Below are 70255 nucleotides of genomic sequence, written 5' to 3'. Positions count from 1 at the left end.
AAGTAGAGGAGTGGGGAATCAAACCGGGTTCTACCAGATAAGAGAGCTATGGCTGACCCAAGGCCATTCCAGCAGTTGCAAGTGGAGGAGTGGGAAATCAAACCCGGTTCCCCCAGATAAGAGAGCTCTGCCTGACCCAAGGCCATTCCAGCAGCTGCAAGTGGAGGAGGGGGGAATCAAACCCGGTTCTTCCAGATAACAGAGCTCTGACTGACCCAAGGCCATTCCAGCAGCTGCAAGTGTAGGAGTGGGGGAATCAAACCCGGATCTTCCAGATAACAGAGCTCTGGCTGACCCAAGGCCATTCCAGCAGCTGCAAGTGGAGGAGGGGGGAATCATACCCGGTTGTCCCAGATAAGAGAGCTACGGCTGACCCAAGGCCATTCCAGCAGCTGCAAGTGGAGAAGTGGGGAATCAAACCCGGTTCTCCCAGATAAGAGAGCTCTGGCTGACCCAAGGCCATTCCACCAGGTGCAAGTGAAGGAGTGGGGAATCAAACGCGGTTGTCCCAGATAAGAGAGCTCTGGCTGACCCAAGGCCATTCCAGCAGCTGCAAATGGAGGAGGGGGGAATCAAACCCGGTTCTCCCAGATAAGAGAGCCATGGCTGACCCAAGGCCATTCCAGCAATTGCAAGTGGAGGAGTGGGGAATCAAACCCGTTTCTCCCAGACAAGAGAGCTATGGCTGACCCAAAGCCATTCCAGCAGGTGTATGTGGAGGAGGGGGGAATCAAACCCGGTTCTCCCAGATAAGAGAGCCATGGCTGACCCAAGGCCATTCCAGCAGGTGCAAGTGGAGGAGTGGGGAATGCAACCCGGTTCTCCCAGATAAGAGAGCTGTGGCTGACCCAAGGCCATTCCAGCTGCTGCAAGTGGAGGAGGGGGGATCAAACCTGGTTCTCCCAGATAAGAGAGCCATGGCTGACCCAAGGCCATTCCAGCAGGTGCAAGTGGAGGAGTGGGGAATCAAACTCGGTTCTCCCAGGTAAGAGTCCGCACACTTCACCAGTACACCAAACTGGCACAGCCAGTAACTGAGCTGCTGTTTGCTGGACTTGCTGGGTGCGGATGCTGCTGCCGTCGTCTCTGACTTTGCCTCCCTTTGCCTCTCCCCCGCAGCTTTGTCCAAGGGGCTTTTGAGAAGATGCCTGCAGGCTGCAGTGGAGCAGCCGCTCCAACTCTGAGACATTTTGACTGCCTAGAGCAGGGGTGGGGAACGTCTGGCCCGATGGCTGTTTATGGCCCTCGAGATCACTTGGTCTGGCCCTCGGGCATTGCTGGGCCGAGCCACGTGGTAGCCTCTATGAAAAAAAGCCCTGGACATTTGCCTAGGGTGGCTGGCCAGGTGTGTGCCAAATTAGGCTCTCCTGAAATGACTTCAAATAGAAAAACAATTATTTGTATTAATGTTGCTGGCCTGAATTGTTCTCCCTTGGCGGAACGCAGGGGTTTTTTTAAAGTTGATGATTTTGCATGGCCCGCGAATGATGTTATAAATATCCAAATGGCCCTTGGCAGAAGGAAGGCTTCCCACCCCTGGCCTAGAAGCCTCCACAGGGTTTAATCTGGCAAACACACATCTGGTTGTACTGTAAGGGGGAGGGACAGTGGCTCAGTGGTAGAGCATCTGCTTGGGAAGCAGAAGGTCCCAGGTTCAATCCCTGGCATCTTCAAACAAGGGTCCAGGCAAATAGGTGTGAAAAACCTCAGCTCGATACCCTGGAGAGCCGCTGCCAGTCTGAGAAGACAATACTGACTTTGAGATTAGATTAGATTAGATTAGATAATTTTATTTATATCCCGCCCTCCCCGCCGGGGCAGGCTCAGGGCGGCTAACAGTAACAGTAACATTCCATTGTATAAAAACAAGGTTACATTCAACATTAAAATTCTAATAGATTTAAAATTAATTACAGTTATAAAAGTGCTAATGCTATTGCTATTTGTTCTTTATTATGATGGCGGTATCATTAGTACTTAATTTTCTACATCATCGAAAGCCAGTCGGAAGAGGAAAGTCTTGCAGGCCCTGCGGAATTGTTCAAGATCCCGCAGGGCCCGCATTTCCTCTGGAAGTTGGTTCCATAAGCTCGGGGCCACAGAGGAGAAGGCCCGATTGCGGGTGCATTGCAACTTCACCTCTCTTGGTCCGGGGATAGTCAGCAAGTTTTTTCCAGCTGACCTCAGTGCTCTCTGGGGTTCATATAGGGAGAGACGGTCCCTGAGGTAGACAGGTCCTCGACCATATAGGGCTTTAAAGGTAATGACCAGCACTTTGTAACGAACCCGGTATATAACTGGCAGCCAGTGCAGCTCGCGCAGCCCAGGCTGTATGTGCTCCCATTTAGGGAGCCCCAACAGTAGCCTGGCCGCTGCGTTCTGCACCAGCTGCAGCTTCCGGGTTCGGTACAGAGGCAGCCCCATGTAGAGGGCATTACAGTAATCCAGTCTCGAGGTGACCGTTGCGTGAAGTACCGTTGCCAGATCTTGGCGCTCTAGGAAGGGAGCCAACTGCCTTGCCCGCCTCAGGTGGAAGAAGGCTGACTTGGCAGTGGCTGCAATCTGGGCCTCCATTGATAATGAAGGCTCCAGTAAAACTCCCAGACTCCTAACCCGGTGCGCCGCTTTCAGCGGCGCCCCGTCGAAGACCGGAAGAGGTGTTTCCCCTTCCCGGGCGCCCCGACCCAGACAAAGGACTTCTGTCTTCGCTGGGTTCAATTTCAGCCCGCTCCTCCTCAACCACATTGCCATATCCTGCAGGGCCCGGTCTAGATTCTCAGGGACGCAGTCAGGCCGGCCGTCCATTAGCAGATAGAGTTGGGTGTCATCTGCATATTGATGGCACCCAAGTCCGTATCTCCTGGCAATCTGGGCAAGAGGGCGCATGTAGATATTGAATAATATTGGTGAGAGAACTGCCCCCTGAGGCACTCCACAGTCCAGTGTGCGCCTCCGGGACCGCTCGCCACCAATTGCCACCCTTTGTCCCCGATCCTCGAGGAAGGAGGAGAGCCATTGTAAGGCAGACCCCCTCACCCCTATATCGGCGAGGCGGCGGGTCAGTAGCCGATGGTCGACCGTGTCGAACGCGGCCGACAGGTCTAACAACATCAGCACCGCCACACCGCCCCGATCCAGATGCCGTTGGAGATCGTCTACCAGGGCGACCAGTACTGTCTCCGTCCCATAGCCCGGGCGAAAGCCGGACTGGCAAGGGTCTAGGATGGAAGCGTCATCCAGAAAGCTCTGCAACTGCGACGCCACTGCCCTCTCAATTATTTTACCTAAAAACGGTAAATTAGAGACCGGTCGGTAGTTTGCCAATTCGGCCGGATCTGCTGTAGTTTTTTTCAGGAGGGGTCGGACCAAAGCCTCTTTCAGGGATGATGGAAAACGCCCCTCTGAGAGGGATCTATTTATGATGTCCCGTAAAGGACATTCAAGCTCCCTCAGGCAAGATTTAATTAGCCAGGAGGGGCATGGGTCCAGATCGCAAGTTGTAGGGCGCGCAGAGGAGAGGATTCCGTCAACTTCCTCCAGGCTGAGCGGGTCGAAATGATCCAGAGTTAAATCAGAAGACAGGCAAGGGGCCTCGGGCTCATGTACTGTATCTAAGGTGATGGGCAGGTCCTGGCGGAGCGACGTGATTTTGTCTGCAAAAAATTTCGCAAAAGCCTCACAGCCTATTTCTAATTCTCTTACGTTTGGTCTGCCTTGGGGCAGAGTAGTTAAGTGTCCAATTATTTTGAATAATTGTGCCGGGCGCGAAATTGCAGACGCAATCTTGGCCGCAAAGTACTTCTTCTTTGCGGCCTTGACTGCCATCTCATACGACCTCATAAGCGTTCTGTAGGATGTTCTCGCCGCTTCGCCACGAGTGCGCCGCCACTGCCTCTCTAGTCGTCGGAGTCCTTGTTTCAACCGGCGTAGCTCCAGGGTATACCAAGGAGCCAGCCTTGAACGAGGGCGCAGAGGACGTCGGGGTGCGATCTCGTTGATTGCCCCAGATAGCCGGTCTTGCCAGGCATCAACCAGGGCGTCAAGGGAATCACAAGGGGGCCAAGGATCCCGAAGAGCCGTTTGGAACCGTTCCGGGTCCATCAGGCTCCGCGGGCGAGCCAAAATAGGCTCTCCGCCCTTACAGGGTTGTGGTAGCGTCTCCATACGAGCCTTGAGGGCTAAGTGATCCGACCATGGTATCGCCTCCGTTGCGATTTCGTTCACTTTAATCCCGGCCGCAAAGATCAGATCTAATGTGTGCCCCGCCTGATGCGTGGGAGTCGTAACAAATTGGGAGAGTCCTAGTGTCGCCATGGAAGACACTAGGTCCATCGCCTGAGTGGAAGCCGCGTCATCGGCGTGGACATTGAAGTCGCCCAGGACCAGAAGCCCCGGGCACTCCAACGCCCAGCCGGACACCGCCTCCATCAGGGATGGTAAGGCGCTGGCCGGTGCGTTAGGCGGACGGTACACCAGCCAGATCGCCAACCTCTCCCCGACATCCAACGCAAGGCCGACACATTCAACACCATCGATCTTTGGGGCCGGGAGGGCCCTGAAGGAGTAAGCCTCCCGTATGAATATCGCCACCCCGCCCCCCCCGCCCGCTAATCCGCGACTGGTGGAAGACCGAGTAACCTGGGGGGGTCATCTGGGAGAGTGCCATTGTCTCTCCCTCTTGAACCCAGGTCTCGGTCACGCAAGCCAGGTCTGCATCCTGCCGAAGCAGGAAGTCCTTAATGGTCTCGATCTTATTGTTTATAGACCTGGCGTTGCATAACACCAGTGTCGGACGCGGGCAATTTCTCTTGGTCCCCCTACTTGTCACCGTTGGGATGGGAAGTAGACTAGAAGGGGGCCGAGCACTGTTTTGTCTCTGTCTCCTTCTCTCATATATCCGTCCATTCCCACCGTCGTATCTTCCCCTCCCCAGGAGCACTGGAATCCCCTGACCAGTCATCCCGAGCCTATTCTTTGATGGTTATGTTAGATTCAGCTGGCTAATTTACAAGCACAGCACAGATCCCCAGCACAGATCCCCAGCCCACCCCCGTCCTCAGTTCCTAACTGTCCAGATCACCAAAACTTTCCTAATTGATCAGTAGATAGATAATTCTTACTTAGCACAGTACTGAAAACCTAATTCTTAAATTTAAAGTGCTAACATGCGTAAGTAATCAATAAATTAGTTAATCCTATATGCATTTAAGATACACAATAATTCTTACTTAGCACAGTACTAAAAACCTAATTCCTGAATTTAAAGTGCTAACATGCATGAATAATCAATAAATTATTAATCCTATATGCATTTAAATACATAAAAGTACAAAATAATAATCCAATTTCAAATCAATTCAAATTCCTAATCCAATTTCTAATCAAATTAAATTAGTTCATCGTTGGTAAAATCTAATAGGTGATCAATAGTTAATTAGGCAGTATAAATGAAGTTAAGGGACCCAGGAGGGTCTGATTCAGTAGAAGGCAGCTTCATATGTTCTGTTATTAGGGGAGAGACTGTGACTCAGTGGGCTCTGTTGCCTGCTGGACTTCCTCATCCCCTCCAAGCGCCTCCTGGAGCACGTGCGGCAGGCAGCCTGTGTGAGTACAGAGACAGGAGGGCCAGTGGCGTGAATAGGGGAGGGATGGTGGCTCAGCGGTAGAGCATCTGCTTGGGAAGCAGAAGGTCCCAGGTTCAATCCCCGGCATCTCCAACTAAAAGGGTCCAGGCAAATAGGTGTGAAAAACTTCAGCTTGAGACCCTGGAGAGCCGCTGCCAGTCTGAAAAGACAATACTGACTTTGATGGACCGAGGGTCTGATTCAGTATAAGGCAGCTTCAGATGTTCATACGGAAGGCAGTACAGGTGGTGGTTTGGGCAAGGCGAGATTCTTCTGGCACTATAGCAATGTAATGGTCGCAGGCATCTCTGAGCATGTGCAGAGAGCCCTTCCTCATGCCACAGCGTAGGCACAGCCAGGGAATACTAGATGTGAAGATGATGCATGGCGTTGGAACAGACTGCTCCCCCCGCCCTTTTAACTTCAAAGCAGATGTCTGGTGCTGCTATAAATGCACTTCAGGAGTGGGGGGGAGGTGGGGCTTAGCCCTCCTCTCCCGATACACTTCCCTCCAGCCTAAATCCTTCTCGAAATTGCTGTTCGCTCCAGGGAAGAAACAATACCTGATTTTTTTCCTCCTCCGTAGTGTTAAGAGCAGCTATGGCAGCAGGAAAGGGTGTCGGGGCCCAAACCAAGCAGACCATGCAGGAGCGACGAGCCAGTGCAGTGCAGCTGTTAAGAGTGTTAGGACTATGGTTTGGGAGCCCTGAAATTGAATCTCAGGTCATGCCATGGAAGGAAGTTTGCTGGGTGACCCTGGGCCAATCACACTCTCTCAGCCTCATCAGTGGGGTGGGGGGATGGGGGGGCAGGGTTGCCAGCTCCAGGCTGGAAAACTCCTGGAGATTTGGGGGTGGAGCCCGGGGAGGACGGGGACCTCAGTGGAGTACAAAGCCAGAGGGCCCCCCCTCCAAAGCAGCCATTTTCTCCAGGGGAACTGATCTCTGTAGCCTGGCGATCCCCAGGTCCTGCCTGGAGGTTGGAATCCCTATATGTTATCCACCTTCCAAAGCATGCGGTTTTCTGCTGGGGAACTGATCTCTGTATTCTGGAGATGACCTGTCGTTTCAGGGGAGCCCCAGGTCCCACCTGGAGACTGGCAACGGTAGTTTAGAGTCCACCCACTGGAACATCCCTTTTCTCCTGGGGAACTCATCTCTGTAGCCTGGAGATGACGCGTGATTTCGGGAGGGCCCAGGTCCCACCTGGAGATTGGCAACCCTAGAATCCACTGGAGATTGGCAACCCTAGTTTAGAGTCCACCCACTGGAACATCCCTTTTCTCCTGGGGAACTCATCTCTGTAGCCTGGAGATGACGCGTGATTTCGGGGGGCCCCCAGGTCCCACATGGAGATTGGCAACCTTAGAATCCACTGGAGACTGGCAACAGTAGTTTAGAGTCCCCCCACTGGAACATCCCTTTTCTCCTGGGGAACTCATCTCTGTAGCCTGGAGATGACGCGTGATTTCGGGGGGCCCCCAGGTCCCACCTGGAGATTGGCAACCTCAGAATCCACTGGAGATTGGCAACCCTGGTTTAGAGTCCCCCCACTGGAACATCCCTTTTCTCCTGGGGAACTCATCTCTGTAGCCTGAAGATGATGCATGATTTCGGGAGGGCCCCAGGTCCCACCTGGAGACTGGCAACCCTAGAATCCACTGGAGATTGGCAACCCTGGTTTAGAGTCCCCCCACTGGAACATCCCTTTTCTCCTGGGGAACTCATCTCTGTAGCCTGGAGATGATGCATGATTTCGGGAGGCCCCAGGTCCCACCTAGAGATTGGCAACCCTAGAATCCACTGGAGATTGGCAACCCTGGTTTAGGGTCCCCCCACTGGAACATCCCTTTTCTCCTGGGGAACTCATCTCTGTAGCCTGAAGATGATGCATGATTTCGGGAGGGCCCCAGGTCCCACCTGGAGACTGGCAACCCTAGAATCCACTGGAGATTGGCAACCCGGGTTTAGGGTCCCCCCACTGGAACATCCCTTTTCTCCTGGGGAACTCATCTCTGTAGCCTGGAGATGATGCATGATTTCGGGAGGGCCCCAGGTCCCACCTGGAGACTGGCAACCCTAGAATCCACTGGAGATTGGCAACCCTGGTTTAGAGTCCCCCCACTGGAACATCCCTTTTCTCCTGGGGAACTCATCTCTGTAGCCTGGAGATGATGCATGATTTCGGGAGGGCCCCAGGTCCCACCTGGAGACTGGCAACCCTAGAATCCACTGGAGATTGGCAACCCTGGTTTAGGGTCCCCCCACTGGAACATCCCTTTTCTCCTGGGGAACTCATCTCTGTAGCCTGAAGATGATGCATGATTTCGGGAGGGCCCCAGGTCCCACCTGGAGACTGGCAACCCTAGAATCCACTGGAGATTGGCAACCCGGGTTTAGGGTCCCCCCACTGGAACATCCCTTTTCTCCTGGGGAACTCATCTCTGTAGCCTGGAGATGATGCATGATTTCGGGAGGGCCCCAGGTCCCACCTGGAGACTGGCAACCCTAGAATCCACTGGAGATTGGCAACCCTGGTTTAGAGTCCCCCCACTGGAACATCCCTTTTCTCCTGGGGAACTCATCTCTGTAGCCTGAAGATGATGCATGATTTCGGGAGGGCCCCAGGTCCCACCTGGAGACTGGCAACCCTAGAATCCACTGGAGATTGGCAACCCTGGTTTAGAGTCCCCCCACTGGAACATCCCTTTTCTCCTGGGGAACTCATCTCTGTAGCCTGAAGATGATGCATGATTTCGGGAGGGCCCCAGGTCCCACCTGGAGACTGGCAACCCTAGAATCCACTGGAGATTGGCAACCCTGGTTTAGAGTCCCCCCACTGGAACATCCCTTTTCTCCTGGGGAACTCATCTCTGTAGCCTGAAGATGATGCATGATTTCGGGAGGGCCCCAGGTCCCACCTGGAGATTGGCAACCCTAGAATCCACTGGAGATTGGCAACCCTGGTTTAGGGTCCCCCCACTGGAACATCCCTTTTCTCCTGGGGAACTCATCTCTGTAGCCTGGAGATGACGTGTGATTTCGGGGGGGGAGGGCAGGTCCCACCTGGAGTTTGGCACCCCACCTTGGACCATCCCTTTTCTGCTCTCTGCAGTCCGGAGACGAAGAGGTGCAAATGCCTTCCGGGGAGGGGGGGGGGAATCTCCAGGTCTCCCCTGGAGGCTGGCATCCCGGCCGTCAGCGCGCCCAGGCTGGACTTGGCGACCGCGCCTTTGGCCGCCGGCCGGCCTTGCGTGCCTCGTAGCGGCTCCCTGGCCGTCGGGCCGCGGGGCAGGGCCGGGCGCTGGAGGACAAGGCGGCTGCTGTTCGCGAGGCCTGCTGGCACGGCAGCCGGAGAGCGCCTTTCCCCAGCCAGCCAGCCAGCCAGCCAGCCGAACTCCCCCTTCTCCCCTCCCCTCCCCTCCCCTCTCCGCCCTCCCCTTCGCAGCCGGAGGAAGAAGAAGAAGAAGAGGAGAGCGGCTCTTTTTACAAGGCACCACCAAGCCCGGGAAGGACGAGAGGAGCGGAGAGGGGCGCCCTGCGCTTCGGCTGCCCGAGGGAGAGGCGCATTGGCCGGGCGCAAGAGGTTCCTCCAGGCGCTGGCCGGCCTGCGCGCTTTTACGCGTCGAGGCGCACCTGGATTACCGAGCGCAGGACAAAGCCGCCGTCTGGTTGGCCCCAGGGCTGGCGAGGCGCGGGACGGAGGAGGAGCGGCGGCGGCGGCGGCCCTGCCCGGAAAGGCCCGGGCTGCAGCGGGAGAAAGAGGAGGAACCGGCGTGGCTTCGGGGCGCCCCTCCGGCAGTGCCCACCGCCTCGGCGAGCATGGTAAAGGGGCGCGCTCTCGGGCTTCTTGCGGAAGGAAAGGCGGGAGAAAGCCCCCACTAGAGACCGCTCCCTCGGCCTTTGGAGGAAAAGTTCAAGCGGGGAACCTCGGGGAGCCAACCCGCAAGATGGGGCTCCGCTTGGGGAGATCTCGGAGAGCCGAAGGGAATGGCCCTTTGCTGGGCTCCCCAGGGAGCGAGTTTCGGAGGGGTTGGTTTGCGGGAGAACAGCAGCACCTCGGAGCCCAACGAGATGGGGGGCGGGGAAGGGGGAGGGGGAGAGGGTATGAACTGGGTAACCCAGGCTAGCCTGGTCTTGCTGCATCTTGGAAGTTAAGCAGGGTCACTCCTGGCTAGTACTTGGATGGGAGACCACCATGGAAACCATGGCGCAGCGGTTAAGTGCTGTGGACTCTTAACTGGGAGAACCGGGCTTGATCCCCCACTCCTCCACTTGCAGCTGCTGGAATGGCCTTGGGCCAGCCAGAGCTCTCAGGAGTTGTCTTTGAAAGGGCGGCTGCTGTCAGAGCTCTCTCAGCCCCTCCTACCTCACAGGGTGTCTGTTGTGGAGGAAGAAAATAGATTGTAAGTTGCTCTGAGACTGTGGTTCAGAGAGAAGTGTGGGGTATAAATTCTTCTCCTACTCCTATCTTCCTTCTTCTTCCTTTTCCTTCTCTTTCTTTCTTTCTTTCTTTCTTTCTTTCTTTCTTTCTTTCTTTCTTTCTTTCTTTCTTTCTTTCTTTCTTTCTTTCTTTCTTTCTTTCTTTCTTTCTTTCCTTCTTTCTCTCTCTCTCTTTCTTTCTTTCTTTCTTTCTTTCTTTCTTTCTTTCTTTCTTTCTTCCTTCTCCATCTCCTCCTTCTTTCTTCCTTCTTTTTCCTTCTTTTTCCTTCTTTCCTTCTTCCTTCCTTCTTCCTTCTCCTCCTCCTTCTTTTTTCCTTCTCTTCCTCCTTCTTTCTTCCTTCTCCTCCTTTCTTCCTTCTTCCTTCCTTTTCCCTTCTTTTTCCTTCTTTCCTTCTTTCTTCCTTCTCCTCCTCCTCCTTTCTTCCTTCTCCTCCCTCTTCCTTCTTCTTCCCAGAGGCAGGCAATGGCCAACTCTGAACTCCTCTTGCCTTGAAAACCCCCTGGGGTCACAATAAATTAGCTGGGACTTGATGGTGAAACCTGGAGGGGTGTGTGTGTGTGTGTGTGTGTGCAAGGTGAGCTAAAAGTAGCTGCCCTGCAAGGGAGCTAAAAGAGGAAGCCCGTCCTGGAGGAGAGGAACTGCTTGGGCAGAGGTGGGCAGATGGCAGCTCTGTGATGCTCAGCTGGTCCAGAGCCTTGGCTGCCTGAACTGCAGCATCGGTTGGTGGGCTGACCAGGCTCCAAATTGCCAAACACCACAAAGGCCGTGCAAGAGAGCAGCGGAGGGGAAGAGAAGGCTGCATTGCGGCTGCAGTGTTTGCGGCTGTTGTCTCAACGACCGATGCTGGTGACTTTTGTATGTGTGCAGTGCTGGAAATGGGAGGCGGCGGCCTTCCACTTGGAGCCCACAAAGCAGGTGGAGACCCAGCTGTGGCCCGAGTCCGGCCCCTAAATTTGCCCCCTCCTCCTTGAAAGTAGGGCTCATTTTCCCCAAACCGTTGTGCTTTTTAAAATGACAGAATAGGAGCAGAGGTCCATCAGTGGCTATTAGCCACAGCGTATTGTTGGAACTTTCTGTCTGGGGCAGTGATGCTCTGCATTCTTGGTGCTTGGGAGGGGGAAAGTGGGAAGGCTTCTAGCCCCACTGGTGGGCCTCTAGATGGCACCTGGGTTTTTTTGGCCACTGTGTGACACAGAATGTTGGACTGGATGGGCCATTGGCCTGATCCAACATGGCTTCTCTTATGTTCTTATGTCTGGGGCAGTGATGCTCTGTGTTCTTGGTGCTTGGGGGGGCACAGTGGGAGGGCTTCTAGTGCCCTGGCCCCACTGATGGACCCCCTGATGGCACCTGGGTTTTTTTGGCCACTGTGTGACACAGAGTGCTGGACTGGATGGGACAATGGCTGGATCCAGCATGGCTTCTCATATGTTCTTATAGATGGAACTCTCTCTCTGGGGCAGTGATGCTCTGTGTTCTTGGTGCTTGGGGGGGCACAGTGGGAGGGCTTCTAGTGTCCTGGCCCCACTGGTGGACCTCCTGATGGTGCCTGGTTTAGTAGTAAACAACTGAAAATATTTGCATGGTTGTGGGTCTTCCCCCCCCCCCCAACAAAAAAAATGTCATTTTGGAAATGTTGAGTTTCCTGTCCTGGCCAAACTATGAAGTCCTTGGGGAACTGTGTCAGTCCAAGGAAATGACAGAACTCCCTGGGGAATCTGGACTAATGACCCTTGGACACGATAGCAACTGCGCCTAGGTTTTCCATTCGAATGGACCTTTTGTGAACCTCTGTAGCAGGGGTGGCCGAATTGTAGCTCGGGAGCCATATGTGACTCTTCCACACATATTGTGTGGTTCTCAAAGCCCCCACCGGCTGGCTTGGAGAATGTTTTTAAAGTTTCTTTCTTTCCATGTCTCATTCTCTCCTCCCCCTATTTATTTTCCTCCCTACCTCCCTTCCTGTCTGTCTTGTGGCTCTCAAACATCTGATATTTATTCTATGCGGCCCTTACATTAAGCAAGTTTGGCCACCTCTGCTCTGTAGCTTTTCCCTGACAAAGAGTCCAGTGAAACCCAGAAACTGGCAGATTCCTTTGCTAGCCTCAGGTGGGCCAATGAATTAGTCTGAATAAGAGAGCCAGTTTGGTGTCGTGGTGAAGTGTGCAGACTCTTATCTGGGAGAACGGGGTTTGATTCCCCACTCCTCCACTTGCAGCTGCTGGAATGGTCTTGGGTCAGCCAGAGCTCTCACAGGAGTTGTCCTTGAAAGGGTAGCAGCTGTGAGAGCCGTCTCAGCCCCACCCACCTCACAGGGTGTCTGTTGTGGGGGAGGAAAGGAAGCAAGATTGTGAGCGACTCTGAGACTCAGATTCAGAGAGAAGGGCGGGGTATAAATCTCCAATGCTTCTTTTCTTCTTCTTCTTCTTCTTCTTCTTCTTTTCTTTTCTTTTCTTTTCTTTTCTTTTCTTTTCTTTTCTTCTTCTTCTCTTCTTTTTCTTCTTTTCTTCTTCTTCTTCTTCTTCCTTCCTTCCTTCCTTCCTTCCTTCCTTCCTTCCTTCCTTCCTTCCTTCCTTCCTTCCTTCCTTCCTTCCTTCCTTTCTTCTTCTTCTTCATCTGTTGTCTCCGTGGATGCATTTGATTGAGTTCATAGGTTTCGTTTTTGCTTTGCGGGGATCCATGCTGGGTCTTACGGACAATTTGCTTCTAGACATTTTCTGCAGCTCCAGTTGCATAGAGGGTGGGGTTTTTTGGTGGTGGCGGGGAGGGGGTTAGGCCCCAAACCGATCTCACAAGGTGGGACCCTTTGGGTCTTGGACCAACAGATCTGTGGTTTGTGAGAATCCCCCTTTCCCAGGTTGCGAGCAGCTCCGCTCCTTTTCTCTTTGCCTGCCTGGAGGAACGAACACTTTCTTCCTCATCAAGAAACCACAGCGGAGGGAACAAAAATTTGGCACTGAAAGGCCCATGGAGGGCTGCCGAGATCATTAGCAGCTGCCTGTGAAGGGATGGGGGGGAGACTGAAAACCGCCGAGGTTAAAACAACCGCCTGGCGGGGCCTCTTGCCAGCCACAGGGAATAAGATCCAGAAGAGAGAAGCCTTCCTCGGCCTCTTCCCCCTCATCCCCGCCCACGTCCCCTCCCCCTGGGCTGGGACAGCTTGACTTGAGACAAAGGTGCCCTTCGGCTTTCCTGGCATCACTGTGAGCCATTGGGCTGAAGGGTCTGGCGATGTGTTTCAGGCAGACTTTCTCGGGCATTGTTACAGGGCACCTCCCAGCGGGAGGGAGACCCCAAAGGTGCAAGGCTGGTTCTTAATCCAGGAGGGCAGGGACGGCGGAGTGTTTCCACTCAGCTTCTCAGCTCCAGTGTAAGGGGGAGGGGAATGCACAGGTCTGTGCCGAGCTGGGATGAGCTAGCTCACAGATCTTTACCCTCCAGCTCACAGATTTTTTTTTCCTCTGAGCTCAGGAAGGATGACCCCAGAACACACTGATCGAGCAGGCGCTCCGTGCCAGGAGCTCACAAAGTAGAATTTCTGCTCACAAGACTCTGCAGCTTAGAGGGAATGTAAGAGCCGCATAGAATAAACACCAGATGTCGGAGAGCCGCAAGGCATGAGCATCACCATCTTCATCTTCAGGTCCTTGAAGGGCTGTCCTCTAGAGGATGGTGTGGGATTGTTTTCTGTGGCCCCGGAAGGTCGGACCAGAACTGGTGGGTTGGAATTAAATCAAAAGAGTTAATTAAATTGAAGGAAGAACTTCCTGACCGCTGGAGCAGTTCCTCAGTGGAACAGGCTTCCTCGGGAGGTGGTGGGCTCTCCTTCCTTGGAGGTTTTTAAACAGAGGCTAGATGGCCATCTGACAGCAATGAGGATCCTGTGAATTTAGGGGGAGGCGCTTGTGGGTTTCCTGCATTGTGCAGGAGGTTGGACTAGATGACCCTGGAGGTCCCTTCCAACTAAGTCCTATGAAGAAAGGCTGAAGGAGCTGGGCATGTTTAGCCTGGAGAGGAGGCGGCTGAGAGGTGATAGGATCACCATCTTCAAATCCTTGAAGGGCTGTCATCTAGAGGATGGTGTGGAATTGTTTTCTGTGGCCCCAGAACGTCAGACCAGAACCAATGGGTTGAAATTAAATCAAAAGAGTTTTCGGCTCAACATTAGGAAGAACTTCCTGACCGTTAGAGCGATTCCTCAGTGGAACAGGCTTCCTCGGGAGGTGGTGGGCTCTCCTTCCTTGGAGGTTTCTAAACAGAGGCTGGATGGCCATCTGACAGCAATGAAGATCCTGTGAATTTAGGGGGAGGTATTTGTGAGTTTGGACTAGATGGCCCTAGAGGTCCCTTCCAACTAAGTCCTATGAAGAAAGGCTGAAGGAGCTGGGGATGTTTAGCCTGGAGAGGAGGCGGCTGAGAGGTGATAGGATCGCCACCTTCAAATCCTTGAAGGGCTGTCAGAGGATGGGGTGGAATTGTTTTCTGTGGCCCCGGAACATCGGACCAGAAACAATGGGTTGAAATTAAATCAAAAGAGTTTTCGGTCAACATTAGGAAGAACTTCCTGACCGTTAGAGCGATTCCTCAGTGGAACAGACTTCCTCCTCCGGAGCTGGTGGGCTCTCCTTCCTTGGAGGTTTTTCAACAGAGTCTAGATGGCCATCTGACAGCAATGAAGATCCTGTGAATTTAGGGGGAGGTGTTTGTGAGTTTCCTGCGTTGTGCAGGGGGTTGGACTAGATGGCCCTAGAGGCCCCTTCCAACTCTATGATTCTATCAGATGTCTGAGAGCTACAAGACATGAACATCAGATGTTTGAGAGCCGCAAGACAGGAAGGAAGAGAGGAAGGCAGGGAGGAAGGCAAATAGATGGGGGCGGGAGAGGTATAGAAAGAAAGCAACTTTAACTTTGAAATGCATTCTCCAAGCTGCTTTCTCCATGCCAGCCAACAGGGCAGTGGGGGCTTCAAGAGCTGCACAATATGTGTGAAAGAGCCACGTGTGGCTCCTGAGCTACAGTTTGGTCACCCCTGGTCCAGAGGCTGGTGCTTCTGGGAAGCATAAACAGCAGTGTGCAGTGCAGAGAGGGTGACAAGCAGCGGAGTCTGGTGTCAGCCAGGGAATCAGGGCAGGAACAGCACGGGGGGGGGGGGGAGTCCCCAGAGCCCTTCTGCATTCCTTCCACAAACTCTCAGGGTTGAAGAAGACACATCAGCAGATGACTCAAGCAGCCAGTTTCTTCCTAGAAATGTTTGGAAGAATCCTCCAAGGAAGTAGGATGTTCTAGCATTGGGAAAAGTGCAGAAAGGGGCAACCAGAACGATTCAAGGGTTGGAACCCTTTCCCTATGACGAAAGGTTAAAGCGCTGGGTGCTCTTTAGCTTGGGGAAACGTCAGCTGCGGGGTGACATGATAGAGCAGGGTGGCCAACGGTAGTTCTCCAGAGGTTTTTTTGCCTACAACGCCCATCAGCCCCAGCCATCATGGCCACCTGTCCTTGCCCCGTTCCCTCCTCCATTCACAGAGTCACAGAGTGGGAAGGGACTTCCAGGGTCATCTAGTCCAATGCAGGGAACTCACAAACACCTCCCCCTCAAGCCACAGGACCCTCATTGCTGTCAGAGGGCCATGCAGCCTCTGTTGAAGAAACTCCCAGGAAGGAGAGCCCAGTTAAAGCATAGAATCCTAGAGTTGGAAGGGACCTCCAGAGTCATCTAGTCCAACTCCTGCACAATATAGGGAACTCACAAGCCCCTCCCCCTCAATCCACAGGATCCTCCTTGCTGTCAGAGGTCCATGCAGCCTCTATTGGAAAACCTCCAAGGAAGGAGAGCCCAGTTAAAGTATAGAATCATAGAATCACAGAGTGGTTAGGGACTTCCAGGGTCATCTAGTCCAACCCCCTGCCCAATGCAGGAAGCCCACAAATACCTCCCCCCTATATTCACAGGATCTTCATCACTGTCAGATGGCGATCTAGCCTCTGTTTAAAAACCTCCAAGGAAGGAGAGCCCAGTTAAAGCATAGAATCGTAGAGTTGGAAGGGACCTCCAGGGTCATCTAGTCCAGCCCCATGCACAATGCAGGGAACTCACAAGCCCCTCCCCCTCAATCCACAGGATCCTCATTGCTGTCAGAGGTCCATGCAGCCTGTGTTGAAAAACCTCCAAGGAAGGAGAGCCCAGTTAAAGCATAGGATCATAGAGTTGGAAGGGACCTCCAGGGTCATCTAGTCCAACCCCCTGCTCAATGCAGGAAGCTCACAAACACCTCCCCCTAAATTCACAGGATCCTCCTTGCTGTCAGAGGGCCATCTAGCCTCTGTTTAAAAACCTCCAAGGAAGGAGAGCCCACCACCTCCCCAGGAGGAAACCTGTTCCACAGGATCCGCTCTAACGCTCAGGAAGTTCATAGAATCCTAGAGTTGGAAGGGACCTCCAGGGTTATCTAGTCCAACCCCCTGGCCAATGCAGGAAACTCACAAACACCTCCCCCAAAATTCACAGGATCCGCATGTCTGTCAGAGGGCCATGCAGCCTCTGTTGAAACACCTCCAAGGAAGGAGAGACCACTTAAAGCATAGAATCCTAGAGTTGGAAGGGACCTCCAGGATCATCTAGTCCAACCCCCTCCGCAATGCAGGAAACTCACAAACACCTCCCCCTAAATTCATAGGATCTTCATTGCTGTCAGATGGCCATCTAGCCTCAGTTTAAAAACCTCCAAGGAAGGAGAGCCCACCACCTCCCGAGGAGGAAGCCGGTTCCACTGAGGAATCGCTCTGACAGTCAGGAAGTTCTTCGTAATGTTGATTCCTAATTCCTTCGTATGCCCTCCACCAACCAGACTCCCAGTTTCCAGCACCGATGAGGAAGCACAGAGAGAGAGGCCCTCTTGGCAGGGAGAGCGGCTGGGCTGCCAGCGGAAGGCATCAGCCGGAGAAAGGGTGTGAGTGGGGGAGGTATGCAGCGTCAGGTGGGGGAGGCCTGCAGGTGGGAGGAGGGCAAGGTAAGCACAAAGGAGGGGCGAGACAGCCCCGCCACTAGGCAAACTAGGTGACTACCTAGGGTGCCAGCCTTCTGGGGGCACCAAATTGAACCCCAAAGAGAGTTCTGGCAACCACATTTAAAGCGACTGCATAAAATGCCTTCCTTCCATCGGAAATAATCGAGTGAGGAACCTTCTTTGGGGGCTCACAGAATTGGACCCCTCATCCCAATCCTTTTGGGACTTGGGGGGTCTTTCAAGAAGAGGTGTTGGATGCTATGCTGCAAATTTGGTGCATCTACCTCAAAATACAGCTCCCCCAAAGCCCCAGATACCCGCGGATTAATTCTCCATTATTCCCTATGGGTGACTTGGTGATGTTATCAGTGCAGGGGGCGGGGGGAAGCCTTGTCTTGGGTGCCAGACTGTCTAGGGGTGGCCCCGGGGAGAGAAGACTAGAGATGGATAGAAGGGGACCTCTAGACTTTCTCCACAGCCCCCCCCCCAAAAAAACCCCTAGAGCCAGCACAGTACATCGGGACGACTCTGGACTCTTCAATTGCCAACAGAGTGACTGAACCAGTCCCAAGGCAGGCAAATGTTCCAGGCCTCCTTTGCTGCAGTTCAGACTTTCCAGAGTTTCTCCCCTGCCCGAAGTTTCTCCCCTCCAGTTTGGTGTAGTGGTGAAGCACGGGGACTCTTATCTGGGAGAAGCGGATTTGATTCCCCACTCCTCCACTAGCAGCTGCTGGAACGGCTTTGGGTCAGCCAGAGCACTCGCAAAGTTGTCCTTGAAAGGGCAGCTGCTGTCGGAGCTCTCTCAGGCCCACCTACCTCGCAGGGTGTCTGTTGTGGGGGAGGAAGGGAAAGGAGATTGTGAGCCGCTCTGAGTCTCTGATTCAGAGAGAAGGGCGGGGTATAAATCTGCAGTTTTCTTCTTCTGTTTGGTGTAGTGGTTAAAGTGCGTGGACTCTTTTCTGGGAGAACCAGGTTTGATTCCCCATTCCTCCACTTGCACCTGCTGTTATGGCCTTGGGTCAACCGTAGCTCTCGCAGAGGTTGTCCTTAAAAGGGCAGCTGCTGTGAGTGCCCTCTCAGCCCCACCCGCCTCACAGGGTGTCTGTTGTGGGGGAGGAAGGGAAAGGAGATTGTGAGCCGCTCTGAGTCTCTGATTCAGATAGAAGGGCGGGGTATAAATCTGCAGTTTTCTTCTTCTGTTTGGAGTAGTGGTTAAAGTGTGTGGACTCTTACCTGGGAGAACCGGGTTTGATTCCCCACTCCTCCACTTGCACCTGCTGTTATGGCCTTCGGTCAGCCGTAGCTCTCGCAGAGGTTGTCCTTGAAAGGGCAGCTGCTGTGAGTGCCCTCTCAGCCCCACCCGCCTCACAGGGTGTCTGTTGTGGGGGAGGAAGGGAAAGGGTAAGGAGATTATCAGCCGCTCTGATTCAGAGAGAAGGGCGGGGTATAAATCTGCAGTTTTCTTCTTCTGTTTAATGTAGTGGTTAAAGTGTGTGGACTCTTATCTGGGAGAACTGGGTTTGATTCCCCACTCCTCCACTTGCACCTGATAGAATGGCCTTGGGTCAGCCATAGCTCTCTTATCCTCTGTGGTTTAGGCCCACTCCTGCAGCTTAAGATGGGGCCTACGGGTCTTCTGCCTCCAAAGAACATGGCTGGAGAGCCAGTTTGGTGTAGCGGTTAAGTGTGCGGACTCTTATCTGGGAGAACCGGGTTTGATTCCCCACTCCTCCACTTGCACCTGCTAGCATGGCCTTGGGTCAGCCAGAGCTCTCTTATCTGGGAGAACCGGGTTTGATTCCCCACTCCTCCACTTGCACCTGCTGGAATGGCCTTGGGTCAGCCATAGCTCTCTTATCCTCTGTGGTTTAGGCCCACTCCTGCAGCTTAAGATGGGGCCCACGGGTCTTTTGCCTCCAAAGAACATGGCTGGAGAGCCAGTTTGGTGTAGTGGTTAAGTGTGCGGACTCTTATCTAGGAGAACCGGGTTTGATTCCCCACTCCTCCACTTGCACCTGCTGGCATGGCCTTGGGTCAGCCATAGCCCTGTCAGAGGTTGTCCTTGAAAGGGCAGCTGCCGTGAGTGCCCTCTCAGCCCCACCCACCTCACAGGGTGTCTGTTGTGGGGGAGGAAGGGAAAGGAGATCGTGAGCCGCTCTGATTCAGAGAGAAGGGCAGGGTAGAAATCTGCAGTCTTCTTCTTCCAATGCAGCAGCTAGAGTTCCTGTTTAGCCCCCTGATTCCTGAATCCAAGACTTGGTCGCAATTTAATCCTGAGGCTATCACGAAGCCTGGATCAATTTTTCCATCTCTGGCAGGGCTGTAGTTTCGTGAGAGCCTTGCATGCTCAGGAGAAGGCAAGAGCAGCCGAGCTAATAAGAGGCCTTTGGCAACAATCTTTCCAGGCAGCCGGATTTTTTCCTCCTGGCTCCAGATGTCTCTCTCACGCTCCCCTCTCGCACCAGGCTCCCTTCCTCTTCTGGCCCGCCGAGCAGCCAGGGTGGCCCGTTGAGCGTGTGGGCGGCAGAAGGGAGCCAAGAAGGGCAGGCCCAGAGACCAGGGTGGAGGGTAGGGGGAAGAGGGGCCGGCTCTTCGGACGGGGGAGATATGAAGTCCTCCGGGCCAGAGATGAGGCTGAGTAAAGAGTTGGCCGCTGCACTGCAGACAGATTTCGGAGCCCTCTTGACAAAATGCAACACCCAGAGACGTTTCCCTCAAAGGCTTTCATCTCAATGCAAACAAGGTGGCCGGCGGGGGAGGTGGGGGGGGGGCTTTTAAGTGAATTCAGAAGTGGTTACGTCATGCTGGAGTCTGACAAAGAGTTTGTCGGAGACGTGCAAGTTGTTGTGCCTGAGGTGTGGGAGCTCTGCTCCTTTGTCCTGCCGTCACCTGAAGTGCGTGGAAAAAGTTTGGCTAGTTTTAGAAGAAGATGATGATGATATTGGATTTATATCCTGCTGTTTACTCTAAATTTCAGTGCGGTTCAACATCTCCTTTCCCTTCCTCCCCCACAACAGACACCCTGTGAGGTGGGTGGGGTTGAGAGAGCTCTCCCAGAAGCTGCCCTTTCAAGGACAGAGTCTCAGAGTGACCTACAAACTCCTTTCCCTTCCTCCCCCACAACAGACACTCTGTGAGGTGGGTGGGGCTGAAAGAGCTCTCCCAGAAGATGCCCTTTCAAGGACAGAGTCTCAGAGCGGCCTACAATCTCCTTTCCCTTCCTCCCCCACAACAGACACACTATGAGGTGGGTAGGTCTGAGAGAGCTCTCCGAGAAGCTGCCCTTTCAAGGACAGAGCCTCAGAGTGGCCTACAATCTCCTTTTTCTTCCTCCCCCACAACAGACACCCCGGGGGGGGGGTCTGAGAGAGCTCTCCCAGAAGCTTCCCTTTCAAGGACAGAGTCTCAGAGCGGCCTGCAATCTCCTTTCCCCTCCCCCACAACAGACACCCTGTGAGGTGCGTGGGTCTGAGAGAGCTCTCCCTGAAGCTGCCCTTTCGAGGACAGAGTCTTAGAGAGGTCTGCAATCTCCTTTCCCTTCCTCCCCCACAACAGACACTCTGCAAGGCAGCTGAGGCTGAGAGAGCTCTGCAAGAACCCACCCTTTCAAGGACAGCTCTGGGAGAGCAATGGCTGACCCGAGGCCATTGCATCAGCTGCAAGGGGAGGAGTGGGGAATCAAACCCGATTCTCCGAGATAAGAGTCTGTGCACTTAACCACTACATCAAACTGGCTACAAAAAGCTACAGAAGGCCTGTGCAGCCGTTTGACCAGACGGGACGGCATTTCTTGATGAAAATTAGGAATTAGAATAACCCGTCCTTTCTGCCTTAGCTTCCCCCGGTCACATCTGATCTCTCATTTTTATCCCGCTTTTCTTCTGAGAAGCTCACCGTTCTCCCCCTCCTCCATTCCATCCTCTCCACAACGACCCTGTGAGGCAGATTAGGTGACTGGTCCGAGGCCCCCCACCAAAAGTGGGCTTCCTGGGTGAGTGCGGTTTGAACCCAAGATTCCCCAGCACTCTGACCCCCTGCGCCGGGCCGCTTCTCCGCCTGTCTTGTTTGCTGTTTTCATTTGCTCTTTGGGCACCCCTCCGGCTGGCTGTATATCTCCTTGCGCTGTAATCTCACAATGGAGTCTATTGTGCCACTGAAATGCATGCACTAACGTTTATTGTCTGGGCCAGCTACTGTTTGAGGGCGAGGTTGAGGGCGAGGTTTGGCCCAGGGATGGCCAAACTGACTTAGAGCCACAAGTGGCTCTTTCACACATACTGTGTGGCTATCATAGGCCCCACTGCCCTGTTGTCTGGCTTGGAGAAGACATTTGTCTCTTAAAATCACTTCTCCACCCTAAGCCAGCCTGTGGCTTGGAGGATTCATTTAAAGAACCTTCCTTCCGTTTTGTGTAGTGGTTGAGTGTGCAGATTCTTACCTGGGAGAACCGGGTTTGATTTCCCGCTCCTCCACTTGCAGCTGCCAGAATGGCCTGGGGTCAGCCATAGCTCTTGCCGAGCTGTCCTTGAAAGGGCAGCTGCTATCAGATCTCTCTCAGCCCCACCTACCTCACAGGGTGTCTGTTGTGGGGGGGGGAGAAGATATAGGAGAATGAGCTGGTTCCAGGGGTCTTCCGTAGAAAAAGATGGTGAGGGGTCTGGAGACCAAGTCCTATGAGGAAAGGCTGAAGGAGCTGGGGATGTTTAGCCTGGAGAGGAGGTGGCTGAGGGGTGATAGGATCACCATCTTCAAGTCCTTGAAGGGCTGTCATATAGAGGATGGTGTGGAATTGTTTTCTGTGGCCCCGGAAGGTAGGACCAGAACCAATGGGTTGAAATTAAATCAAAAGAGTTTCTGGCTCAACATGAGGAAGAACTTCCTGACCGTTAGAGCGATTCCTCAGTGGAACAGGCTTCCTCCTCAGGAGGTGGTGGGCTCTCCTTCCTTGGAGGTTTTTCAACAGAGGCTAGATGGCCATCTGATAGCAATGAGGATCCTGTGAACTTAGGGAGAGGTGTTTGTGAGTTTCCTGCATTGTGCAAGGGGTTGGACTGGATGACCCTGGAGGTCCCTTCCATCTCTAGGATTCTATGATCACCAGAAGGTGTACTAAATTAGGTCAGCTCAGCATCTGCCTTCAAATGCTTCTTGAATTAGAATTGTCATCATAAAACCTGACTCCTCTCATACATTATAAATTACTTTCTTCTACGCAGCCGCAGTGGCCTGATGGAATTTCCATCCGTGTGCTTGATAGGTTTTGGTTATTTTCCTCGTTTTTAGTCGGGGGAAACCAGTCCCACAGACCCTTCTCCAGAAGCACTCTGGGAACACCTAAAAACTACCGTCCTGCAGATCTCTGAAGAAGTCCTCGGGTTCTCCACAAGGAAGAACAAGGACTGGTTTGATGAGAACAATCAAGAGATCCAAGATTTACTGACAAAAAAGAGATCTGCCTACCAAGCACATCTTGCTCAGCCCTCCTGTCCTGAGAAAAAAGCAACCTTTCGCGCTGTATGTAGCAACCTCCAGCGCAAGCTTCGAGACATTCAGAACGAGTGGTGGACCAAGCTTGCTGAGAGAACCCAGCTGTGTGCAGACACTGGTGATTTAAGAGGGTTCTATGAAGCCGTGAAGGCAGTATATGGTCCATCATATCAGACTCAGAGTCCCTTGCGTAGTGCAGACGGCCAAGTGCTCCTCACAGACAAGGCATCCATATTGAACCGGTGGTCGGAGTATTTTCAGGTTCTCTTCAGTGCCAACCGCGTAGTTCAAGATTCAGCAATTCACCTCACCCCACTTCAACCAGTGAAAACAGAGTTGGATGAGATCCCCACTCTAGAAGAGACTGTTAAAGCCATCAAGCAACTGAAAAGTGGCAAGGCAGCAGGAGTTGATGGAATTCCACCAGAGATCTGGAAGCATGGGGGCACAGTACTACATAGCTCACTTCACAAAGTACTTGTGACCTGCTGGGAACAAGGCAAATTACCACAGGACTTTCGCGATGCAATCATCATCACCCTATACAAGAACAAAGGGGAAAAGTCAGACTGCTCCAACTACCGGGGGATAACCCTGCTCTCCATCGCAGGCAAAATCCTTGCCAGAATACTCCTGAACAGACTGGTGCCCGCCATTGCAGAAGAACTCCTCCCAGAGAGCCAGTGCGGCTTCAGAGCTAACAGGAGCACCACCGACATGGTATTTGTTCTCAGGCAGCTCCAAGAGAAATGCAGGGAACAGAACAAGGCTCTGTATGTGACTTTTGTCGACCTTACCAAAGCTTTCGATACCGTTAGCAGGAAAGGCCTATGGCAAATCTTGGAACGTTTAGGATGTCCCCCAAGGTTCCTCAGCATGATCATCCAGCTACATGAAGACCAGCGAGGCCAAGTCAGACACTGCAACGACCTCTCGGAGACCTTCCCAATAGGCACAGGTTGTAAAGCAAGGCTGCGTTCTTGCGCCAACTCTCTTTACGATCTTCTTTAGCATGATGCTTCAAAGAGCCGCAGTAGATCTAGATGATGACGATGGTGTCTACATCCGCTATCGCACCGATGGCAGCCTGTTCAACCTGAGGCGACTAAAGGCCCACTCCAAGACAATGGAAAAACTCATCCGAGAGCTACTGTTTGCTGATGATGCTGCACTCGTCTCCCACTCGGTATCAGCTCTGCAGCATATGACGTCCTGCTTTGCAGAGGCTGCCAAGCTATTCGGCCTAGAAGTTAGTCTGAAGAAGACAGAAGTTCTCCACCAGCCTGCACCCCAGGAAGATTATCACCCTCCCTGCATCACTGTGGGTGAATCAATTCTGAAGACAGTCCAGCAGTTCAGCTACCTGGGGTGCATCATCTCCTCAGATGCTAAGATCGACAAGGAGATTGACAACAGGCTGGCAAAGGCAAACCGTGCCTTTGGCCGACTGCACAAAAGAGTGTGGAGCAACAAGCATCTGAAAAAAGGCACAAAGATCAATGTTTACAAAGCAGTTGTGATGACAACCCTCATCTACGGCTCCGAATCGTGGGTTTTATACCGTCATCAGCTGCGACTCCTTGAGCGCTTTCATCAGCGCTGCCTTCGCACCATCCTCAACATCCACTGGAGTGACTTTGTGACCAACACTGAAGTTCTCAAGCAGGCGGAGGTTACCAGCATCGAGGCACTGCTGTTGAAGACGCAGCTGCGCTGGGCAGGGCATATTTCTAGGATGGAAAACCACCGCCTTCCCAAGATTGCCCTGTATGGCGAACTCTCCACCGCCCATCGAAATAGAGGGGCACCAAAGAAGAGGTACAAGGACTCCTTGAAGAAATCCCTTGGCACCTGTCACATCAACCATCACCAGTGGTCTGACCTAGCCTCAGATCGCAAAGCATGGAGGCACACCATCCACCAGGCTGTTTCTTCTTTTGAGAGTGCACGCATAGCTGGTCTTGAGGACAAAAGGAGATTGAGGAAGAATCGCACTGCTACAGCACCAACCCTAAATCAGACTTTTCCCTGCAGCCACTGTGGCCGGACCTGCCTGTCCCGCATTGGTCTTGTCAGCCACCAGCGAGCCTGCAGCAGACGTGGACTATTGCACCCTTCTTAAATCTTCGTTCACGAAGCCAAGCCGAGAGAGTCGGGGGAAACTATTAGAAAGTTTGTCAAATCGTAGAGTTCAGCCAAATTCTCACTGGGGGTTTGAACAGTGGAACCCAGAAGCAAGTATTGGGGGCAGGTGGGGGTAAGAAAGAAAGAGCACAATAAAATTTAGACGTTCTGAAGCTCTGCTCCTGTGAGCTGCTGCCCGAAATGAGACCTGGCAGGTTCACAACGACCGGCTTGGAGAAGTCATGAGAAATGTCCATTTCTAGGTGCTAAAATGTCAGCCTCCCTTCCCCACCCCATCGCATTGTGAAGGAGTCCAGACAGCACAAACTTCGGAACTGTCGTCTGGTTCTAATCAGATGATGGGAGCTTTGGCTCGCAAAAACCTCTCTCCCAAATTTATGCCACCCGAAATTCTTTGCCTCTCAGGGGCTTGAATCTAGCTCTTCTATGGCAGGCCAGCTTGGTTACTTCCAAAACCAGTTTCAAGACAGGTTCTGTAAGCCGGCCCCTGACAAAGAGAGTATTGAGTTTAAATTAAGGGCAGGGAAGTACAGGCTGGATATTAGGAAAAAACTTTTTGACGGTAGGAGTTGTTCGACAGCTCCCTCCCTAGGGAGGTGGGGCGCTCCCCCCTCACTGGCAGTCTTTGGGCAGTGGCTGGACAGTCAGGAATGCTCTAGCCCAGGGGTGGCCAGCGGTAGCTCTCCAGATGTTTTTTGCCTACAACTCCCATCAGCCCCAGCCAGCATGGCCAATGACTGGGGCTGATGGAAGTTGTAGGCAAAAAAAACAGCTGGAGAGCTACCATTGGCCACCCCTGTTCTATGTGACTCTTACTTGAAGCAAGTTTGGCCCCCCCCCCCCGCTCTGGGCTGACCCTGCCTTGAGCAGGGGTTGGACTAGATGACCTCTGTGGCCCCTTCCAAATCTGTAATTCTGTGATTCTACCACCTACTGTCCTGCTGCTTCTTACCTTCGGGACCGCCTCTCCCTTTACAACCCCGGCATGCCTTTTGGTCATTGCCTGGGGTCCTCTTGCAGTATGGCTTGGTTGGCTGTCACCAGGGGAAGGGCCTTTTCAGTTGTGGCCCTTACACTGTGGGATGTGCTCTCGGATGACACCGGTGCCCAGTCGGACTTTGTTAGTTTCCACAGGGCATGCAAAGCTGAATTGTTTAGAATGGCCTTTAGCTGGTAATCAACATGTTTGGGTTGTTTTTATTAGTGATTTCTTTAATCTGAACACCATGTTTCAAGCTTTACATTTTTATCTATATTTTATGTCTATTTTAGATGGTGCCATAGTATAACGGTATTCGCTTTATTTGTTATAGCATGGATTTTTATGAATTGTTTGCTGGTCTAAGACAGCTATAAATAAGTTCGTTCCTTTTTTATTTTTATTTTTAGTGGTCTGGTGCTATCCACATATTTTACTGGTTAACTGTGTTAATATTTTGTATTTGTTATTTGTTTTTACAATATGTGGTTTCAGCAGGGCTTATTTTGTAGAAAAAGCCCATCAGGAATTCATTTGCATATTAGGCCACACCCCCTGACATCACCATTGTTTCACACAGGGTTTATAGAATCATAGATCTGGAAGGGACCTCTAGGGTCATCTAGTCCAACCCCCTGCACAATGCAGGAAACTCACAAACACCTCCCCCTAAATTCACAGGATCTTCATTGCTGTCAGATGGCCATCTAGCCTCTGTTTTTTTAAAAAAAATCGATGGTGTGGTCTCATTTGGAGTACTGTGTGCAGTTCTGGTCGCCGCACCTCAAAAAGGATATTATAGCATTGGAGAAAGTACAGAAAAGGGCAACTAGAATGATTAAAGGGTTGGAACACTTTCCCTATGAAGAAAGGTTAAAACGCTTGGGGCTCTTTAGCTTGGAGAAACGTCGCCTGCGGGGTGACATGATAGAGGTTGACAAGATTATGCATGGGATACAGAAAGTAGAGAAAGAAGTCCTTTTCTCCCTTTCTCACAATACAAGAACTCGTGGACATTCAATGAAATTGCTGAGCAGTCAGGTTAAAATGGATAAAAGGAAGTCCTTCTTCACCCAAAGGGTGATTAACTTGTGGAATTCACTGCCACAGGAGGTGGTGGCGGCTACAAGCATAGCCAGCTTCAAGAGAGGGTTGGATAAAAATATGGAGTAGAGGTCCATCAGTGGCTATTAGCCACAGTGTGTTTGTGTGTATATATATATAATTTTTTTTTTGGCCACTGTGTGACACAGAGTGTTGGACTGGATGGGCCATTGGCCTGATCCAACATGGCTTCTCTTATGTTTTTATGTTCTCCAAGGAAGGAGAGCCCACCACCTCCCAAAGAGGAAGCCTATTCCACTGAGGAATCGCTCTAACGGTCAGGAAGTTCTTCCTAATGTTGAGCCAGAAACTCTTTTTGATTTAATTTCAACCCATTGGTTCTGGTCCTACCTTTCAGGGCCACAGAAAACAATTCCACACCATCCTCTATAGGACAGCCCTTCAAGAACTTGAAGATGGTGATCCTATCACCTCTCAGCCGAATCCTCTCCAAGCTAAACATCCCCAGCTCCTTCAACCTTTCCTCATAGGACTTGGTCTCCAGACCCCTCACCATCTTCGTCGCCCTCCTCTGGACCCGTTCCAGCTTGTCGGAAACGACTGGTGCTTGCACAGGGGACCTTTCCTTTCCTTTCCTTTCCTTCTAGTATGGATAAGCTAATATTTCTATTATCAGATATTGACTCTACAGTGTCTTACAAGGTAGCCCTTTTTGCTTTGGCTGCTAGTAAAATCAGGGCGAAGGCAATTTCCAGCAGACAGTAAAATGATGTTGTTAACTGGACTATTAGAGCCTGACTAAGGAATCACGGGGTTGCTGTACGTAAATAAGATTTTGAATCATCTATTGTGTTCATTTTGGAGTCCTTGACGGCTTGTAACTTGTACGTTGCTGTAATTGCAACGGTTAATGGTTTTGTGCAATAAATTGTACTGTAATAAAAATAAAGACATGTGATCTCTTAGCGCTGTAAGTTGAAGCCAGGGCTTTCGGCATGCGAAGCGTGTTGTCAGCCGCTGAGGGATCTGTGCTTCCTCTTTGAAGGGGACTGAGATGGCAGCCTTGGATCACCTTGTCCAAAGGGGCAGACATGTGACCATATGCGCAGCTGTGGCCTCTTCGCCCTTTGCATGTTCCCCTTTGGGGGCAACGAACCGGTGGGTGGAACGAGGGGAGGGCTCATATCCAAAACAGGAACAATTAGAAGAAGAAGAAGGCTGCAGATTTATACCCTGCCCTTCTCTCTGAATCAGAGACTCAGAGCAGCTTACAGTCTCCTTTATCTCCTTCCCCTTCCTTCTCTTTCCTTAGAACTTCCTGACCGTTAGAGCGGTTCCCCAGTGGAACAGGCTTCCTCCTCGGGAGGTGGTGGGCTCTCCTTCCTTGGAGGTTTCTAAACAGAGGCTAGATGGCCATCTGACAGCGATGAAGACCCTGTGAATGTAGGGGGAGGTGTTTGTGAATTTCCCGCCTTGTTCAGGGGATTAGACTAGATGACCCTGGAGGTACCTTCCAATTCTATGGTTCTATGAACTTCCTGAGAGCAGTTCCTCAGTGGAACAGGTTTCTTTGGGAGGTGGTGGGCTCTCCTTCCTTGGAGGTTTTTCAACAAAGGCTAGATGGCCATCTGACAGCAATGAGGATCCTGTGAATTTAGGGGGAGGTGTTTGTGAGTTTCCTGCCTTGTGGAGGGGATTGGACTAGATAACCCTGGAGGTCCCTTCCAATTCTATGGTTCTATGAACTTCCTGATAGTGAGAGCAGTTCCTCAGTGGAACAGGCTTCCTCAGGAGGTGGTGGGCTCTCCTGCCTTGGAGGTTTTTAAACAGAGGCTAGATGGCCATCTGACAGCAATAAAGAGCCTGTGAATTTAGGGGGAGGGGTTTGTGAGTTTCCTGCCTTGTGCAGGGGGTTGGACTAGATAACCCTGGAGGTCCCAACTCTATGATTCCCCCACAGCAGACACAGGTGGGTGAGGCTGAGAGCGCTCTCCCAGAAGCTGCCCTTCCAAGTCTATTCCAGCAGCTTCAAGTGGAGGAGTGGAGAATCGAACCCGGTTCTCCCAGATAAGAGTCCGCGCACTTAACCATGACACCAAACTGGCTCTTGGGTATCGCCATAGAAAGTTCGCCTGCTGTGAGCCAAACTAGGCTGTTAGACGGTGTCTTAACTATAGATGTAGGCCTCACCTGGTTCGGCTTCCAGGAGGATGTGGGCAAATCAGAGCAGATTCCAAGAAGGACAAAGCAGAGAGCTGGGGGACTAGAAAACAAATTCTTCAAGGAAGGATTGGAGGAGCCAGTTATGTTTAGCCTGGAGAACTGTAGGTTAAAGGGAGTCACAATTGTGCTGCCTCGTGGAAGACCTACAGTCACAGAATCATGGAGCTGGAAGGGGCTCTAGAGGCCATCCGGTCTACCCCCATGCTCAATGTAGGATCCGCCTAGAGCATCCTGGACAAGTGTTCATCCAGCCACTGCTTAAAGACTACCAGTAAGGGGGAACGCACCACCTCCCCAGGTGGCTGATTTCACTGCTGAACCACTCTTACTGTAAATGTCCCCCCCACATATCCATCCTGCCCATAATGATGATGTCACTTCCGGGTGATGTCATCGTGCTGATGTGGGCCGGTGGGTTGGGAACCTCCCAGGCGGGAGAACTCGGGCTGGGGTCTCAGCAACCCTACACTGAAAGGAACTCCCTAATACTACTTATTTTCTTACTTCATTTAAACTCTGCCTTTTCCCCCAATGGAGACCCAAATTGGCTCACATTGTTCTCCCTTCATTTTTATCCTCACACCAACCCTGCGAGGTAGGTTAGGTGAAGAGTTGCAGCTGGCCCAAGGTCACCCTGCCGTCTTCCATGGCACAAGTGGGGATTCGAACCTGGGTCTCCCAGACACGTTAAGCACTAAGCTGGCATAGTGAGAATGGTTTTGATGAACAAATAGTCTAAGAGACTAATGGGCTGTCCCTTCCTGGATGCCTTCAGTTAGGTTTGCATTTCCTGTGGGAATGGGAGTAGAAGCTCCAATCAGCCCCTTCCAGCTTTGGGACTGTATATAGAAAAGAAGAATACTGTGGATTTATACCCTGCCCTTCTCTCTGAATCAGAGACTCAAAGCGGCTCACAATCTCCTATATCTTCTTCCCCCACAACAGGCACCCTGTGAGGTGGGTGGGGCTGAGAGAGCTCAGCCAGAAGCTGCCCTTTCAAGGACAGAGTCTCAGAGCGGCCTACAGTTTCCTTTCCCTTCCTCCCCCACAAGCACTCTGTGAGGCAGGTGGGGCTGAGAGAGCTATCTCAGAAGCTGCCCTTTCGAGGACAGAGTCTCAGAGCGGCCTACAATCTCCTTTCCCTTCCTTCACAACAGACACCCTGTGAGGTGGGTGCAGCTGAAGAAGATATTGGATTTATATCCCGCCCTCCACTCCGAAGAGTCTCAGAGCGGCTCACAATCTCCTTTACCTTCATCCCCTACAACAAACACCCTGTGAGGTGGGTGGGGCTGAGAGGGCTCTCACAACAGCTGCCCTTTCAAGGACAACCTCTGCCAGAGTTATGGCTGACCCAAGGCCATGCCAGCAGCTGCAAGTGGAGGAGGGGGGAATCAAACCCGGTTCTCCCAGATAAGAGTCCACACACTTAGCCACCACACTAAACTGAATCTCAGAGCGGCCCACAATCTCCTTTATCTTCCTCCCCGACAACAGACACCCTGTGAGGTGGGTGGGGCTGGAGAGGGCTCTCACAGCAGCTGCCCTTTCAAGGACAACCTCTGCCAGAGTTATGGCTGACCCAAGGCCATGCCAGCAGGTGCAAGTGGAGGAGTGGGGAATCAAACCCTGTTCTCCCAGATAAGAGTCCGCACACTTAACCACTACACCAAACTGGCTAAAACCCTCATGGCTTGGGACTGGGGTATCTGAAGAACCATTTTCCCCTATATGTTGGGGGAAGGACCATTTTCCCCCATCAAAGGCTCCTTAGAAAGCTTGAGAGTCATGGAGTAAAAGGACAGGTCCTCTTGTGGATCAAAAACTGGCTGAATAATAGGAAGCAGAGAGTGAGTATAAATGGGCAGCCTTTGCAGTGGAGGACGGTAAGCAGTGGGGTGCCGCAGGGCTCGGTACTGGGTCCCATGCTCTTTAACTTGTTCATAAATGATTTAGAGTTGGGAGTGAGCAGTGAAGTGGCCAAGTTTGCGGATGACACTAAATTGTTCAGGGTGGTGAGAATCAGGGAGGATTGTGAGGAACTCCAAAGGGATCTGTTGAGGCTGGGTGAGTGAGCGTCAATGTGGCAGATGCGGTTCAATGTGGCCAAGTGCAAATTCAAGTTCAATTCAATTCAATTCAAGTGCAAGTTCAATGGGGCCAAGAATCCTAGCTACAAATACAAGTTGATGGGGTGTGAACTGGCAGAGACTGACCAAGAGAGAGATCTTGGGGTCGTGGTAGATAACTCACTGAAAATGTCAAGACAGTGTGCGTTTGCAATAAAAAAGGCCAACGCCATGCTGGGATTATTAGGAAGGGAATTGAAAACAAATCAGCCAGTATCATAATGCCCCTGTATAAATCGATGGTGCGGTCTCATTTGGAGTACTGTGTGCAGTTCTGGTCACCGCACCTCAAAAAGGATATTATAGCATTGGAGAAAGTCCAGAAAAGGGCAACTAGAATGATTAAAGGGCTGGAACACTTTCCCTATGAAGAAAGGTTGAAACGCTTGGGGCTCTTTAGCTTGGAGAAACGTCGACTGCGGGGTGACATGATAGAGGTTTACAAGATAATGCATGGGATGGAGAAAGTAGAGAAAGAAGTACTTTTCTCCCTTTCTCACAATACAAGAACTCGTGGGCATTCGATGAAATTGCTGAGCAGACAGGTTAAAACGGATAAAAGGAAGTCCTTCTTCACCCAAAGGGTGATTAACATGTGGAATTCACTGCCACAGGAGGTGGTGGCGGCCACAAGTATAGCCACCTTCAAGAGGGGTTTAGATAAAAATATGGAGCACAGGTCCATCAGTGGCTATTAGCCACAGTATGTGTATATATAAAATTTTTTGCCACTGTGTGACACAGAGTGTTGGACTGGATGGGCCATTGGCCTGATCCAACATGGCTTTTCTTATGCTCTTATGTTGCTGCCCAGGAATTGGGATCACAGGGAATCAAAGAAGCGTATCTAATGGGGACAGGAGAGAAGGGCCTTTTTGGTGGCAGCCCCATGACACTGGAACAACCTCCTGCGGGAAGTGCGGGTGGTCCCCTCCCTTTTAATCTTTCGGAAGCAGGTGCAAGATGCTTTTGTTTAGGACAGCACTTGATTCAAACAGTCCTCAACTGATTTCAAATTTTGGTTTTGTGTGTTTTCGTGGACTTCAGGTGTTTTATTGATAGCTGTTTCGAACTCTGTAAGGACGGAAGGGGGCTGCTAAACGTTTGAAATAAATCAAGTGCCGCTCTTCAGAGGATGGACGGTGCCCTCTGTCGTAGGGTTTCACGGTCCCCGGATGCCTCGTGACGGCTCTCTCTTCTCTCCAGCAGGACCCGCAATCCCTCGACGCCGCAGTGCAGAACACGCTTTCGGTGCTTTACCCTCCCTTTGACATCACGGCCCCGACTGTGCTGAGCCAGCTTTTCCGTGTCCTGGAGGCCAAATACCACGGAGATGGGCTCTGTTGCCTGCTGGACTTCCTCATCCCCTCCAAGCGCCTCCTGGAGCACGTGCGGCAGGCAGCCTGTGTGAGTACAGAGACGGGGAGGGCCAGTGGCGTGAACGGCTGCGGTCTTTGGGCTTTGTGATCTGGTAGGATGCTCCTATACAGAGAGGGCCGGATCCCTTAAGAACTTCTCTTGGGTTCATTCTATATCTCTTTTTATTCTATAAAAAAAAGGCCAACGCCATGCTGGGAATTATTAGGAAGGGAATTGAAAACAAATCAGCCAGTATCATAATGCCCCTGTATAAATCGATGGTGCGGTCTCATTTGGAGTACTGTGTGCAGTTCTGGTCGCCGCACCTCGAAAAGGATATTATAGCATTGGAGAAAGTTCAGAAAAGGGCAACTAGAATGATTAAAGGGCTGGAACACTTTCCCTATGAAGAAAGGTTAAAACGCTTGGGGCTCTTTAGCTTGGAGAAACGTCGACTGCGGGGTGACATGATAGAGGTTTACAAGATTATGCATGGGATGGAGAAAGTAGAGAAAGAAGTACTTTTCTCCCTTTCTCACAATACAAGAACTCCTGGGCATTCGATGAAATTGCTGAGCAGTCAGGTTAGAAGGGATAAAAGGAAGTCCTTCTTCACCCAAAGGGTGATTAACATGTGGAATTCACTGCCACAGGAGGTGGTAGCAGTTACAAGCATAGCCAGCTTCAAGAGGGGGTTAGATAAAAATATGGAGCAGAGGTCCATTAGTAGCTATTAGCCACAGTGTGTGTGTGTATTTGTGTATAAATTTTTTGGCCACTGTGTGACACAGAGTGTTGGACTGGATGGGCCATGGGCCTGATCCAACATGGCTTCTCTTATGTTCTTATCTGGCTAGATACTCAAGACTCTTAAGATTCTTTGGTGTGAACTTATATCACCTTTTCCCTGTATTTTGTATTATAAGATTCTCTTTGTTGGAAATGTCAATTTGAATAGGTATTTTAATAAGAAAGCTTACAATATATAAAAAAATCAAAATATTGATGATGTAAAATTAAGAGATAACCATGTGTGACAATTTATGGACTTTAAGAAAGTATTTTAGATGCAGACTTGTATTTTATGGAGAGCCAGTTTGGTGTAGTGGTAAAGTGTGCAGACTCTTATCTGGGAGAACCGGGTTTGATTCTCCACTCCTCCACTTGCACCTGCTAGCATGGCCTTGGGTCAGCCATAGCTCTGGCAGAGGTTGTCCTTGAAAGGGTAGCTGCTGTGTGAGCCCTCTCCAGCCGCACCCACCTCACAGAGTGTCTGTTGTGGGGGAGGAAGGTAAAGGAGATTGTAGGCCACTCTGAGACTCTGTCCTTGAAAGGGCAGCTGCTGTGAGAGCCCTCTCAGCCCCACCCACCTCACAGGGTGTCTGTTGTGGGGGAGGAAGGGAAAGGAGATTGTAAGCTGTTCTGAGACTCTGTCCTTGAAAGGGCAGCTGCTGTGAGAGCCCTCTCAGCCCCACCCACCTCACAGGGTGTCTATTGTGGGGGAGGAAGGGAAAGGAGATTGTAAGCTGTTCTGAGACTCTGTCCTTGAAAGGGCAGCTGCTGTGAGAGCCCTCTCAGCCCCACCCACCTCACAGGGTGTCTGTTGTGGGGGAGGAAGGGAAAGGAGACTGTGAGCCGCTCTGAGACTCTTCGGAGTGGAGGGCAAGATAGAAATCCAATATCTTCATCTACCTCACAGGGTATCTGTTGTGGGGGAGGAAGGGGAAGGAGATTGTGAGCCGCTCTGAGACTCTTTGGAGTGGAGGGCGGGATATGAATCCAATATCTTCTATCTTCTTCTTATGAAAGTATACTATATGCAGATTAAGATTGATTTGTAAGTGTAAAGAAAAAAAGAACTTCTCTTGGGTGGCCCCTCTAAAGTTTATGTTATTTATTTTAGATTTATATGCCACCCATTCCACAAGCGGACTTTGGGTGGCTAATTTAGGGGGAGGTATTTGTGAGTTTCCTGCATTGTGCAGGGGGTTGGGCCAGATGACCCTGGAGGTCCCTTCGAACTCTTTGATTCTCACAGAGCCCTAATCTCCTCTGCAAGCTCGTTCCTCCAAGCGGGAGCCACAACAGAAAAGGCCCAGGCTCTGGTTGCCTTCAGCCTGGCCTCTTCGATACTGGGGATCAAGAGTAGGTTCCGTGACCCAGACCGAAGTGCTCTCTGGGTTACATGCGGGGAAAGGCGGTCCCTAAGGTAGACAGGTCCCTGGCCATATAGGGCTTTAAAGGTGATAACCAGCACCTTGAAGCGAATCCAGAATTCCACATGTTTTAATGACCATTTGGGTGAAGGACTTCTCGTAACAGCAGTTGCAACAGCATCTCTCCCTCCCCTTCTCGGCTGCCCTTGTACCGAACACGGAGACTTCAGGTAGTCCAGAACGCGGCGGCCAGGCTGCTGGAGGGACTACCACGGTGGGAACCTGCACGGCCTGGGCTGCGGGATCTGCATTGGCTGCCGGTTGTCTACCGTGTTCGCTATAAGGTGCTGGTTATCACCTTTAAAGCCCTATATGGCCGAGGACCTGCCTACCTAAAGGACCGCCTCTCCCCATATGTGCCCCAGAGAGCACTGAGATCTAGTTTTCAGAACTTACTAACAATCCCTGGGCCAAGAGAAGTTAGGTTGAAGGCCACTAGGGAGCAGGCCTTCTCGGTGATAGCCCCTCGTTGGTGGAACGACCTTCCAGAGATGGTGCGAGCCCTGCGGGACCTGAACCAATTCCGCAGGGCTTGCGAAACATTTCTTTTCCAGCTGGCTTTCGAGATAGAACCTGATTAATCCAACGAGCGGACATCTAGCCATCCTGTGTACATTACGATTACAGTATTTTAGCACCTACTTTATGTATTTTATCTATTTTAAATAATTTATTTGTAATTGATATTGTTTATGTTGTTTTATATGAATCATGGGACTCCCATGTCTGTTAGCCGCCCTGAGCCCGCCTGGCGGGGAGGGCGGGATATAAAAATAAAATATTATTATTATTATTATTATTATTATTCTCTTCCCACAGGCTCCTTTCGTCAGCCACGTTTTCCTCCACGAGGGCTGGCCCCTGTGCCTCCGGGACAAAGTGGTCGTCCACCTCGGCCCCCTCAACCCCCTCCTGCTGCGCCCCGGCGATTTCTACCTGCAGGCGGAGCCCTGCGGAGAGCAGTCGGCCTGCCTGGCGGCGAAGTGCCTCTCCAGGGACCTCACCGCCGTGGAGCAGATCCCCGTATCGGAAGCGGCCTGCTCCATGCTGTTCACTCAGGAGTGGCTGGAGGACGTCAACCGAGACCTCGACAGGCCGGAGCTGCGGAACTGCCTGGTGGCCACCAGCAACGGGATCGTCCCCGTTGCGTGGAGTAAAATCGTGACCCCGGAATTCGTCAGAATCTCTCAGGCTGAAGATCTGGCGGGCAAAGACTTGCCAGCCCCCACGGAATCTCCGAGGCAGACCGGTGGCACTGCCGGGGGCGCGAGAGCCGCTCCCAGCAAGTACCCGGGCCTCATTAAGGTGGAGCCAGGCTCGTGGGCAAAATCCACTTTGTTTGTGGTGCCAAGTTTGTGCGATATCATCGGCGAGAACCTGGAAGGGGAGTATGTCAACCTGCTGGGCTTCTCCGAAGAGAGGAAACCGGATCTTTCGCCTCCTGCCAAGACAATGGCGTCTGCTGCTGTACAGCCAGGAACAGTGGAATCCCCCAAGGCCAAAGAAGGGATTGCTTGGGCAACCGGAGAGATCGCGACCACAGAAAGCTGGACTTGTGGGAAGGGGGGGAACTCGGAGGAGGGCCCCTGCACCCCCTGCTTGAGGAGGAAGCTGAGCCAAGACCCCGAGCTCCATGAGACGAGGTGCCGGTACCGGGAGTCGTACGTGGCCGCTCTCCAAAACCCTGTCAGCTTCAGCTCGGGGCTGATGGCAGCCATCCTGGAAGAGATCGACACGGCCCAGCCGGCCTCCCCCTCGGAGAGCGCAGCCTCCCACCCTCTGGTGGGGTCAGACGAGGCCAGTCCCGGGAGCCCTTCGGACTGTCCAAACAAGGACGGCGAAGCTGAGCAGGTGGCCAAGCTGGGACACACGAAACTCCCGAAGCCGCCCACGGAGCCTTCGGCGGCTGGCAGCAAATTCTCGTTCTTGAAAGGCCACCGCCTGCAGGTCTCCTCGGGAGGCGGGTTGTCTGTGGCGGAGAAAGCCGGCAAGGGGCAGGAGGGCCCCCGCAAAAGGGCATCCGTCGTTTGCTCTCCCAGAATGGCCAGAGCCAGGCAGGCGGGAGGGAAAGGTAAAGGCCAAGAATTCAAACATTGGGAAAAGTCCTGAAAAGGTCTTTATAGCATTGGAGAAAGTCCAGAAAAGGGCAACTAGAATGATTCAAGGGCTGGAACACTTTCCCTAAGAAGAAAGGTTAAAAAGTTTGGGGCTCTTTAGCTTGGAGAAACGTCGATTGCGGGGTTTACATGATAGAGGTTGACAAGATTATGCATGGGATGGAGAAGGTAGAGAAAGAAGTCCTTTTCTCCCTTTCTCACAATACAAGAACTCGTGGGCATTCGATGAAATTGCTGAGCAGTCGGGTTAGAACGGATAAAAGGAAGTACTTCTTCACCCAAAGGGTGATTAACATGTGGAACTCACTGCCACAGGAGGTGGCGGCGGCTACAAGCATAGCCACCTTCAAGAGGGGATTGGATAAAAATATGGAGCACAGGTCCATCAGTGGCTATTAGCCACAACATGTTATTGGAACTGTCTGGGGCAGTGATGCTCTGTATTCTTGGTGCTTGGGGCGGAAGTACTGTGGGAGGGCTTCTAGTGTCCTGGCCCCACTTGTGAACCTCCTGATGGCACTTGGGGTTTTTTTGGCCACTGTGTGACACAGAGGGTTGGACTGGATGGGCCATTGACCTGATCCAACAGGGCTTCTCTTATGTTCTTAAAGAAACTCTCTCTGAGGGGGAAAAGTTGCCCTGTTCGATGTAGTCCTGTAGTGGGCTCATGCCACATTCCCAGGGGTCATTTAATAGAAAAAGAGGTGCTAGAGCTCATTGGCATAACTTATTGGTATATGCCACACAACCCTGACATTTCCAGAAGATATACTAATTTATATCAGCTCAGCATTTACCTTAAAGTGCTTCTTGAATTAGATTTGTCATAATAAAACCTTACACCCATCATACTTTGGAAATCTTCCTCATGGCACTGTGGCTACTTTCTCCTGTGTGGGCACAGTGGCATGAGGAAGATTTCCATCTGTCTGCTTGGCATGTTTTGGTTATTTTCCCAATTTTTTGTGGGGGAAAATATTACAAAGGTTGTCCAATCGTAAGAGTTCAGCAAAATTCTCACAGGAGGCAGCTGAAAGGTGATATGATCACCATCTTCAAGTACCTAGAATTACAGAGTCATAGAGTTGGAAGGGAACCTCCAGGGTCATCTAGTCCAACCCCCTGCACAATGCGGGAAACTCACAAACACCTCCCCCTAAATTCACAGGATCTTCATCGCTGTCAGATGGCCATCTAGCCTCTGTTGAAAAACCTCCAAGGAAGGAGAGGTCACCACCTTCCGAGCAAGCCTGTTCCACTGAGGAATCGCTCTAACAGTCAGGAAGTTCTTCCTAATGTTGAGCCGGAAACTCTTTTGATTTAATTTCAATCCATTGGTTTTGATCCTACCTTCTGGGGCCACAGAAAACAATTCATAGAATCATAGTGTTGGAAGGGACCTCCAGGGTCATCTAGTCTGACCCCCTGCACAATGCGGGAAACTCACAAACCCCTCCCCCTAAATTCACAGGAAATACACTTGAAGGGCTGTCATATGGAGGATGGTGTGGAATTGTTTTCTGTGGCCCCAGAAAGTCGGACCAGAACCAATGGGTTGGAATTAAATCAAAAGAGTTTCCGGCTCAACATTAGGAAGAACTTCCTGACCGTTAGAGCGGTTCCTCAGTGGAACAGGCTTCCTCCTTGGGAGGTGGTGGACTCTCCTTCCTTGGAGGTTTTTCAACAGAGGCTGGATGACCTTCTGACAGCAATGAGGATCCTGTGAATTTAAGGGGAGGTGTTTGTGAGTTCCCTGCATTGTGCAGGGGGTTGGACTAGGGGACTCTGGAGATCCCTTCCAACTCTAGGATTCTATGATTCCTTACAAGCTTGTTGCAAAAGTACGGAGAGATTGTAAGCTGCTCTGAGACTCTGAGTGGAGGATGGGGTATAAATCCAAACTCTTCTTCTTCTTATGAAAGCCTCAGCCTCTGTCCCCTGTTGTTGGCATCCAGAGGAACTGGTTGGCCATGGTGCGAGACTGGGGAGGGATGGTGGCTCAGCGGTAGAGCATCTGTTTGGTAAGCAGAAGGTCCCAGGTTCAATCCCCGGCATCTCCGACTAAAAAGGGTCCAGGCAAATAGACATGAAAAACCTCAGCTTGAAACCCTGGAGAGCTGCTGCCAGTCTGAGTAGACAATACTGACTTTGATGGACTGAAGGTCTGATTCAGAAGAAGGCAGCTTCATATGTTCATAGGTGGACCACTGATCTGATCTTGCAGGGCTCTTCTGATGTTCTTTATTTATTTAATTCAACTTTTAGCCCTTCTCCCCCCCCCCCCCCCAGTAAAACAGGCTAGCAGAACTTCTGTTTATTTCTTTTGGGAGACAGAGGGTCAGTCTAAATGCTCTTTTGGTACATTCCATCCACAACTCACAAGTTTTCTTCTTCTTCAGGAATTCACCAGATTGATGTTGTGCTTTCAGAAGTCCTCTTACCCAGGAGCCCAGAAAGTGCCACAGAGGTAACTTCATCCACGGACGCTCTTCCTCCCGGATCCGGAACCCAGGACTGTGTCCAGTGGGAGATTCCCAGCTCTGAGCTTCTGTCTTCTGGGATTGCATGTCTGCCAGGTATTAGGAACAGGAATATGCACAGTTTGTGTAGTGGTTAAGTTTGGTGTAGTGGTTAAGTGCGTGGACTCTTATCTGGGAGAACCGGGTTTGATTCCCCACTCCTCCACTTGCACCTGCTGGAATGGCCTTGGGTCAGTCAGAGCTCTCTTATCTGGGAGAACCGGGTTGGATTCCCCACTCCTCCACTTGCACCTGCTGGAATGGCCTTGGTTCAGCCAGAGCTCTCCTATCTGGGAGAACCGGGTTTGATTCCCCACTCCTCTACTTGCAGTTGCTGGAATGGCCTTGGGTCAGCCATGGCTGTCTTATCTGGGAGAACCGGGTTTGATTCCCCACTCCTCCACTTGCAGCTGCTTGAATGGCCTTGGGTCAGCCAGAGCTCTCTTATCTGGGAGAACCGGGTTTGATTCCCCACTCCTCCACTTGCAGCTGCTGGAATGGCCTTGGGTCAGCCAGAGCTCTCTTATCTGGGAGAACCGGGTTTGATTCCCCACTCCTCCACTTGCAGCTGCTGGAATGGCCTTGGGTCAGCCAGAGCTCTCTTATCTGGGAGAACCGGGTTTGATTCCCCACTCCTCCACTTGCAGCTGCTGGAATGGCCTTGGGTCAGCCAGAGCTCTCGTATCTGGGAGAACCGGGTTTGATTCCCCACTCCTCCACTTGCAACTGCTGGAATGGCCTTGGGTCAGCCATAGCTCTCTTATCTGGGAGAACCGGGTTTGATTCCCCACTCTTCCACTTGCAGCTGCTGGAATGGCCTTGGGTCAGCCAGAGCTCTCTTATCTGGGAGAACCGGGTTTGATTCCCCACTCCTCCACTTGCAGCTGCTGGAATGGCCTTGGATCAGCCATAGCTCTCTTATCTGGGAGAACCGGGTTTGATTCCCCACTCCTCCACTTGCAGCTGCTGGAATGGCCTTGGGTCACCCAGAGCTCTCTTATCTGGGAGAACCGGGTTTGATTCCCCGCTCCTCCACTTGCAGCTGCTGCAATGGCCTTGGGTCAGCCAGAGCTCTCTTATCTGCGAGAACCGGGTTTGATTCCCCACTCCTCCACTTGCAGCTGCTGGAATGGCCTTGGGTCAGCCATAGCTCTCTTATCTGGGAGAATGGGGTTTGATTCCCCACTCCTCCACTTGCAGCTGCTGGAATGGCCTCGGGTCAGCCAGAGCTCTCTTATCTGGGAGAACCGGGTTTGATTCCCCACTCCTCCACTTGCAGCTGCTGGAATGGCCTCGGGTCAGCCATATCTCTCTTATCTGGGAGAACCGGGTTTGATTCCCCCACTCCTCCACTTGCACCTGCTGGAATGGCCTTGGGTCAGCCAGAGCTCTCTTATCTGGGAGAACCGGGTTTGATTCCCCCCTCCTCCACTTGCACCTGCTGGAATGGCCTTGGGTCAGCCAGAGCTCTCTTATCTGGGGGAACCGGGTTTGATTCCCCCCTCCTCCACTTGCACCTGCTGGAATGGGCTTGGGCCAGCCAGAGCTCTCTTATCTGGGAGAATCGGGTTTGATTCCCCAGTCCTCCACTTGCACCTGCTGGAATGGCCTTGGGTCAGCCAGAGCTCTCTTACCTGGGAGAACCGGGTTGGATTCCCCACTCTTCCACTTGCACCTGCTAGAATGGCCTTGGGTCACCAGAGCTCTCTTATCTGGGAGAACCGGGTTTGATTCTGCACTCCTCCACTTTCACCTGCTGAAATGGCCTTGGGTCAGCCGTAGCTCTGGCAGAGGTTGTCCTTGAAAGGGCATCTTCTGGGAGAGCCCTCTTAGCCCCACCTGCCTCACAGGGTGTCTGTTATGGGGGGAGAAGATATAGGAGATTGTGAGCCGCTCTGAGTCTCTGATTCAGGGAGAAGGACGGAGTATAAATCTGCAGTCACCTTCTTCATCATCATCTACAGATCTGACTGGTTGCGCAGATTTTTGGAAAGTTGTTGCTGCAGCAGCTGCCATGGAACCATAGAATCCTAGAATTGGAAGGCACCTCCAGGGTCATCTAGTCCAACCCGCTGCGCAATGCAGGAAACTCACAAAGACCTTCCCCTAAATTCACAGGATCTTCACAGAAATTCACAGGAATTGCTGGGTGGCCTTGGGCCAGTCGAAAACACCACATATGTAGTTGTCTTTTACTGAATCAGACCCTCCATCCATCAAGTTCAGTCTTGTCTTCTCAGACTGGCAGCGATTCTCCAGGGTCTCAGGCAGAGGGAGGCCTTTTGCATCACCCCTGACCTGATTCTCTCTAGTGGAGATGCCGGGGATTGAACCTGGGACATGGTGTAGTGGTTAAGTGCGTGGACTCTTACCTGGGAGAACTGGGTTTGATTCCCCACTCCCCCACTTGCGACTGCAGGAATGGTCTTGGGTGAGCCATAGCTCTCGCAGAGTTGTCCTTGAAAGGGCAGCTTCTGTCAGAGCTCTCTCAGCCACACCACCTCACAGGGTGTCTGTTGAGTCTCTGATTCAGAGTGAAGGGCGGGGTATAAATTTGTCGTTGTCTTCTTCTTCTTCTTCTTCTTCTTCTTCTTCTTCTTCTTCTTCTTCTTCTTCTTCTTCTTCTTCTTCTTCTTCTTCTTCTTCTTCTTCTTCTTCTTCTTCTTCTTCTTCTTCTTCTTCTTCTTCTTCTTCCCAAGCAGAGGCTCTGCCCCTGAGCCGCAGCCCCTTCCAAGTCATACCTTGCAGGGGTGATGTGAGAACAAAATGCAGGGATGGCGTAAGCCGGTTTGGATCTCCAGTCGGGAGAACAGTGAACTGTAAATGGAATAAACAGGGGGCGGAGTAGAATTATGGGAACGGTTAGGTCAGGGTTGGGGGATGCAAATGTTGACATTGCATTTGGTCAAATGAATCCTTATTTTTGCCCCCCCCACCCCTGGGTTCCAGGGAGCACAGACAGACTGGGGAGACCCCTCCTCCAGATCACCACCAGCAGCTCCGCTTGGCAGGCCCCCTGGTGCTCCGCCCGAGAGGTGACCAGCCTCCTCCTCTACCTCACCTCCCTCCCCAGGTAAGCCCCTCCAGCGTCGAAGGAGAAGGAGGCCGACCCCTTCCTGCACCCCCCCCTTCTCCTGTGCCCAGCTAACTCCCCCCCACTTCTTCATTACCCCAAGGCTTTATTTTTATTTTTGCAAATGGGATGTATTTCACTTCAGTGTGCTTAGAATCGTATCAATGGTATGGAGTTCTTGCCCGGCTCGTTGGAGCCTGTAGGGCTGAGCGTGGGGACTCGGAAACGATGGGCAGCAGGATCCAGATTCCTGCTGCCCTGAGCCAATCACGGGTCCCCGGCTGGTTTGAATGGTCCAGTCACAGGCTAGCGGGGGGGAACGTTGGGTGTGTATGTAGTTGGCCCTGTGGCCCCAGTCTGCAGTCTCCTAGGGCAGCACTATACCGTGCTGTAGTCCAGGAGTAGGGAACAGTGGCTCTCCAGATGTTTTGTTTGCCTACACCTCCCATCAGCCCCAGCCAGCATGGCCAATGGCTGGGGCTGAGGGGAGTTGTAGGGGGAAAAAAAGCATCTGGAGAGCCACTGTTCCCTACCCCTGCGTGTAGTCAGTAAAAGAGCTGCGTTCACTGCCACCTCACCTCATCATTGCATAGAACCCACTATAGTCAGATAATGTAAGAATTTGAGACACGTTGGCAGCGTCTCCTTCCTTCCCACAGGAAACCGGGGCCTGACGCAGGGCTGACGGTTATCATTGATGCCAGGAAGGAGCCTCTGTCCCCCGTCCTCTCTGCTGCGCTGGACTCCGTCCAGGTAAGCCCAGGTGGGTGAGGGGAACAGGGCACCTTGGCGTGGAGTGTGGGTGTGTGTGTGTGTGCTCATTTCGCAAGGCGCAAGCTCGGAGAACGGCTTTTCCGTGCTGGTTCTTACTGGTGAAAGGTATACTGTCGTGTGTTCCTCCGCAGAAGGATGCCCCAAAGTTGTAGTGGTGAAGTGCGTGAACTCTTATCTGGGAGAACTGGGTTTGATTCCCCACTCCTCCACTTGCACCTGCTGGAATGGCCTTGGGTCAGCCAGAGCCATCGCAGGAGTTGTCCTTGAAAGGGCAGCTTCTGGGAGAGCTCTCTCAGCCCCACCCACCTCACAGGGTGTCTGTTGTGGGGGAGGAAGGGAAAGGAGATTGTAGGCTGCTCTGAGACTCTGAGATTCAGAGTATAGGGAGGGATATAAATCCAGTATCTTCTCCTTTACATATTAGGCCACACCCTCCCAGAGGTAGCTAATCCTTCATGACCTTACAGGGCTCTTCTTACGGGGCCTACCGTAATCTCTTGGAGGATTGGCTACCTCAGGGAGGGTGTGGCCTAATATTCAAAGGAGTTCCGGCTACAAAAGATAGATAGATAGATAAATTTATTGTCATTGTTCTCAACAAAAAGAGAGCAACGAAATGAGGTGCTCTTCCACAAACATACCAACACATCAAACACATATATTCATAAACCATTTAAAATAAATCTAAAACCATTTAAACCATTAAAACCATTTAAACCATTTAAATACATCTAAAAAAGATAAACATTCATAAAACCATTAAAACCATTTAAACCATTTAAATGCATCTAAAACAGATAATCCTTCATAACCCTGCATTTAACCTAACCACAGCACTTGGATAGAAACTGTCCTTAAATCTGTTTGTCCTAGCCTTCAACACTCTATATCGTCTACCTGACGGTAAGATCTCAAATAGCAAATGGCCCAGATGTGAAGGGTCCCTTAGATCATTTGTATCTTCCTTTTTACATCCCATATTATACAGATCCACCAATGAGGGGAGAGAACATCCACAAATCTTTTGTGCTCTTCTCGTCACTCTTTGGAGCACCCTTCTCTCTGCTTCCGTGCAGCTCCCAAACCACGCGCAGAGGCAATAAGATAAAATGCTCTCAATGGAACTACGATAAAAGGCAACCAGCAGACTCCCTGACAGTTGTAGTGATCTTAAGAGTCTTAAGTAGTATAGTCGTTGCTGGGCCTTTTTCTCTAGAGCTAAAGTATTTGCCCCCCATGTTAGATCCTGTTTCATGGTAATTCCCAGAAACTTCCATTCTGTCACCTGTTCTACCATAACACCATCAATAAACAACAGCTGGATGTCCAAACTACTCTTCCTGTAATCCACTATAATTTCCTTCGTCTTATTTATATTAAAAATAAGATTATTTACTTTGCACCAAAGGGACAGCTGTTGAACTTCCCTCCTGTACGCAGACTCATCATCCTCAGAGATGAGCCCTACCAACGTTGTATCATCTGCATACTTAATGATTTTGTTACTCAGACTGCTAGAAACACAATCAGACGTGTAAATAGTGAAAAGAAGTGGACTCAAGACACATCCCTGAGGGGTGCCAGTATTTAAGATCTTCACGGAGGAAATATATCCGTCCATTTTAACCCTTTGTGAACGACCTGACAAAAAATTTAAAATCCACTCACATATAGAGTCCGACAGCTTCAAATCTTTAAGCTTAAACAACAATCTATGGGGTGATATTGTATTAAAAGCAGAACTAAAATCTACAAACAACATTCTAACATACGTCCCCTTTTTATCCAAATGCGATAAAGCAGTATAAAGAACAGTATTAACAGTCCAGTATTAAAAGCCCTGCGTGATAATCCACCTTCCTCGGGGAGGTTCAAGGAGGATTACATAGTGTGAGTCAAGTATCATAGAGATATGGATGGAACAGCCAATGAAGAATGCAGTAACCTGGAAAAAAGAACCCCAGGAATCTCAAAAGCAGCTGAAACAAACATAAGAGCATAAGAGAAGCCATGCTGGATCAGGCCAATGGCCCGTCCAGTCCAACACTCTGTGTCACACAGTGGCCAATATGTGTGTGTGTGTATATATATATATACACACACGCTCGTTCACACACACACACTGAATGCCCAGGAGTTCTCGTATTGTGAGAGGGAGAAAAGGACTTCTTTCTCTACTTTCTCCATCCCATGCATAAACTTGTAAAGGATGAGCTTTTCAACCTGATATGTTTGTTGGTGTAGAAATCACCTACTCTGGCACAGATGTGCAGTGATGGGCATGTCTTCTTCCTAATGCAGATTTCTGAACCATTTCATTACGGTTCAGTCCTGTTGACCTGCGTAAACAAAACCCTCTTGAAGAATTCTGGGCACGGAGCCGGGGGTCATTGAGTGGGTGAGTGGGTGGGGGCGTGGAGGTATTTGTGAATCTCCTGCATTGCGCAAGGCGTTGGACTAGGTGACCCTGGAAGTCCCTTCCAACTCTATGATTCTAATTCTTATCAGAGATGTCATCTCGTAAGGTGGGGGCTACAAGAGAGAATGAGGGATACGCTTCTCACGATGAGAAATCCTTGTAAATTGGTTGTTGTAAAAGAAGAAGACTGCAGTTTTATACCCTGCCCTTCTTTCTGAATTAAAAACTCAGAGCAGCTTACAATCTCCTATAACTTCTCCCCCCGCAACAGACAACTTAAAAACTCAGAGCAGCTTACAATCTCCTATAACTTCTCCCCCCGCAACAGACAACCCTGTGAGGTGGGTGGGGCTGAGAGAGCTCTGACAAAAACTGCCCTTTCAAGGACAACTCCTACGAGAGCTATGGCTGGCCCAAGGCCATTCCAGCAGCTGCGAATGGAGGAGTGGGGAATCAAACCTGGTTCACCCAGATGAGAGTCCGTGCACTTCACCACTACATCAAACTGGCTCTCTAAGAAGAAGATATTGGATTTATACCCTGCCCTTCTCTCTGAATCACTCAGAGCAGCTTACAATCTCCTATATCTTCTCCCCCCACAACAGACAACTCTGTGAGGTGGGTGGGGCTGAGAGAGCTCTGACAAAAACTGCCCTTTCAAGGACGACAACTACGAAAGCTGTGGCTGACCCAAGGCCATTCCAGCAGCTGCAAGTGAAGGAGTGGGGAATCAAACCCGGTTCTCCCAGATGAGAGAGCTCTGGCTGACCCAAGGCCATTCCAGCAGCTGCGAGTGGAGGAGTGGGGAATCAAACCCGGTTCTTCCAGATAAGAATCCGCGCACTTAACCACTACACCAAACTGTAGATTTTCTGGACTGTGTGGCCATGTTCTTGGCATTGATTTGACCCAGAGAGAACTCCAGTTTTATGGGTTACACATCTGAGGATGCCATTCACAGTTGCTGGCAAACGTCAGGTCTCACAATGCCAAGACCACGGCCACACACAGCCCGGAAAATCTACAACAACCAACGGACTCCGGCCGTGAAAACCTTTGGCAACATAATTATTGTAAAAAAGGTCAAGGTAGTCCCGTGTGCAAGTTGTTTCCTACTCTGGGGTGACGTTGCTTTCACAGCCTTTTCACGGCGGATTTTTTAAACAGTTTGGTTTGCTCTTGCCTTCCCCAGTCATCTACACTTCCCCCCCAGCAAGCTGAGTACTCATTTGACCGACCTCGGAAGGATGGAAGGCCGAGTCAACCTCGAGCCAGCTACCTGAAAACCCAGCTTCCGCCGGGGATCGAACTCAGGTCATGAGCAGAGCTTAGGACTGCAACTTTAACACTCTGAGCCACGGGGCTCTTCTAAGCCTTGTAAAACTTGAGTGTAAATATCAAGCGCATGCGACCGGCAAGCCATAGGACACAAATCAGGGCCCTAAGGAGTGTTGTGTCAGAGGTTGGAGAGGAGGACAGAAGCCCAGCCCTGGTGAAGAGGTTTTGAAAACAGATGCATACTACAGGGTGTGCAGGCAACAATGCCCCTTTTGCAGAGAAGTGCAGGGGAAACAAATCCTGAGTTTGAATATTTCCAGGAGGTGGTTTGCGTTTTCCGCCTGAATTCAGAACGCCATAGCTTTTTTTGTGTGTGTGTGTCTCATTCGAAAAGTGCAAATGGACCTTGATAATAGAGTGGTCATCAGCGGCCCCGTCGCGCAGAGTGGTAAAGCGGCAATACTGTGGTCTGAACTCTCTGCTCACGACCGGAGTTCGATTCCGGCGGAAGCTGGTTTCAGGTAGTCGGCCCGAGGCTGACTCAGCCTTCCATCCTTCCGAGGTCGGTCAAATGAGTCCCCAGCTTGCTGGGGGGGCGGGGAAGCGTAGAGGACTGGGGAAGGCAGTGGCAAACCACCCTGTCAAAAGCCTGCCCTGAAAACGTTGTGAAAGCAACGTCACCCCAGGGTTGGAAACGACTGGTGCTTGCACAGGGGACCTTTCCTTTCCCATAGAGTGGGGAGGTTGGGGGAGGGCTTTTTGCCAAATTCCTGCATGTATGCATGGTTCTTTTTGTTTATGTTAAGAGCATAAGAGAAGCCATGTTGGATCAGACCACAGGCCCATCCAGTCCAACACTCTCTGTCACACAGTGGCCAAAACCCAGATGCCATCAGGAAGTCCACCAGTGGGGACAAAACTCCAGAACCCTCAAAGCCACATTGATTCCCGCCCCCCCCCCCCCTCCCGCCCAAGCACCAACTGCAGACATAAGAGCATAAGAGTCACCGCACCTCAAAAAGGATATTATAGCATTGGGAAAAGTCCAGAAAAGGGCAACTAGAATGATTAAAGGGTTAGAATACTTTCCCTATGAAGAAAGGTTAAAACGCTTGGGGCTCTTTAGCTTGGAGAAACATCGACTGCGGAGTGATATGATAGAGGTTGACGAGATTATGCACGGGATGGAGAAAGTAGAGAAAGAAGTCCTTTTCTCCCTTTCTCTCAATACAAGAACTCGTGGGCATTCAATGAAATTGCTGAGCAGTCAGGTTAAAATGGACACATTTTAATTGTGTTTAAAATTAAATTTTAAATTAAAATTAAAATTAAATTAAAATTAAATTAAAATTAAAATTGTGTTTAAAATTGCAAGGCAGTGTGCGTGTGCAATAAAAAAGGCCAACGCCATGCTGGGAATTATTAGGAAGGGAATTGAAAACAAATCAGCCAGTATCATAATGCCCCTGTATAAATTGATGGTACGGTCTCATTTGGAGTACTGTGTGCAGTTCTGGTCGCCGCACCTCAAAAAGGATATTATAGCATTGGAGAAAGTTCAGAAAAGGGCAACTAGAATGATTAAAGGGCTGGAACACCTTCCCTATGAAGAAAGGTTGAAACGCTTAGGGCTCTTTAGCTTGGAGAAACGTCGACTGAGGGGTGACATGATAGAGGTTTACAAGATAATGCATGGGATGGAGAAAGTAGAGAAAGAAGTACTTTTCTCCCTTTCTCACAATACGAGAACTCGTGGGCATTCGATGAAATTGCTGAGCAGACAGGTTAAAACGGATAAAAGGAAGTACTTCTTCACCCAAAGGGTGATTAACATGTGGAATTCACTGCGCAGGAGGTGGTGGTGGCCACAAGCATGGCCACCTTCAAGAGGGGGTTAGATAAAAATATGGAGCAGAGGTCCATCAGTGGCTATTAGCCACAGGTCCATCAGTGACTATTAGGCACAGTGTGAGTCTGTGTGTGTGTATTTTGGCCACTGTGTGATACAGAGCGTTGGACTGGATGGGCCATTGGCCTGATCCAACATGGCTTCTCTTATGTTCTTAATAGAAGCCATGTTGGATCAGGCCACTAGCCCATCAGACCAACACTCTGTGTCACACAATGGCCAAAACCCAGGGGCCATCAGGAGGTTCACCAGAAGGTCTAGAAGTGATGGACCTCCTGATGGCACCTGGGTTTTGGCCACTGTGTGACGCAGAGTGTTTGACTGGATGGGCCATTGGCCTGATCCAACATGGCTTCTCTTATGTTCTTATATGGAGCAGAGGTCCAACTGTGGATATTAGCCAACAAGGTATAGATAGAACTCTCTGTCTGGGGCAGTGATGCTCTGTATTCTTGTTGCTGGGGGGGGCACAGTGGGAGGGCTTCTAGTGTCCTGGCCCCACTGATGGGCCTCCTGATGGCACCTGGGTTTTGGCCACTGTGTGACACAGAGTGTTGGACTGGAGGGGACATTGGCCTTATCCAGCATGGCTTCTCTTATGTTCTTGTGTCTGGGGCAGTGATGCTCTGTATTCTTGGTTCTTGGGGGATGAGAGTGGGTGGGTTTTCTGGTGTTCTGGCCCTGCTGGTGGACCTTCTGATGACTCCTGGGTTTTGGCCACTGTGTGGTGCAGTGTTCTACTGGAGGGGCCATTGGCCTGATCCAACATGGCTTCTCTGATCTTATGTCTGGGGTAGTGATGCTCTGTTTTCTTGGTGCTTGGGGGGGGGGGTGAGAGTGGGAGGGTTTCTGGTGTCCTGGCCCCACTGGTGGACCTCCTGATGACCCCTGGGTTTTGGCCCCTGTGTGATACAGAGCGTTGGACTGGAAGGGCCATTGGCCTGATCCAACATGGCTTCTCTTATGTTCTTATGTGACACAGAGTGTTGGACTGGAGGGGCCGTTGACCTGATCCAACATGGCTTCACTTATGTCCTTATAACTGTTGCAACGGAAAGACTGAATGTGTTTTCAGTAGCCGTAGAGCAAAACTTTGCAACGGGCCTTCATGAAGGATCCTGTCTTGAAGATAGGCAGACCCGATGCCAAGCCGAGGCTCACTAGTTTGCCCTCTCCCGAAGCCACCTTTGCAAACGACAGAGAAAGCCCTGCAAGGTCCGGCTTTAGGAGATGATGACTCTTAACCCTCTTCTTCCTCGCAGAAAGCCTCACCTGGCTCCATCCGTGCTGTGCTGATGTTGGCGGAGAAGGAAGCCGTGCCCCATCTGGACAAGCTCCCTGGCCTGCAGGTGAGTCCTTCAGGTGAACGCTCACCTCTTCCACGTGCTATTCTTCTACCTTTACCTGTTGATATCCCATGCTGGGCATTCAGTTGTTTGGCATTCAGGGGTTGTTTGGTAAAAAAATAGGTGGTGGAGGTCATTAGCATAACTCATTAGCATATGCTGCGCGCCCCCCCCCCCAGCCAAAAGCAACTTGATGCAAGAAAGGAGAGCCCCAGGCGAGCAAGGCCTGCTTGGGCTGGCTAGAGATCCAGCCAGCCCAAACAGACCTTGCTCTCCTGGGGCTCTCCTGGGCTGCCCCTCCCAGTCAAAAGGACAGCAAGCCACTCACTGCCCCAAATCATATAAGAAGTGGAGAAAGAAGACTGAAGAAGACTGCAGATTTATACCGCGCTCTTCTCTCTGAATCAGAGACTCAAAGCAGTTTACAGTCTCCCATGTCTTCTCCCCCCACAACAGACACCCTGTGAGGTGGGTGGGGCTGAGAGAGATCTGACAGCGGCTGCCCTTTCAAGAACAACTCTGCAAGAGCTGTGGCTGACCCAAGGCCATTCCAGCAGGTGCAAGTGGAGGAGTGGGGAATCAAACCCGGTTCTCCCAGAGAAGAGAGCTCTGGCTGACCCAAGGCCATTCCAGCAGGTGCAAGTGGAGGAGTGGGGAATCAAACCCGGTTCTCCCAGAGAAGAGAGCTCTGGCTGACCCAAGGCCATTCCAGCAGGTGCAAGTGGAGGAGTGGGGAATCAAACCCGGTTCTCCCAGAGAAGAGAGCTCTGGCTGACCCAAGGCCATTCCAGCAGGTGCAAGTGGAGGAGTGGGGAATCAAACCCGGTTCTCCCAGAGAAGAGAGCTCTGGCTGACCCAAGGCCATTCCAGCAGGTGCAAGTGGAGGAGTGGGGAATCAAACCCGGTTCTCCCAGAGAAGAGAGCTCTGGCTGACCCAAGGCCATTCCAGCAAGAGCAAGTGGAGGAGTGGGGAATCAAACCCGGTTCTCCCAGATAAGAATATGCACACTTGACCACTACACCAAACTGGGTGGTGCGGGCTTCTCCAGGGGTTAATGAGGGCTGCTGAATGGCACCTGCCAGAAGACAACAGGTGGTTGCTTCCACCTGAGGAGCCTGTGGGATGAACAGCAGGGATCCTGTCTGCACATGGGAAACTGAGGCTCTGCCACTTAGGCATGGCCCTCGGTTGTCTCCGCTCTTGGAAATGGCACTGCCATCCATGCCACGGTCCTCAGCAGATCCCCCCCCTGGCATTTTGCAGAGTAGAAGGCCAGGCTGTAAAATGGCACCTCATCTCCATGGTGGACTTGGAGATGTGGGAATTGTCCAGGGCTGCCCCTGAAAAGTATCACTGCAAGTGGGTAACCAAGGCCTCTGCTGGCTTCCTGCCACCCTTCCAGGCCATCTTGGACCCGTACTGCTCAAAGTGCCTGAGGGATCCCCTCCTGGCCATCCACAATCTCTTCATTCCCAGCCTCTTCAAAGTCAGTCCCGAATGGAGGAGGCACTTCAGGCTCAAGTTTGTTCCCCTCCTGGAAAGGAAGCGGACCCTGCCTTCTGACCCCTCCCCCCACTGACTGTCTTGCTGTGTCCTCCCTGCAGGTGGAGCTGCTGAGCTCTCTGAAAGCTCTGAGCCGCCATGTGGACAGTAGTCAGCTGACCCGGGCCCTGGAGGGCACCTTCCCGTATTGCCACAGCGAGTGGGTTCAGTACTTCCAGGTGTCTGTCGCCATGACCACTCATCCCCTCATCCCCTCCCTCTTTCCCTTCCTTCCTTCCTTCATTCCTCCTCCTCCCTCCCTCCTTCCTTCCTTCCTCCCTCCATCTTCCTCTTCCTTCCTCCTCCTCCCTCCGTCTTTCTCCCTCCTCCTCCTTCCTTCCTTCCTTCCTCCCTCCCTCCATCTTTCTCCTTCCTTCCTTCCTCCCTTCCTCCCTCTCTCTCTCCCTCCCTCCCTCCTCTCTTCCTCTCTCTCTTCCTCCCTCCCTCCCTTCCTTCCTTCCTCCCTCCCTCTTTCCTTCCTTCCTCCCTCCTTCCCTGTCTTTCTCCTTCCTTCCTTCCTTCCTTCCTCCCTCTCTTCCTCCCTCTCTTCCTCCCTCTCTTCCTCCCTCCCTCCCTTCCTTCCTTCCTCCCTCCCTCCCTCTTTCCTTCCTTCCTTCCTCCCTCCTTCCCTGTCTTTCTCCTTCCTTCCTTCCTTCCTTCCTTCCTTCCTCCCCCCTTCTTCCTCCTTCCCTTTCTTCCTCTCTCCCTCCCTTTCTTTCTCATTCCTCCCTCCCTCCCCTCCTCTCCCCTCCCCTCCCCTCCCCTTCCCTTCCCTTCCCTTCCCTCCCCTCCCCCTCCCCTCCCCTCCCTCTCATTGCTTCCAATTGGCTTTGGAACATTCTTGATCAGGGTCCGTGGCCAATAGGAGATCACGTGTATTTCTTCCTAAAAAGCATTTTGGATCCCAGATCCCTCCCCTTGCTGTGGGTGAGCTGTGTTGGGGGGATCAGTCCAGATCCATCTGGCCCCAGCATGCTATGTGGGAGGGAGCCAGAACTACGCCAGCCCCTTTCACTGTGCCCATTAGCTAAGTGGGTGCAGGGGGCGGCCCCGATTGGCCTCCCTCGGTGCGCATCATCTGGGTGGTGGACAGCCTTAACCCCATATCCTTCTGTGTGTCTCCCTTTCATTAGCCCCGCCTGTCATCTTCTTTGTCCTTGTTAGCTTCTTTGTCTGACAGGATCCTTGTCTCGTTTTCGCCCTTCAGAAGATGCAGCACTTTATGGGTGACCTCCGGAAGGCATCGGAGTTGCTTCAAAGCACCATCCAGGAGCTGGAGAAGAAGGAACAGCTAAGAAGTCTGCAGGTAACGCAGAAATAAACTGCTGAGACCCAGAAATGGCTGCTGGTCTCGTCTGCCCTTGTACAGACGAGGGCTTTGAAGCCGGAGAAGAATCCCCTCCATCCGGAGGCAGGAATTGGCCCAGGTCCATTACAGGAGTCTCCCTTAATTGGATCGACATCTCTCTGAGCTTCAGAATGCTTCAAGTTGGAGTCATTATCTTCAGATCGGCTGGCGGCGCGAGCACGGCGGCACTGTCTTCCTACCGCCAAGCAGTTTGGGCTGGAAGGCAGGTGGGCACCCGGTCTCGGAAGCTGCTAATGGACTCCTCGTGCCCTTTCCTGATGGCCACGCAAGTGGCCAGGGCGTAATGGACTCCTCGTAGCCTTCTTAAAGCAAACTAAATGCAGAGCTGCTAGCTGCTGACTTAGAGATGTCCCTCAAACGGACCCAGCTGCGGGCAGCCCTCTGTGCCACGCCTCCCACGCACCCCCCCCTCCCCAGCTCCGGCCAATTTCCTTGGAAGCTTCCGAAGAGCTTGGGGTTTTAGCGGCGCCTGGACGCTTTTGGATTGAAAGTGGCCAAATGGCGCCTTTGTGCAAAAGGCACCGCTCAGCCGCTTTCGACCCGAAGGCGCTGGGGCACCGCTAAAATTCCGTGCTCTTCTGTAGAAGTGCAGGGGAGTAAGAGTGTAAGGGAGTAAGGGGGTGCCTCATGGCTCCCTCAGGTAGAAGAAGAAGATGATGATATTGGATTTATATCCTGCCCTCCACTCCGAAGAGTCTCAGAGCGGCTCACAATCTCCTTTCCCTCCCTCCCCCACAACAGACACCCTGTGAGGTAGATGAAGATATTGGATTTATATCCCGCCCTCCACTCCGAAGAGTCTCAGAGCGGCTCACAATCTCCTTTACCTTCCTCCCCCACAACAGACACCCTGTGAGGTAGATGAAGATATTTGATTTATATCCCGCCCTCCACTCCGAAGAGTCTCAGAGCGGCTCACAATCTCCTTTCCCTTCCTCCCCCACAACAGACACCCTGTGAGGTAGATGAAGATATTGGATTTATATTCCGCCCTCCACTCCGAAGAGTCTCAGAGCGGCTCACAGTCTCCTTTACCTTCCTCCCCCACAACAGACACCCTGTGAGGTAGATGAAGATATTGGATTTATATCCCGCCCTCCACTCCGAAGAGTCTGAGAGCGGCTCACAGTCTCCTTTCCCTTCCTCCCCCACAACAGACAGCCTGTGAGGTAGATGAAGATATTGGATTTATATCCCGCCTCCATTCCAAAGAGTCTCAGAGCGGCTCACAATCTCCTTTCCCTTCCTCCCCCACAACAGACACCCTGTGAGGTAGATGAAGATATTGGATTTATATCCCACCCTCCACTCCGAAGAGTCTCAGATTGGCTCACAATCTCCTTTCCCTTCCTCGCCCACAACAGACACCCTGTGAGGTAGATGAAGATATTGGATTTATATCCCACCCTCCACTCCGAAGAGTCTCAGAGTGGCTCACACACGCACTGTTTCCCCTCCCAAGCACCATGAAGACAGAGCCTCACTGCCCCAGACAGTGTGTTCACTCTATACCTTGTGGCCAGTAGTCACTGATGAACCTCTGCTCCATACCTTTATCCAATCCTCTCTAGAAGCTGTCTTTGCTTGTAGCCTCCACCACTTCGTGCAGCAGTGAATGTGTTAGTCACCCTTTGGGTGAAGAAGTACTTAAGAACATAAGAGAAGCCCTGTTGGATCAGGCCAATGGCCCATTCATTTCAACACTCTGTGCCACATAAGAACATAAGAGAAGCCCTGTTGGATCAGGCCAGTGGCCCATCCAGTCCAACGCTCTGTGTCACTTAAGAACATAAGAGAAGCCATGTTGGATCGGGCCAATGGCCCATTCAGTACAACACTCTGTGTCATGTTTTATTGTTCAATATGGCTTTTGCCACATCCTGTAAGACACCCTGAGCCTGCCCTGGCGGGGAGGGCGGGGTATAAATAAAATTTTATTATATTATTATTATTATGCAATGGCCACAACCCCCCCCCCCCAAGTGCCATCAGAAGGTCCACCAGTGAGGCTAGAATCCCTCCCACTCTGCCCCCGCAGCACCAAGAATACAGAGCATCACAGCCCCAGACAGAGTTCCAACAATACGCTGTGGCTACTAGCCACTGATGGACTTCTGCTCCATATACTTATCCAATCCCCTCGAAGCTGGCTATGCTTGTAGCCACCACCACCTCCCGTGGCAGTGAATTCCATGTGTTAATCACCCTTTGGGTGAAGAAGGACTTCCTTTTATCTATACTAACCCGACTGCTCAGCAATTTCATCGAATGCCCACGAGTTCTTGTACTGTGAGAAAGGGAGAAAAGGATTTCTTTCTCTACTTTCTCCATCCCATGCATTATCTTGTTAACCTCTATCATGTCACCCCGCAGTCGACGTTTCTCCAAGCTAAAGAGCCTAAGCCCTGATTAGACAGTACTGACTTGGATGGACCAAAAGTCTAACGCAGTACAGTGTAGGCTCCTATGAAGGCCTGTTTAACTGTCGTGGCTAAACGTTATTGGTAGACATCCAGGGAAAGCCAGTTTGGTGTAGTGGTTAAGAGGGGCATACTTTAATCTGGGAAACTAGGTTTGATTCAGCCCTCTTTCACTTGGAGTCAGCTGGGTGACCTTGGGGCAGTCACAATTCTCTCCACCCCCCTCCAAAAGAAGCCTAGCTCACCAGAAAAAGAGCTAGAGTTTCAGGCAGGCAAGCAAACGTCAGCTCTCCTGTTGCACTACACCCACAGCCATGCAAAAATGAATGAATTAGACCTCTGGGATAGTGACTTGCTGCCTCTGTGTTCTTGCAGGAAGTGGTGCAGGAACTGGAGCGGCACCAGCTGCTGATGCAGGGTGTTCTGTCCAATGGCCAGCTGCTCAGCCTGCAGCGAGAAGGCGGGGCTACGCTGGCCAGGCTGAGAAAGGAGGCGGCCCGGCTCAGCTTCTCCCCGGAGGCCAGGTAGGAATTGGCTGGCGCTATGTGAGACAGGATGTTGGACTAGACAGAAAACTGGTCCAGCGGGGCTCTTACGTTCTCATGCACTGGGCACATTGAGGCAAGCCAGTGATATGCTGTTTTGTTTCTCTTTGCAAGGAGCAGCATAGACTGTGCCCTGGGCCTCTACAATCTGGTGGAAGAGCAAGTGCACGCCCTGGTGACCAGGTCCAACGGCCGCTTGGAGCATCTGCAGTTCCTGCAGAAGATCCGGGGGATGGAGGCCGAGTTCCACAAGGTCAGTGAGCCCTCCGGGGCCCAGGAGGGAGCCATGTGGCATCAGAGGCTGGCCGGACACTCACACCACTCACCTGTGGGGTCATATGAACATAAGAGAAGCCATGTTGGATCAGGCCAATGGCCCATCCAGTCCCACACTCTGTGTCACATAAGAGAAGCCTTGTGGGATCAGGCCAGTGGCCATCCAGTCCAACACTCTGTGTCACATAAGAGAAGCCTTGTGGGATCAGGCCAGTGGCCATCCAGTCCAACACTCTGTGTCACATAAGAACATAAGAGAAGCCCTGTTGGATCAGGCCAATGGCCCCTCCAGTCCAACACTCAGTGTCACATAAGAACATAAGAGAAGCCCTGTTGGATTAGGCCAGTGGCCTATCCAGTCCAACACTTGGTGTCACATAAGAGAAGCCCTGCTGGATCAGGCCAATGGCCCATCCAGTCCAACACTCTGTGTCACATAAAAACATAAGAGAAGCCCTGTTGGATTAGGCCAATGGCCCATCCATTCCAACACTCTGTGTCACATAAAACATAAGAGAAGCCCTGTTGGATCAGGCCAATGGCCCATCTATTCCAACACTCTGTGTCACATAAAAACATAAGAAAAGCCCTGTTGGATCACGCCAATGGCCCATCCATTCCAACACTCTGTGTCACATAAAAACATAAGAGAAGCCCTGTAGGATCAGGCCAATGGCCCATCCAGTCCAACACTCTGTGTCACATAAGAACAGAAGAGAAGCCCTGTTGGATTAGGCCAGTGGCCCCTCTAGTCCAACACTTTGTGTCACATAAAAACATAAGAGAAGCCCTGTTGGAACAGGCCAGTGGCCCATCCAGTCCAACACTTTGTGTCACATAAGACATAAGAGAAGCCATGTTGGATCAGGCCAATGGCCCATCCAGTCCAACACTCTGTGTCACACAGTGGTCAAAAAAACTAGGCACCATCAGGAGGTCCATCAGTGGGGCCAGGACACCAGAAGCCCTCCCACTCTGGCCCCCACCCCCAGCATCACTGCCCCAGACAGAGAGTTCCAACAATCATAGAATCATAGAGTTGGAAGGGACCTCCAGGGTCATCTAGTCCAACCCCTTGCACAATGCAGGAAACTCACAAACACCTCCCCCTAAATTCACAGGATCTTCATTGCTGTCAGATGGCCATCTAGCCTCTGTTTAAAAACCTCCAAGGAAGGAGAGCCCACCACCTCCCGAGGAAGCCTGTTCCACTGAGGCTACACTGTGGCTAATAGCCACTGAAGGACCTCTGCTACAGTTATTTATCCAGTCCCCTCTTGATGCTGCTTGTAGCCGCCACCACCTCCTGTGGCAGTGAATTCCACATGTTAATCACCCTTTGGGTGAAGAAGTACTTCCTTTTATCCATTTTAACCTCTCTGCTCAGCAATTTCATCAAATGCCCACGAGTTCTTGTATTGTGAGAAAGGGAGAAAATTACTTCTTTCTCTACTTTCTCTGTCCCATGCAGAAACTTGTCAACCTCTATCATGTCACCCCTCAGTCGACGTTTCTCCAAGCTAAAGAGCCCCAAGCGTTTTAATGTTTCTTCATAGGGAAAGGGTACCAACCCTTTAATCCATTCTAGTTGCCCTTTTTCTGCGCTTTTCCCAATGCTATAATATCTGTTTTGAGGTGAGGTGACCAGAATTGTACACCGTACTCCAAATGAGGCCGCACCATCGATTTATACTTTTTATTATATTTGTATGTTATTTGAGGTCCTTTCCTCAAATGCTCGGCTCTGATGTTTAGGAAAGTCGATCAGAAGGCATTTCAGTTTGCAGCTGGAGTCAAGTTAGCTGCACCTTAAAAACCAACAAGATTTCCAGGGTTTAAATTTTCAGGAGTCAGAGGTCCCTTTGTCAGGCACCTGTGTGTATGTGTGAAGTGTTATCAGTTGCTTCTGACTTGTGGCCTGGAGAGGAGGCGGCTGAGAGGTGATATGATCACCATCTTCAAGTGCTTGAAGGGCTGTCCTAGAGTGCAGAGTTGTTTTCTGTGGCCCCAGAAGGCTGGACCAGGACCAACAATCTGAAACGAAATCAGAAGAGTTTTTGGCTAAACACTAGGACGGTTTCCCACTCACCTTATGCCACTCTCACGAGAGCCAGTTTGGTGTAGTGGTTAAGTGTGCGGACTCTTATCTGGGAGAACCGAGGGTTTGATTCCCCACTCCTCCACTTGCAGCTGCTGGAGTGGTCTTGGGTCAGCCAGAGCTCTCTTGTTTGGGAGAACCGGGTTTGATTCCCCACTCCCTCCATTTGCACCTGCTGGCATGGCCTTGGATCAGCCAGAGCTCTGGCAGAGGTTGTCCTTGAAAGGGCAGCTGCTGTGAGAGCCCTCTCAGCCCCACCCACCTCACAGGGTGTCTGTAGTGGGGGAGGAAGGTAAAGGAGATTGTGAGCCGCTCTGAGACACTTGAGTGGAGGGCAGAATATAAATCCAGTGTCTTCTTCTCAGCAGGGCTTCCTTCCGATTTTACACTATCAGCTGCGTTGGCTTTTTCACGCTGCAAACAGAAACCTCTAAAAACCAGTTTCTGTTTGACGTGCGAAAAAACCAACGCTAGTTGCAGCCCTGGGGCAGATAGTGTGAATTCGGAAGGAGGCTCCGCTGAGAAGAGGAACGTGAGCGCGGCGTAAGGTGAGTGGGAAACGGGCCTAGGTTTGGTTTCCAGATTGCTAAAACGGTTTTTCCTTTGCCTGCCTGCAACAGCAGAGAAACTCCCCGCAGCTGAGTAGAAATGTGGTTAGTGCTCATTCAATAATCACGTTGAACCGGATGGCTGGATACCAATTAGGAAGGGATTTCATCCAACCTGCAAGTTTCCAAAACCTACAGCACTGTCGATTAATTTTAAAGGGATCAGCGCAGCGTGAAATAGGATTTACTTTTCATTTTGTTTACGGGGTTGTAATAAAGCCTGTTTATGAAATCCACGGCTTGGATTCGTAGGGACGGCTCCTTTATCGCCGGTTGCTTGATTGTGAGAACGTTTTGCCACCTTGATTGAGATCCACTTAAAGCGCCGTTGTTGTATAAGGTGAATCAAAGTGAATGAGCGAAACTAATTGCAGCGACACAAACAGGAGATGAGGCGAATTAAAGAATTGGAGGCTCTGCGCATGTTCGACACAAAGCGGAGGTGGATTTCCCAGATGTTGCCGCTTGGCATGGAACGTTGGAGTTCCGTGAGCAGATCTTCCAAGCAACGCTCCCACAAAGCTGTAGAATCTCGTGAGCAAAAATCCTGCGAGCTGCTGGCATTAAAAGTTGTGAGCTACTGCAGAAATTAGCTTGGACTGGGGCAATTTGTCTTAAGACAAAAATGTGTGAGCTGGAGGCTAAAACCCGGTGAATTAGCTCGCGCTAACTCAGCTTAGAGGGAACGCTGCTTCCAAGATTTATTTCCAGTCTGAAAAGCTGTTGGGGAAAAGACTGGGGCTACGGTATTGGGAACCTGACCCCTTCTGCCTCCCTGCAGAAAAACGTCCACCCGCTGAGCTCTGAAACGTGTCTAGAGGAGGGCAACAAAGATGATGAGAGTCCTATGACGAAAGTCCTGTGACGAAAGGGTAAAGCAGCTGGGCATGTTTAACCTGGAAAGGAGATGACCGAGAAGTGATATGATAGCCACCTTCATGCGTTTGAAGTGCTGTCACATAGAGGGTGGAATGGCGTTTCATAAGGTTGGACTAGAACCGACAAGCTGAAATTGAAGCAACAGAATTTTTGGCTAAATGTTAGGAAGAACTTTCTTACAATTAAAGCAGTTCCTCAGTGGAACAGGCTTCCTCGGGAGGTGGTGGGCTTTCCTTCCTTGGAGGTTTTTAAGCAGAGGCTAGGTGCCATGTGATAGCACCTGGGGTCTCACACCTACGTAGAGCTTTCCCTCCTCTCAAATTCCATTGATTAATTTCAATCATACTTTTATTTCTAACCTGGTAACCGTTCCAGTAAGGAGCCCCGTGGCGCAGAGTGGTCAAGCCGCAGTACTGCAGTCCTAAGCACTGCTCACGACCTGAGTTTGATCCCAGTGGAATCTGGTTCAGGTCGCCGGCTCAAGGTTGACTCAGCCTTCCATCCCTCTGAGTTTGGCACAATGAGTACCCAGCTTGCTGGGGGGAAAAGTGTACATGACTGGGGAAGGCAATGGCAAACCACTCCGTAATCTAACAGGGCTTCTCTTATGTGACACAGAGTGTTGGACTGGATGGGCCATTGGCCTGATCCAACAGGGCTTCTCTTATGTTCTTATGTGACACAGAGTGTTGGACTGGAGGGGTCATTGGCCTGATCCAACAGGGCTTCTCTTATGTTCTTATGTGACACAGAGTGTTGGACTGGAGGGGTCATTGGCCTGATCCAACGGGGCTTCTCTTATGTTCTTATGTGACACAGAGTGTTGAACATATGAAGCTGCCTTCTACTGAATCAGACCCTTGGTCCATCAAAGTCAGTATTGTCTTCTCAGACTGGCAGCGGCTCTCCAGGGTCTCAAGCTGAGGTTTTTCACACCATTTTGCCTGGACCCTTTTTTGGAGATGCCGGGGATTGAACCTGGGACCTTCTGCTTACCAAGCAGATGCTCTACCACTGAGCCACCGTCCCTGGATGGGCCACTGGCCTGATCCAACAGGGCTTCTCTTATGTTCTTATGTGACACAGAGTGTTGGACTGGATGGGCCACTGGCCTGATCCAACAGGGCTTCTCTTATGTTCTTATGTGACACAGAGTGTTGGACTGGATGGGCCACTGGCCTGATCCAACAGGGCTTCTCTTATGTTCTCCCTCCCTCCCTTTCTCCCTCCCTTTCTTCCTTCCTCTCTCCCTCCCTCCCTCCCTCCCTCCATTTCTTCCTTCCTCTCTCTCTCCCTCTCTCTCTCCCTCCTTCCCTCCCTTTCTCCTTCCCTCTCTCCCTCCCTTTTTCCTTCCTCCCTCCCTCCCTTTCTCCCTTCCTCTCTCCCTCCCTTTCTTCCTTCCTCTCTCCTTCCCTCCCTTTCTTCTTTCCTCTCTCCCTCCCTTTCTCCCTCCCTCCCTCTCTTCCTCCCTTTCTCCCTTCCTCACTCCCTCCCTTTCTTCCTTCCTCTCTCCCTCCCTCCTTCCCTCCCTTTCTTCTTTCCTCTCTCCCTCCCTCTCTCCCTTTCTCCCTCCCTTTCTCCCTCCCTCTCTCCCTCCCTTTCTTCCTTCCTCTCTCCCTCCCTCCCTTTCTTCTTTCCTCTCTCCCTCCCTCTCTCCCTCCCTCCCTTCCTTCCAGCTCTCAAACATTTGACTTTTATTCTATGTAGCGCTTATATTAAGCAAGTTTGGCCACCCCTGTTTCAAAGCATCGCAAAAAAATAAATGTCCAGTGTTTGATTCCCCACTTCTCAACTTACAACTGCTGGAACTTCTTCTTCTTTACCTTTTTAACCATTCCAGTGGGAGGCAGGGATTGAAATGTCTGGGAATTGGTGACTTTAGCAGACTCTGAAGGGACCAAAGAAAGTTCTGAGTGGGACAGCCTTGATCCCTGTGGAATTCCAGCATCTCCCTGTGCTTCTGTCTGCAGCTCAGCTTGTGGATGGAGGAAGAAGGGGAGCTGGAACTCAGCGAGCTGGAATCTGCAGAGAGCAGCCGGGAGACTGCTGAAGAGTCTTACCTGACGTTTAAGGAATTCTTCAAAGAAGCCACAGTAAGTTGAGCTGGGAGAAAGAGAGAGACTCCAGTCAAGTTCAGCTGGAACAGAACGACACAGAAAGGAATTGTGGGAAATGATCCAGATTTGCATCTGATTGATCCACTCTTTGAAACTCTGAAAACATAAAAATGTTTTTGACGCTTAAGTTTAATTCTTAAGTCTTATTGATGGGAGATTTGAGACTGTAATGTTTGGTGTAGTGGTTAAGTGTGTGGACACTTATCTGGGAGAAGCGGGTTTGATTCCCCACTCTTCTACTTGCAACTGCTGGAATGGCCTTGGGTCAGCCAGAGCTCTCTTATCTGGGAGAACCGGGTTTGATTCTCCACTCCTCCACTTGCACCTGCTGGAATGGCCTTGGGTAAGCCAGAGCTCTCTTATCTGGGAGAACCGGGTTTGATTCCCCACTCCTCCACTTGCACCTGCTGGAATGGCCTTGGGTCAGCCAGAGCTCTCTTATCTGGGAGAACCGGGTTGGATTCCCCACTGCTCCACTTGCACCTGCTGGAATGGCCTTGGGTCAGCCAGAGCTCTCTTATCTGGGAGAACCGGGTTTGATTCCCCACTCCTCCACTTGCACCTGCTACCATGGCTTTGGGTCACCCAGAACTCTCTTACATGGGAGAACTGGGTTTGATTCCCCACTCCTCCACTTGCATCTGCTGGAATGGCCTTGGGTCAGCCAGAGCTCTCTTATCTGGGAGAACCGGGTTGGATTCCCCACTCCTCCACTTGCACCTGCTGGAATGGCCTTGGGTCAGCCAGAGCTCTCTTATCTGGGAGAACCGGGTTTGATTCCCCACTCCTCCACTTGCACCTGCTAGCATGGCCTTGGGTCAGCCAGAACTCTCTTATATGGGAGAACCGGGTTTGATTCCCCACTCCTCCACTTGCAGCTGCTGGAATGGCCTTGGGTCAGCCGTAGCTCTTTTATCTGGGAGAATGGGGTTTGATTCCCCACTCCTCCACTTGCAGCTGCTGGAATGGCCTTGGGTCAGCCGTAGCTCTGGCAGAGGTTGTCCTTGAAAGGGCAGCTGCTGTGTGAGTCCTCTCAGCGCCACCCACCTCACAGGGTGTTTGTTGTAGGAGAAAATAAAGAGATTGTAAGCTGCTCTGAAACTCTGACCAATTTCCCCCTCAGCCTATGTCGCTCTGATGTTCCTCTTTTCAAAGTGGCATCCTTCCGATTTCAACTCTCTGCCCCATTTTTGTGCTGCAACAAGAAACTGGTTTTTAGTGGTTTCTGTTTACCGCGCAAAAACGGCGATGCAAGATGCAAGAGTTGGGAGTAAGCAGTGAAGTGGCCAAGTTTGCAGATGACGCTCAATTGTTCAGGGTGGTGAGAACCAGAGAGGATTGTGAGGCACTCCAAAGGGATCTGTTGAGGCTGGGTGAGTGGGCGTCAACATGGCAGATGCGGTTCAATGTGGCGAAGTGCAAAGTAATGCACATTGGGGCCAAGAATCCCAGCTACAAATACAAGTTGATGGGGTGTGAACTGGCAGAGACTGACCAAGAGAGAGACCTTGGGGTAGTGGTAGATAACTCACTGAAAATGTCAAGAGAGTGTGCGATTGCAATAACAAAGGCCAACGCCATGCTGGGAATTATTAGGAAGGGAACTGAAAACAAATCAGCCAGTATCATAATGCCCCTGTATAAATCAATGGTGCGGTCTCATTTGGAGTACTGTGTGCAGTTCTGGTCACCGCACCTCAAAAAGGATATTATAGCATTGGAGAAAGTCCAGAAAAGGGCAACTAGAATGATTAAAGGGCTGGAGTACTTTCCCTATGAAGAAAGGTTGAAACGCTCTTTAGCATGGAGAAACTTCGACTGCGGGGTGACATGATAGAGGTTTACAAGATTATGCGTGGGATGGAGAATTAGAGAAAAAAGTACTTTTCTCCCTTTCTCACAATAGAAGAACTCGTGGGCATTCAATGAAATTGCTGAGCAGTCAGGTTAAAATGGATAAAGGGAAGTCCTTCACCCAAAGGGTGATTAACATGTGGAATTCACTGCCACAAGAGGTTCTCTTATGTTCTTATGTGACACAGAGTGTTGGACTGGAGGGGCCACTGGCCTGATCCAACAGGGCTTCTCTTATGTTTTTATGTGACACAGAGTGTTGGACTGGAGGGGCCATTGGCCTGATCCAACAGGGCTTCTCTTATGTTCTTATGTGACACAGAGTGTTGGACTGGATGGGCCATTGGCCTGATCCAACAGGGCTTCTCTTATGTTCTTATGTGACACAGAGTGTTGGACTGGAGGGGCCATTGGCCTGATCCAACACGTCTTCTCTTATGTTCTTATGTGACACAGAGTGTTGGACTGGAGGGGCCATTGGCCTGATCCAACATGGCTTCTCTTATGTTCTTATGTGACACAGAGTGTTGGACTGGAGGGGCCATTGGCCTGATCCAAAAGGGCTTCTCTTATGTTCTTATGTGACACAGAGTGTTGGACTGGAGGGGTCATTGGCCTGATCCAACAGAGCTTCTCTTATGTTCTTATGTGACACAGAGTGTTGGACTGGATGGGCCACTGGCCTGATCCAGCATGGCTTCTCTTATGTTCTTATGAAGCTCCAGGGCAGATAGTGGGAAATGGCATGCTGAAAAGAGGAGGCATGCTGAAAAGATGAGCGGCGTAGGCTGAGTGGGAAATCGGTTTCTGATTCAGAGAGAAGGAGGGATATAAATCTACGGTCTTCTGAATTGTCATGTATCTGTGGTTGTTATGAAACATGGATTAGGAACATTCCCGTTATTGGACTGGACAGACCCTCACTGGTCTGATCCAGCAGGGCTCTTCTTACTGTCCCTCTAGCCAGCATTCTGCTTCAACCGTGGCCAGTTGGAAGCCTCTGAGAAGGTCACAGGGTTTCTCCGAATGGTGAGCAGTTTTTGAGCATTGAGATATCATGAGCCTAAGTTGTTCCAAACCTAGCAACGACGCCCAGCGAGTGAACTCAGAACAGGCAATTTCAGAACGTCCTTCGCTTTCTTCCCTGCTTAGGTCCACTATAACCGTGGCCTGTCGCTTTCCAAGGAAGCCGCCAAGGTCCAGGGATCCAGATTCCCCGAGATGGAGGCTTTTGAGTCTGCCAAGGGGGCTTTCCAGGCCAAGCTGACCGTGTTCTACATGGAAATGGAGATGAGAGGGGCAGAGCTGGAAACCCTCCTGGATCTCTACAAGTTCCGCGACAAGGTAGGATCCTAGAATCGTAGAGCTGGAAGGGACCGCCAGGGTCATCTAGTCCAACCCCCGGCACAATGCCAGGAAATTCACAAACGCTTCCCCCTGAGCTGGTTCAGGTAGCTGGCTCAGGTTGACTCAGCCTTCCATCTTTCCAAAGTCGGTCAAAGGAGTCCCCAGCTTGCTGAGGGGGGAAGCGTAGATGACTGGGGAAGGCAAGGGCAAACCACCCCGTCAAAAGTCTGCCGTGAAAACGTTGTGAAAGCAACGTCACCCCAGAGTCAGAAACGACTGGTGCTTGCAAAGGGGCCTACCTTTACCTTTAAAAGTGTGGAAGTGTGGAAGAGGACACTGCCTGCCCACTGGATCTGTGGCCCCTCCTGGCTGTGTGGTGCAGTGGTTAGAGTGTCCTGGGAGACCCAGGACAGAATCCCCACTCTGCAATGGAAGCTTGGGCCACACACACGGTCTCAACCTAACCTGCCTCACGGGGTGGTTGTGAGGATTCAATGGAGAACGATGAAAGCTGTTTTGGGTCCTGTTTGAGGAGCAAAATGGAATATAAATGAAGTAAATAAAATAAATGCGTTGTTCCAGGAGACAGTGAAATCTCCTCTGGAGAAAATACCCAAATATGTCCTCGGTGGAGGCAGTTTTGCTAACAGCAGGGCTTTCTTTGTAGCAGGAACTCCTTTGCATATTAGGCCACACCTTCTTGATGCAGCCAGTCCTCCAAAGCTTACAGGGTTCTTTGTACAGGGCCTACTGTAAGCTCCAGGAGGATTGGCTACATCAGGGGGTGTGGCCTAATATGCAAAGGAGCTCCTGCTACAGAAAGCCCTGTCCACTACTATATTCAGGGCTTTATTTGTAGCAGGAGCTCCTTTGCATATAAGGCCACGCCTCCTTGATATAGCCAGTCCTCCAAGAGCTTACAATAGGCCCTGTAAGAAGAGCCCTGTAAGCTCTGAGAGGATTGGCTACATCGGGGGGGGGGGGGGTGGCCTAATATGCAAAAGAGTTCCTGCTACAAAAAAAGCCCTAGTTAACACCACTGAAGCAATTAGATGTCTTCTTAAGAAGCCGTCTTTGGAAGCATCTGGCCCATTATAGCTTTTTTCCAGTCTGCCTTTTCTTGGTAAGATGACAGAACTAGCCCTGGACCACTTCCATCTGGCTTCAGGCCTAGCTTTGAGATGAAAACAAGCTCTGGCAGTTGGCTTGCCAAAGGATAAGAGTAACACGTCCTTTTTAATCCTCTGATCGTCCTGTTCTGTTGGGGAGGTTGGAGAAATGGTTTGGGAATAAAGAAGAGAAGCCCTGTTGGATCAGGCCAATGGCCCCTCCAGTCCAACACTCTGTGTCACATAAGAGAAGCCATGTTGGATCACGCCAATGGCCCATCTAGTCCAACACTCTGCGTCAAATAAGAACATAAGAGAAGCCATGTTGGATCAGGCCAGTGGCCCATTCAGTCCAACACTCTGAGTCTCATAAGAACATAAGAGAAGCCCTGTTGGATCAGGCCAATGGCCCCTCCAGTCCAACACTCTGTGTCACATAAGAGAAGCCATGTTGGATCAGGCCAATGGCCCATCTAGTCCAACACTCTGTGTCGCATAAGAACATAAGAGAAGCCATGTTGGATCAGGCCAGTGGCCCATTCAGTCCAACACTCTGTGTCACATAAGAACATAAGAGAAGCCCTGTTGGATCAGGCCAATGGCCCCTCCAGTCCAACACTCTGTGTCACATAAGAGAAGCCATGTTGGATCAGGCCAATGGCCCATCTAGTCCAACACTCTGTGTCACATAAGAACATAAGAGAAGCCCTGTTGGATCAGGCCAGTGGCCCCTCCAGTCCAACACTCTTTGTCACATAAGAACATAAGAGAAGCCATGTTGGATCAGGCCAGTGGCCCATTCAGTCCAACACTCTGTGTCACATAAGAACATAGGAGAAGCCCTGTGGGATCAGGCCAGTGGCCCATCCAGTCCAACACTCTGTGTCACATAAGAACATAAGAGAAGCCCTGTGGGATCAGGCCAGTGGCCCATCCAGTCCAACACTCTGTGTCACACAGTGGCCAAAAAACCCAGGTTCCATCAGGAGGTCCATCAGTGGGGCCAGGACACTAAAAGCCCTCCTACTGTGCCCACCCCCAAGCACCAAGAATATGGAGCATCAGTGCCCCAGACAGAGAGTTCCATCAGTACCCTAATAGCTAACGATGGACCTCTGCTCCATATGTTGATGCAGTCCTCTCCAGCCTTTGCCTTTTAACGTCGGGCTTCTAAATGAAATAATCTGCCCCTTTGGTGTTGACTGCCTTGATTCGCTGAAGATACCCAGCACCACGTCGCTGTGGCCAAGCCTCTGGAAGCAGCTGTCTCTGTTCTGTATATATAAAATTTTTTGCCACTGTGTGACACAGAGTGTTGGACTGGATGGGCCGTTGGCCTGATCCAATATGGCTTCTCTTATGTTCTTATGAACCAGTCTTCAGACTGCTGTGGTTAAGCGGCTGAAGCTGCATCCCAGTGTCAAGCATGAGATTCCAAAATAACCAGTCCTTGGATTTGAAACAAAGTATGGTTTATTGATAATCCATGTTGCTCAGAAGAGTTAGGTATCGAGACTGATACTCTCTATCAGTAGACTACGTTTTTTAAAATGGCACATCAGAGGTTCTATCAACAAAGGATTCACGAACAATTCTACATTCCCGTGTGAAATTCACACGTTGAGTCCCTTATCTCTATTGTGGCCAGCGCTTCCTGGGCTGAATTGGTCCCGGGAGGTTTTATCTTCAAAAGCGGACATTCCTGCATTTGTTAGTCAAAGTCGAAAGGAGAAAGGTGGGGGTTGCTACTTTGATGTGCCAAAACACAGTTCAGGGTTAGTAACAGTTCTATATTCTACATACTTTAAGTAGAAATCAAAGTAAAAGATACAATGCTTGACACCCAGTCAGAGAGAGGCGATGCTGGGTGGGAGTTTATTTTATGTGAAACGGGTTTGATGATCAGGAGAAGCGCTTGGACGGGAGGGTGGGTGGGCTACGTGGAAAACCTGAGCCCCTCCCTGGCAAGCGGCCACCTGTTGGAGTAACCAAAGCTGTCCGTGACTTGGCAGGGGGTCTGACTCAGCAGAAGACATCTGTAGGTGGTGGGAAAGTGAGAAGAAGGTGCCCGCGGTAAGAGGAAGTAAGCATTCCTGCGGGCGAGGCAGTCGGCTCCCTTCCTGGAGCGGGACGATCTGGCAACAGTGACCCATGCAACGGTCACCTCAAGGTTGGATTACTGTAATGCCCTCTACATGGGGCTGCCCTGTGCCGAACCCGGAAGTTGCAGCTAGTGCAGAACACCGCCGCTCGGCTGTTATTAGGGCTCCCTAGACGGGAGCACATTCAGCCGGGCCTCCGGGGACTGCACTGGCTGCCAATAATATACCGAGTCCGGTACAAGGTGCTGGTTATTACCTTTAAAGCCCTATATGGTCTAGGACCTGCCTACCTTAGGGACCGTCTCTTCCCATATGTCCCCCAGAGAGTGCTGCGATCTGGCTCTCGAAATCTGCTCGTAATCCCCGGGCCAAAGGAGGCCTGGTTAAAGTCAACCAGGGACAGGGCCTTCTCAATCACAGCCCCTTGCTGGTGGAACCAGTTACCAGAAGAGGTCAGGGCCCTGCGGGATATTGGACAGTTCCGCAGGGCCTGTAAGACTGTCCTCTTCCGGTTGGCCTATAACTGACCGGCACCAAAAATACTGAAGGAAGTCTATAGATAGCACACGGTTGGATTGATGTATTGATTTTAATGTTTTTAATTATGTAAATTGCTATTGTATTTTAAAATTTGAATTTTGTTGTTAGAACTTTTATGTTGTGAGCCACCCAGAGCCTGCTTCGGTGGGGTAGGGCGGGATACAAATCAAATCAAATAATAATAAAAATAATTTTCTCCCCACCCCAGATCGCACATTTTACTCTTGACTGCAAGCAACGCCTGGCCCAGTGGAGAGCCGGAGGGGGTGAGCCCAGGACCGCAGAGGCCCTGTGTGAATTGGAGAGCTCTCTCCAGCTGCCCTCCGAGTTTTCCCCTGAGAAATTCCAGCGCATGAAGGTCCAGGCTTCCAGCATGCGCAGCGGAAAGGGCCTCGAGGTGTGGGGTGAAGCTTTCGAGAAATGCCAAGAAGCCAGACAGATTCTGGAAGGCCTGCTGGCCCAGTGCAAGGAGAACCGAGAAGGGGGAGCTGGGATCTGCAGAGAGGACGGTGACCCTCTTAACGTGGATCCTGTCCCGCCTCCTGAAGCCCCAGACGAGGATCTCTACTTTGATGGTGCTCTGGGGAAAACCAGGAACCAGGATCCCAACAGAACTGGCTCCCGAGAGCGTCCTTCCTGTGGAGCAGACAAGGAAGAGCTGGGAAGGGAAGAGTCTTATCTTGCTTCCCCGCAGGCTGTTTCTCAAAGCGAGGCCTCCAGGGGCCAGAACCCCGGCGAAGAGTCCTCAGAAAGTCTCCCCACACCAACATGGACCCCTCCTCCTTTAAGGCTTCCCACCCACCCCTCTTGCCTAAGGGCTAACCATGCACCAGAGACCTGTGAGGATCTGCCATCCGCCGACTGGACGTGCGTGACCGTCCCACGGAGAGGCCTACGTAGCAGAAGGAACGAAGCGGCCCAGTACTTCCAGCTCTCCCGACACGGCAGCTTTTCCTCCGAAGACACCGATTCCCAGAACTCCGCTGAAGAGTTGCTGGGCTCCAGTGCAACGTTGCCGATGGAATCCGCAGGCCCCAAAGGCGCCTCGCCTCAGGGGAAAGTGCTGGGGATCCTGTACTTGGAGAACCACAGCGCAACCAGCCTGAACAACGTGGCTTCCCAATAAGTCCAATGAGCCCGGGAGCTGAGAATCTTCAGCTTCTCCACACGGCCTCCCCTGTGATGTCTTTGTGGCGGGCGACATTCCCAGAGGCTGCAGAAAGGCAGACCGATTTCGCACAAGGCTTGTTCCGGGCGGAGAGCCCTTTTGCTCTTGGCGCTTCTCTCTGTTTTCGCACAAGCTACCCCAGAGCTGAGAGCTGGTGCTCCGCTTTTCCG

The 70255-nt window shown here is 51.3% G+C and overlaps 1 protein-coding gene across 1 annotated transcript; it reads left to right on the top strand.

The window, feature by feature from the left end:
• The first annotated feature begins 19873 nt into the window (after positions 1 to 19873).
• On the top strand, positions 19874 to 70052 carry KIAA1755 (KIAA1755 ortholog). The gene is made up of 14 exons (XM_060233514.1): positions 19874 to 19966; positions 32310 to 32507; positions 35495 to 36746; positions 39192 to 39368; positions 42261 to 42384; positions 43044 to 43137; positions 50027 to 50113; positions 51716 to 51832; positions 52861 to 52959; positions 55818 to 55966; positions 56102 to 56240; positions 61819 to 61941; positions 64972 to 65163; positions 69126 to 70052. The coding sequence occupies exons 1-14, from the start codon at positions 19874 to 19876 to the stop codon at positions 70041 to 70043; spliced, it is 3762 nt and encodes a 1253-aa protein (XP_060089497.1). The 3' UTR covers positions 70044 to 70052.
• The last annotated feature ends 203 nt before the right edge of the window (positions 70053 to 70255 follow it).

The sequence above is a fragment of the Heteronotia binoei genome, chromosome 2 (assembly GCF_032191835.1).
Source record: "Heteronotia binoei isolate CCM8104 ecotype False Entrance Well chromosome 2, APGP_CSIRO_Hbin_v1, whole genome shotgun sequence".
In the NCBI taxonomy this organism is placed as follows: domain Eukaryota; kingdom Metazoa; phylum Chordata; class Lepidosauria; order Squamata; family Gekkonidae; genus Heteronotia; species Heteronotia binoei.
The sequence above is the reverse complement of the archived record's forward strand: the minus strand, read 5'-3'. Positions and strand labels throughout refer to the sequence as shown.

Bases quoted from the DNA above. Each gene is read 5' to 3' on its own strand.
- KIAA1755 (XM_060233514.1), top strand. From the start codon at position 19,874: ATGCTGGAGTCTGACAAAGAGTTTGTCGGAGACGTGCAAGTTGTTGTG. The intron at 36,747-39,191 runs GTAAAGGCCAAG...CTTCTTCTTCAG, and splicing joins CAGGCAGGCGGGAGGGAAAG to GAATTCACCAGATTGATGTT. The intron at 43,138-50,026 runs GTAAGCCCAGGT...TCTTCCTCGCAG, and splicing joins CTGCGCTGGACTCCGTCCAG to AAAGCCTCACCTGGCTCCAT.